This window comes from Carassius auratus, chromosome 12, assembly GCF_003368295.1.
Source record: "Carassius auratus strain Wakin chromosome 12, ASM336829v1, whole genome shotgun sequence".
NCBI lineage: Eukaryota > Metazoa > Chordata > Actinopteri > Cypriniformes > Cyprinidae > Carassius > Carassius auratus.
In genome coordinates, this window is record NC_039254.1 from 6,706,025 (window position 1) to 6,776,706 (window position 70,682).

The 70,682-nt window shown below is 37.1% G+C and overlaps 4 protein-coding genes across 12 annotated transcripts in view; all 4 read left to right on the forward strand.

Annotated features, from left to right (window-relative positions):
• The first annotated feature begins 6,570 nt into the window (after positions 1-6,570).
• On the forward strand, positions 6,571-23,057 carry LOC113111636 (unconventional myosin-XVB). The gene is made up of 42 exons (XM_026276581.1): positions 6,571-6,705; positions 8,162-8,224; positions 8,406-8,463; positions 9,109-9,233; positions 9,353-9,448; positions 9,552-9,787; positions 10,009-10,178; positions 10,347-10,419; positions 11,144-11,317; positions 11,408-11,526; positions 11,729-11,799; positions 12,279-12,357; positions 12,818-12,910; positions 12,996-13,126; positions 13,209-13,451; positions 13,535-13,613; positions 13,704-13,814; positions 13,935-14,091; positions 14,358-14,448; positions 14,550-14,760; positions 15,702-15,817; positions 15,921-15,980; positions 16,106-16,181; positions 16,287-16,402; positions 16,498-16,616; positions 17,297-17,438; positions 17,862-17,973; positions 18,392-18,743; positions 18,826-18,871; positions 18,967-19,039; positions 19,652-19,728; positions 19,812-19,888; positions 20,047-20,177; positions 20,302-20,396; positions 20,485-20,562; positions 20,645-20,741; positions 20,895-21,043; positions 21,568-21,692; positions 21,830-21,963; positions 22,050-22,183; positions 22,274-22,411; positions 22,522-23,057. Exons 2-42 carry the CDS (start codon positions 8,222-8,224, stop codon positions 22,615-22,617), a joined length of 4,863 nt encoding a protein of 1,620 aa, XP_026132366.1. The 5' UTR covers positions 6,571-6,705; positions 8,162-8,221; the 3' UTR covers positions 22,618-23,057.
• A 1,207-nt stretch (positions 23,058-24,264) lies between these two features.
• LOC113111637 (transmembrane protein 94-like) lies at positions 24,265-47,070 on the forward strand. 5 transcript variants are annotated; one of them, XM_026276583.1, is made up of 32 exons: positions 24,265-24,388; positions 25,704-25,963; positions 31,196-31,315; positions 31,402-31,529; positions 31,653-31,789; positions 32,062-32,270; positions 33,208-33,359; positions 33,454-33,556; positions 33,922-34,008; positions 34,310-34,426; positions 34,763-34,819; positions 36,541-36,645; positions 37,215-37,388; positions 37,549-37,755; positions 37,845-38,157; positions 39,189-39,362; positions 39,454-39,556; positions 39,658-39,866; positions 40,956-41,137; positions 41,230-41,365; positions 41,446-41,555; positions 41,729-41,828; positions 41,990-42,098; positions 42,334-42,523; positions 43,355-43,432; positions 43,520-43,605; positions 43,715-43,796; positions 43,902-44,065; positions 44,142-44,242; positions 44,332-44,425; positions 44,764-44,934; positions 45,977-47,070. In XM_026276583.1, exons 2-32 carry the CDS (start codon positions 25,940-25,942, stop codon positions 46,047-46,049), a joined length of 4,095 nt encoding a protein of 1,364 aa, XP_026132368.1. In that variant the 5' UTR covers positions 24,265-24,388; positions 25,704-25,939; the 3' UTR covers positions 46,050-47,070. The 5 variants fall into 5 exon arrangements, with proteins under 5 accessions (XP_026132368.1, XP_026132370.1, XP_026132369.1 ...); XM_026276585.1 differs by having other exon boundaries at positions 44,151-44,242; XM_026276584.1 differs by having other exon boundaries at positions 37,848-38,157.
• A 2,565-nt stretch (positions 47,071-49,635) lies between these two features.
• Positions 49,636-59,343, forward strand: LOC113111638 (tudor and KH domain-containing protein-like). 4 transcript variants are annotated; one of them, XM_026276589.1, is made up of 15 exons: positions 49,636-49,757; positions 51,673-51,830; positions 52,000-52,091; positions 52,736-52,928; positions 53,080-53,219; positions 53,297-53,603; positions 54,362-54,528; positions 54,613-54,788; positions 54,946-55,010; positions 55,100-55,251; positions 55,603-55,716; positions 55,798-55,852; positions 56,951-57,949; positions 58,545-58,633; positions 58,755-59,343. In XM_026276589.1, exons 2-14 carry the CDS (start codon positions 51,704-51,706, stop codon positions 58,598-58,600), a joined length of 2,643 nt encoding a protein of 880 aa, XP_026132374.1. In that variant the 5' UTR covers positions 49,636-49,757; positions 51,673-51,703; the 3' UTR covers positions 58,601-58,633; positions 58,755-59,343. The 4 variants fall into 4 exon arrangements, with proteins under 4 accessions (XP_026132374.1, XP_026132373.1, XP_026132375.1 ...); XM_026276588.1 differs by lacking the exon at positions 49,636-49,757 and adding an exon at positions 49,785-49,906; XM_026276590.1 differs by lacking the exons at positions 49,636-49,757; positions 56,951-57,949 and adding an exon at positions 49,793-49,906.
• Positions 59,344-60,338: 995 nt separating this feature from the next.
• LOC113111639 (MBT domain-containing protein 1-like) overlaps positions 60,339-70,682 on the forward strand; it is a 12,257-nt gene continuing 1,913 nt past the window's right edge. Inside the window, exons 1-17 of one of the 2 annotated variants that reach the window (XM_026276593.1) lie at positions 60,339-60,506; positions 61,561-61,762; positions 62,113-62,246; positions 62,337-62,451; positions 62,566-62,648; positions 62,726-62,843; positions 62,946-63,080; positions 63,229-63,317; positions 64,011-64,245; positions 64,352-64,407; positions 64,483-64,587; positions 64,674-64,821; positions 64,924-65,006; positions 65,128-65,362; positions 66,744-66,815; positions 67,292-67,459; positions 69,366-70,682. The exon at positions 69,366-70,682 is cut by the window's right edge and continues 1,913 nt beyond it. In XM_026276593.1, coding sequence (XP_026132378.1) covers positions 60,486-60,506; positions 61,561-61,762; positions 62,113-62,246; positions 62,337-62,451; positions 62,566-62,648; positions 62,726-62,843; positions 62,946-63,080; positions 63,229-63,317; positions 64,011-64,245; positions 64,352-64,407; positions 64,483-64,587; positions 64,674-64,821; positions 64,924-65,006; positions 65,128-65,362; positions 66,744-66,815; positions 67,292-67,459; positions 69,366-69,484 — 2,118 coding nt within the window. In that variant the 5' untranslated portion in view covers positions 60,339-60,485 and the 3' untranslated portion in view covers positions 69,485-70,682. The remainder of the gene's footprint in view (positions 60,507-61,560; positions 61,763-62,112; positions 62,247-62,336; positions 62,452-62,565; positions 62,649-62,725; positions 62,844-62,945; positions 63,081-63,228; positions 63,318-64,010; positions 64,246-64,351; positions 64,408-64,482; positions 64,588-64,673; positions 64,822-64,923; positions 65,007-65,127; positions 65,363-66,743; positions 66,816-67,291; positions 67,460-69,365) is intronic. The other variant, XM_026276594.1, reaches the window with a different exon arrangement.

Here is a 70,682-nt window from a genome sequence, read left to right on the forward strand (position 1 = left end):
CAGGTCACACCTCTGTTTATTAATTTGCCCTGGCTTCCAATATCTGATGCTCTATTCTTTTTCTATTCTATCTGCTTTCTTTTTATTTATTATATTATTTAAAAGCCCTTACTACATGTACTGTGTTTAAGCTAACTGAGACTTATTATAGCACTTTTTTTGTTTTTGATTGCTTCCATTGTCATCATTTGTAAGTCGCTTTGGATAAAAGTGTCTGCTAAATGACAAAATTTAATGTAAATGTAGGGAGAGACAGCCCCTTTCGTCAAAGAAACCAAGACCGCTAAACCTGACAGTTCACCTACAGAGGCAGAAAAAGATGTAAAAATCAAAGATACAACAAAAGAAGGGGCCTTCTAGAGGAGAGGAGCCTAAAGACGTTTCTGTGCCCTCAAAAGAAGTGCATATGTGTCTTCTGAACAGACAGTCTCATATGCTGTTTCAATGAAAGGCAAAGGAAAGGATGATAAAAGCAAAAACGGTGGAGCTTACTAAATGGACAGTGTATCAGGATGATGAACATGCCCACATAACTCCACTCCATAATGACAGAGTCCCATGGGAATTTGAAGATCCAACCCAAAATATGCTGGAGGGACTTAACAGCACACAGGTAGGCTATGACATATGCAAAAATAATTTACACAATTGCTGTTGAACTCTTTTGCAGTTATGCAAGTTACCTTATTGACATCTACAATGGTTTTTGTTTAATCCGTGACAGCTGCTCTCCTCTGCTTCCTTTACTTCGTGTCTCAGGTAATGATGCCAGGAAGCAGCCAAGCTGTGGAGGTGGATGAGGTGGAAGATTTAGCACAGCTGGAGTGAGTCATCGCAGCAGTCGCCTGATGTATACTTCCCTGTGTAGACTATCAAAAGCCACACTATAGTAAAAAGTGAATTATATGAGCAAAACATTAGTTGGCACATCAGCTAGCATGCTGAGTTTGTCTGAATTGTTTTAAAACATGAAAACTTTAACATAAGCATGCCTTTTATTTCAGAGAGGTGTGTGTGATTTCTGTTCTGCTGAACTTGAAGAAGCGGTTTCAGCAAGATTTTTCCAGACAATCCAATGTGTTCAACTGCCTGCTGTTCTTCAGAAAAATCCTCTAGCTCCTGCTTATTCTTTGTTTTTCTGACATTTTCAGTATATCTGAACCCTTTCCAACTGCGACTGTATGATCTTGAGATCCATCTTTTCACATGGAGGACAGTTGGAGAACTCCTATATACATAACTATTATATAAGGTGAAAACATTCCTGCTTTTGGTCCACTGCTTGGAGACGGTGAGCGTGATTTCACCAAGTACAACATGTTCCTGGATCAACATCCTTGTTGATCCTGGAACAACATTCCAATCAACCAATCAAAATTCAAATATAACTTTTCAGAAAATATCTGTTTTAGGCTTAAAATCAGGGTTAGGTGCTTCTCTTGTTAATCAGCTATCATTTCCCACTGATTTTAGGAAAAAAGAATGGGTAGGGTTAGGTTTAGGGGCAGGGATTGGGTTAGATTAATATTTTTAATAATAATGTTGTTCCAGGATCATCAAAAGATGTTGATCCAGGAACACGTACTTTGCAAAATCACGGCTAGCGCTTGGAGACCATTGGTTTACATGCAGATCAACTTGCAACCATTTGGGCCATTCTGTCATCGATCCTGCAGCTGGGCAACATTTGCTTCAGCTCCTGTGAGGTGTGGATGCCTGGATTACCCCTTTTAAGGACAGCTTTAGCTTTTAGGAACTTAAAAAATGTGTAGCCTATGCTTTAAGCTGTGTGTGTTTGTACCCCCACAAAAATAGAGTGAATTGTTTGAGGTTGCCCGTATTTTTAGTGAAGCCGAAGCTCAGAGAGTAGGAAACCTGAGGCCTTACAGACGGTCATCACACACTGGTTGACTGTGACCAATTTACCCAAATACACATTTACATGCCCTCAGATTTAAATGAATATTTTGGGTTCAATACAATTTAAAATCAAACAAAAATTGATAATAAGAAATGTTTCTTGAGCATCAATCATGTTGAAAACACTGAAAACATCGCAATGTAGGCTATCTTTAGCATTAGAGGAATAAATTGCATTTCGAAATATATTAAAATAAAAACAGTTATTTTAAATTGTAAATTTTTCAACGCTGCTTTTGTAAAATTGTAAATTTTACATTTATGCAACAATATGTTGTCAACCCAGAATATTATTTTAAAGTTACAGAAGTCATTTGTTTTCACAGGAAAGTTTATGACAGGATCTACTGCCCTCTCTCTGTGGAAAGCGCCATTGAATCCTGGTTAGAAATCCAAGACAATAAAACGTCATTGAAATTATTAGATTCTATAATGTATTACATACATTTACCTGTAATATAGCTGATGAATACTAACAAATTGCTCCTGATTTAGAGATGCCATTGCCACGATGCTGTGTACTCGGTGCTGTTTGACTGGATTCTTGTAATCTGTAAGTGGTTGATTCCCACAGAGATGCAGCACCAGTGGAATTGTGTCCATTATTACATTATATCCTGTTGTGATTATTCCAATTGTGTCCATTATATCCTGTCCATTATTCCAACCTTAAAGTGACTGTTTTACTGTAAAAATTCTTGTTGATTGTCTTTTTACATTTACAGATGAATAATTTACTGTATATATATATATATATATATATATATATATATATATATATATATATATATATATATATGAACAAAGTGTCAGTGAATTCCCACTTGTTTAGCTTCTTTAAATATAGCAAGTCTGTCGGAGAGACCTGAACAAATGTGCATTACAGGACCTGAGTGTGAACAGTTTCGAGCAGCTGTGCATAAACTTTCTGATGAGCAGCTGCAACAATTTGTGAACAAGGCCCAAGAGCAGGTCAAGAGTGTCCTCAGCCATCATATTGACAATACATTCCCACATTGTGAAAATATTAATACCTTGAGGAGACACTTTACCATTTGGATTTGACAGGAACAGGTTTTAATTTAATCTTTCAATTTCAATGGGACCAGCAATCGTAATTCTTGAGATACCATACCATAAATGTGGCTTCTCAGATTAGTTTTTTTTTTGCTCTGGATATAATTAATACTTTAGAGGACTGAAAAAATAAATAAAACTAATGGCTGGCTGGCAGATCTTGTGGGATCCTGGATCTCATCTGAACACAGCCGTGTGGGATCCTTCACATCCTGGCCTTCCTCAAGTAACTTCCCATTTCAGCTTTAAACCAGACACAGATTGAAAGTCAACATTCTTTTGAATAATATTATACTAGAGCTCAATTATGGATTTGGAAGTCTTCTTCTACTTTAATGTGATGTTTAAATATAATAAAACTTGAATATCCACCAAAATGACCTAGTGTTGATTCAAATGCAAATTATACTACAATGGATTTATGGGCTGCCTTTAGCTTTTTTGCATTTCTCTTTTCTTTGGCACTTTCCTTCTTTTTTGTCCCAGGCTACAGACCACACGTTCTTGAAGAAATGTCACTATCACCATGGCAACAGTCCCCAGTACTCCAAGCCCAAAATTCCTCTGCCAGTGTTCACAATATATCACTATGCAGGCGCTGTCACGTACCAGGCAAGCCTGGTTTGAGCGTTCACAAAATATTCTATTCATGAAAGATGATTGTTTGAAGAGCCTTCCATAGAATCTTTTGATTTCCATGGCTAAAATACTTTTTTGGCAAACATTAGGCTAAAATTACTTTATTCCTTGCAAGGTGCCTAACTTTCTAAACAAAAATCAGGATCAGTTTCGCCCAGAAGTATTAGAGCTTTTTGCCTGCTGTCGTTTACAGGTAAATTCATCTCATGTTCATGGAAGCTCACTTCAGACTGTCCTCAGTGATTTGTGACACAATAATGTGTCCACTATTATATATTCATGAGACTGTAAAACCCACCCAGGCAAAACAAAAGAGTTCGCAACAACCCATATCATTTATGCAAGATTTAGGTTTTTATTTTGTATAAATGACTGCTTTGTGTGTTATACACTGGGCATTTAGTATTGCCATTTGGCGTATATAGTAGGCAAATGTAAAAATATGTATAGGGAACTTAATTCCGTTTTTCTTTTTCTTTTTTACTACATTCATATGATGCTTTAAGCCAAACTATGTTAAGGTAATTTCAGCTGACACTATATGTAATTTACATCTAGTCTCTCTGTTTGTGAACAATAATTTTTAGAGTAATCAAGCAAAAATGTATTGGTGGACCTCACTTTGGTGTTCTTCCAAGTATATTTGATGTAGAATACATACCACACAGCTTAGGAATGGAGGGATACTGAAAGATACTTGGAGGGATAGTTTGCTCTGTTAATGGAGAGGTAACACACTACATCAGAAACATTCAAATACATTATTAGAGTTATGAAAATCATACATTGTTTCATAAGTGTGTGTTTGTGTGTGTGTGAGTGTCTTTGCATGTGTGTTTATAATTATATTTATTCCATTTTTATATTTTTGGTATTAATTCTTATTCATATTTTATAATTGTTATTATTTATGCACATACACACTAAAAATCATTCCATTGGTCAAAATGTGTGTGGAGAAATTTATACATATATATATACACACACACACACACACACACACGTTATAAAAATCATAAAAACTAAATTGGTCAAATTGTGTGTGAACACTGAGTATAGGTACATCGTAAAATCTCCACCATCTTTATAAATTAATTTTAACCACATTTTTCTAGCTTTTTTTTTTCTAATTTCAGACATGGTGTATTATTGGCCCAGAGACCTGCACACCAGTCTTGTAAAGAGCAAGTAGTGACTCTACTGGAGACTATAGGAGCAGAGTACTGTAATAAAATACAGTAACATAACTCTTTACCACAGCCTGGGTTATTTTGACACATTCATTTACTACATTAACAGTAAAGATCCCACCCTCTAATGATTTCCTTTAATGTGAACACACACAGGTGTTTATGAAGGAGAGTCTGTATCAGCGAGTAGAGGAAAAATGGAGTAGCACCCAAACATGGGCAGCAGTCACCATCCAGAGGAACAGTCACAGCTTCATCTGCCGAAAAAGCTTCTGTTTCTTTCAGTCCCACATCAGGGGCCGCCAGACTCGGTATGTGCAGCGATTTCATATTTGATAAACCTTGAGAGCATTATAAAAACAGAAGCGAAACAAATTCTGAATCTGAAGCAGTGGCGCGCTCTTTCTGTTACAGAAAGTACTACAAGAAATTTCAGTTCAGGGCAGCTATGATGATCACCAGAGAGACACCATCAAGAGACATGATTGGACGGTGAGAGCTTTATCCCTTTATCTCTAGCTCTTTCAATCCTTTTCCCAGTGTGCTTGTGGCTTCTTCTTGGCTTAATTTGCATAAATACAGTACAGACCAAAAGTTTGCACACACCTTCTCATTCAAAGAGTTTTCTTTATTTTCATGACTATGAAAATTGTAGATTCACACTGAAGGCATCAAAACTATAAGTTAACACATGTGGAATTATATATGGAATTATATACATAACAAAAAAGTGTGAAACAACTGAAAATATGTCATATTCTAGGTTCTTCAAAGTAGCCACCTTTTGCTTTGATTCCTGCTTTGCACACTCTTGGCATTTTCTTGATGAGCTTCAAGAGGTAGTCACCTGAAATGGTCTTCCAACAGTCTTGAAGGAGTTCCCCGAGAGATGCTTAGCACTTGTTGGCCTTTTGCCTTCTATCTGCGGTCCAGCTCACCCCTAAACCATCTCGATTGGGTTCAGGTCCGGTGACTGTGGAGGTCAGGTCATCTGGCGCAGCACCCCATCACTCTCCTTCTTGCTCAAATAGCCCTTGATGCCTTCGGTGTGACTCTACAGTTTTCATAGTCATGAAAATAAAGAAAACTCTTTGAATGAGAAGGTGTGTCCAAACTTTTGATCTGTACTGTATATATAAATTAACACACTCCACTATATCAACTGTTTACCTATATGGTCTATTGCTAGGTAACTACGGCCACATTATTAATATGTGGAAGCTAATAGGAAGCAATCAATTCCAGCCTCACTCCTCTTATTCTAAATAATGGATTGTTATAGTAATCATTATATTAATTCATGCCAACCAGTTTTATATTTTATCTAATGCAATGACAGTCAAACACATTTTCAAGTTAGTCATGTTTCACGAGTCTTATAATGTATTTTACTCTTTGGAAGGACTTTGGACCGTTTGTGTGCTGAGTGTATTTATGAGATTGTGAAATTCAATCTATTGCTCTTAAAATGGCACCCATAGTTTCCTAGTACGATGAGTAATATTGTAATACTTTTTATTCAAATTAAATAAAAAGCATGGTGGTTTTCATTCTTTCTTGCTTTTTTTAAATTTTTTATCAATAAAAAAAAAACAATACACAATTGCAAAACAACAAATAAAAAATGAATTTGAATACAGTTATGTTTATTCTCTGATTCATGTGGCGTGTTTGGGCTCTCTAGTGCGTCACGGGCTGTTTAAGAGTGTGTACACACATAAGAATGCCTGCCTGCCTGCCCTTTCATCTTTGATCCTAGATTCTCTCTTTATTCCTCACTTACTCCCTCATTCCTGCAAAGACCCACCTAAACTCCACTTCTCTTGTGTTTGGAGCACTTTACACGAGGACGGCTACGTTTGTTTTAATATCATCTTAGGTAGGTAGTGTTTAATATTTATCCATATTACACATGCTAATAGCAAACAGACAGATTAATGATACAGAGAGAATTTAGGGCGGAAAATAAGAAAGAGATCTTATTACATATCAGTTATGTAAGACTTAAAGATTTGTATAATGTGATGTGTTGGAAAAAGCTTTTAAATTTTTTTTTTTTTTTTTTGTGTGTGGTTTTACACTACCAGTCAAAAATGTTATATTTTCTTATACTTATGCATCCTTTATTACTACTCTTTTCAATATCGTGGAATAATATTAACGTTTTTTTTTAAGTATTAAATAACAAAAATGGAAAAATGGGAATCATGTTCAAATGCTTTTGAGATTCCTCAAAATCTAGATGGCAACTCTCCACAGCCTTCATGAGGTGCATCATGGGATGATTTGAAATGGTTCCCTGGTATGCCCTAGTAAAAAAGTAATATCTAAAATACATTTATTTCATACTTAGTATAGTTCAAATATGTAAACAAATCTTAAAAGTATGCCATCATCTTTCAGTGCTATTATTGAATGTTTGATCGGTTTCCATCTATACAATGACTATGAAATTTGAGCTGTTCTTGCATTAAAGCTTGTTCATGGCACTCTGTCCTGAGATTTGTCTGTCAGATCTATTAAAAAGAATATGCATAAAACGTCAGTTTATATTTATGAACAAAAATATGTTCATCAGTAACTTAATCAATCCAAACCTTTGACTGGTAGTGAGTTCTTTTTAAATGATCCTCTATGTTATGTTATGTAACCTGCTGCTTTCAGTTCTGTTTCCTTGTTACCCCTCATTGTTTTATACAGTTTGGACTATGTCCTCTTCAGCTGTGATGCACTCGACTGTCAAATCACTTTTGTTATGCATTTGTGGTAAGACTGGTTTGTGACGTGATCCTCATTCAGTGGGTTTAGAAGCTTCGTGTATATTTTGTATGATAGCATTTTTGCTTGTCCAATAAAAGTTAACTTGTTTAATATAAAAACAGTTCACTGGAACAGACAAGAAAGCAACACTCCAGGACACTCTCAGATTTGTTTCTACAGTATGTAAAAATCAATGGGTTTATTTTCTGCACTGTTTTCTGGCAACAGTGATACACAAAACAGAAAAGGCTAATCAAACACAATGATAATACTAAATGATAAGATAAAAAATGGGTTTGGTGTCTCATATTTCATGTAATTCTTTTGTGTGGGGAGGAGCGAGTTAAGGGAGGGTCTTCCTAGGATATAAAAGAAGGCCAGCTGCTAAGAATAGTCCTGTTTACCTTTGCATACTATGTTGTGGACAGGTAATAGAATAAATGAGTGGAATAGCTTTACAAAATAAACGTCAAGAAGGAATGAAACACTGTAATATGCAAATGTCCAGAGAGTGGCTTAATATTAATCTTGTTTAATGTTAGATTGTGTTTTTGATTGTGTTTTGATTTGATCAGGAACATATTAATAGATCAAGAGTGAAGGGAGCAGCAAAACCGACATCTTCCTCTTCAGAGATGGTGAGACGTCATCTTTTTTATCAATTTTTTTTTTCTTTTCTTTTGTTTTGTGACTTGTGTGCTCAAGGTCTCTGAGCATCTGACTTTTATGGACTTGGACATAATTTAACTGGTCACTTCAGAGTGAAAAAAGTTAATTTTGAACAACACTAAAGAATGAAATACTATATTTTACCTGAAGGATGTGGGAATGTTGGAGATCCCGGCAGACCTGTCGGCCAGATTACGCAGTGCAGCAGGTGAGACCCTTGATGCTTCAGAACCAGTTAAAAGTACTGAGATTGAAGACTGAAGTACTGTGTCATTTTACTCAATTAAAAATCTAAGTAATAGATCAAACACACTTGAGTAAAAGTACTATAAAAGGCGTTTCCTTCATTATTTGTAAAAGTGCCTTAAAGTGAAATGTGATTTTTTTTTTTCATCAAAGTAACTTTGATTAACAATTTCTTAAAGCAACCTGTTCACAATTTTTTCAATGGTTTGACCATGTGAAACTGTTCAGCAGAATTCAAGATCCTTAAAGGTGTTTCCTTACTTTTTTTTATTTACCAGCAGCTGAAATTTGACAAAACTCTACGTTTAAAAATAAAAAGTCTTTAATACTCACCGGACCTGCTTTTATTTAATCAAAAATACAGTGAAAAGAGGAATATTGTGAAATGTTATTACAGTTTAAAATAACTCTGGATTCTTTGATGGATATAAGTATCTTTTGTAACTGTCGATTTTGATTACTTTAATGCATCTTTGCTGAATAAAAGTATTCAGTTTAAGAATGATTGACATTGTGCACGCTCAAATTAAGTCTTTTAAGTAATTATATTGCTTTGGGGGAAAACCGTGCCCATATTTGTATTCACATTTACATTGTTGACTCTCAGGACGTCCTCAAGGATCAGGAGTAACAGAAGTAGCTCTGCCACAGATCAAAGCAGAACACAACCTCGCATTGCCCCAAGACATTGACAGACACCCTTTCTCCCAATATGCCAACACAGTCCTAAAGGTAGAACTTAAAAAACGTTCAACCTAGTTTTGTGCTCTTCCGCTTCATGAGCAATTTCCATACCTGTGAATCAATAGCTTCCATTTTTTAATGCAGTTATCTGTTTTCCTTTCCATTAGGACGGATGGGGCCAGCCGCAAAGTTATCCGCTTCAGAAGCCTCTGACGCCTCTGGATCCTGATGATGCCCGTACAGCTCTAGAAATCTATAAACTGGTAACTACAGAACCTCAGAAATTCGAAATAAAGCTTTACTGAAATGTTGGGTATGAAATCTTGGATTTTGAATGAATCCTTCCCCATCTATGTTCTCCTTTAGATCCTGCGTTTCACAGGTGACTCTGATCTGACAGGATGGCAAGAGCAGATGTTAGGGAACTATATTGTGGAGAAGAGCCAATTACGGCCCAGCATCAGAGATGAGATTCTAGCACAACTGGTGTACCACACTTGGGACGGGGATAATGAAGAGAGTGACCTGCGGGGCTGGTTGCTCCTGGCCTGCTGTCTGAGTGCCTTCACACCCTCTCCCGCCTTGGAGAAACCCCTGCTCAAGTAGGTCTTTATCACAAACTCAAAAGAGGGGGCTTTAGAACAGGAAGAGAGGAGATTGATATAACATTGCCATTGGTTGTTTATTCAGATTTACATTTCCTAAGTAAACTATACAGATTATCAAATTGCATATTGATCAATAGATAAATAAGGCCAGACAGGAGTCTGTACGGCTATTGGTTATCTTCAGAAATAAAATGTATATTTATTATGATCGTCAGGTATGTGTCTGACCGAGGTCCAGGGGAGTATCGCTCTCTGTGCCAGCACAAGCTCCTCACATCCCTCCAGCTCCCTTCCCCGGCCTGCAGACGGCACCCTCCGAGTCAACTCGAGTGGACAGCCAATCAGAGGAAAGGAAAGATGGTGGTGGAGGTTAACACTTTCAATGGTGAGGGCTGTAGCTTTCTTAGAAAACTGGGCTGATTCTCAGCAAAGAATATTGGATTGCCAGTTTCACTGTTCATTCCAAGATAATTTATTCTTATTAATATGTTGGAGTTTGAATGTTTTATTAAAGTACGGTGTTTATTTGATGTTGACTGTTTTTAATTTTCAGAGGAAAGGTTAACTGTGGAGGCGGAGTCTTGGACCACAGGAGAACAATTGGCCTCTTGGCTTCTTAGCTACAGGTAGCTAATAGATAAATATGTCTGTTTTTGTGGATGAATCTTGCCAAAAAAAAAACAAAAAAAAAAACAAATCTTGTTCATGAAAACTGGACAAGTTTTTTTTTTTTTTTTATTCCATAATGCAACAAAATTATATTATATGTGTATGTGTTTATTTATTTAAAATAGCATTAATAAAAGCTTCATTCTGGCTTTCTAGGTTATTTTGTGACATATTTGACCGACAGAATAATTGTAGTATGCTATTTAAATTGAATTATTATATTTGAAATCATTGTGTTTATATATTGTATATATATTCTCCATGTAAAAGTGCATTTGAACAGAAAATCAAGATGCTGAAAGGCATTCCCTGACTTTTTTAAATGAATCAGTCACTGAGTTTGTTGACATTTGAATATACACTGCTGTTTAAAAGTTTGGGGTCAGTAAGATGTTTAATAATTAAGTTCATTCAATTATTATATGTTTAATAAATACTATAAATTACACGTAATTATATACTAAATAATTAGTTGGCAAATTGTAATTTAAATCAGTTTAACTATTTTACATTTATATTAAGTGTAATATTAAATAGTAATTGATTTTATTTTAAAATTGCAATTCAATATGCAGCATATACAACAGAATTATTTCATATGTAATTTATTTAGTTGTTTAGTTCTAGTTATTTTTGTGAGATTCACCAATACTTCTTAATGTCATATTGTTTCTCTCTCAGGGGTCTGAAAGAAGCTACACGGGGCTGGTCTCTGTCTCTGCTGGCTGGGGAGGGCTGGACTGACCTGGCTGGCTGTGATTTTGTAATGGATCTCTTGGCTGGAGTGGAGGCTGATGTGCCTCTGGGTCACCCATCCGCTCAAACCGATTACTTCTTTAGCAACACAGGCGACAGGTACGGCTCTATAGAGCTCAGTGCTGACAGTTCATTCAAAAAGAAAACGGCGAAATTACTGCTTTTTAATCCATTATGTCTTTTTTTCAGTATGGCAACCACCGACCTGGATGACTTCATACCACCTGCTCCCTCCATGCAAGCCCCTGGTTTCCCCTCCTTTGAAGCGTCCTCATGGGACACCTATGAACCCTCTTCCACATCCCAGGGTGAGTGTCCAATCATAGGAAACAGACAGGAAATTCTGAGTCATGATCTGTTGCATAGATTTGCAGAGGGACGATAAAAGAAATCACAGTAAATGAAAGCTAAAGTATGAGGGCTGGGAAGCGGCTCTCCCTGTAGAGTAAATAAAATGACTGTTTCACTCTGACTTTATAAAGGACACTCCTGAAACAATCTTTCTTTCAGGATCTCGAGGTCGACAGATGGATGCTTATGTTGATGACCTCTTTGATTCTGTGTTTGATCAGGGTCCTCCGGTCAGTATCATCCAGTTCAAATATATAAACATTATTGTACAGTTTATAGTCAAACTGGCAGCTACTTTAAATTCACCATTAATAATAGTCATTATTTTACAGCAACATATCTGTTTAGAGTAAATAAAAATCTGTGGATTTTTAGCAAACTATAAGTGTGCTTATGTTGCCTTTCTTTTAATAAATTGACATTTATATATATATATATATATAATATATATATTATTTACATTTATAGAGTTGGAACAGGAGTCATGACTCAAACTCATGTCACATGCAAGAGCAACACAGCTCAACATGTCAGAGCCCATGTGCTTATCACTAGGCTACACGGATATGCTGTTAACATTTATTAAGCCAGCAAAGATTACATAGCTTTGGCACTTATTAACTCTGAGATCTACTTGCATTGCCTTTTATCTCTGAGGGCTGGCCTGAGGTCGTACTATCTGCATTTTTATTCGGTTTTTTATTGATAGGACTTTGAACGGATGGCCATGCTGAATCGCAGAATGAGGGGAGGCGGAGGTATGATGCCCGGCATGTACACCGGAGCAGGTACAGTTTGTGTCTGTTTAATTAGTGTGTAGTGATCGATCGATCGTGCTCCAGATATTTAGAGAGCAGTGAAGCCAATGTAATGCTGATAAAAATGATCCATTTTCATGGTAACAAATAAGATTGCTGAATTTAAACACTTTATTTACAGAATATTTATTGTATTTATATTTAGAAGACTTGTTTATCAAAAGCCATTTACAAATGAGGAACATCACAAGCTATTTTTAATAGAACCAACAATGATCAGAGTATACAATGACTATCAATAAATGTATGAATAAATATATATAATATAATTTAGTTTGCATTTTTAGTTAATGTAATTTATTTGTAATTTAACATCCAGTCGTTTTAACATAAATTATTGTTTTATTTATTTAAATATTTAAAATAATACCTGACATTTATTTTGGACCTGACATTGGATTTTATTTTGCGATCTCCCCATATAATTTAGGAATGCCAATGAATCCCGCCATGGCTGGCTATGGTGCCACACCAATGATGCCGAACATGATGCCTACTATGCCCATGATGCAACCCATGCAACGTAAGCATCCTGCTGATGTTGTGCTTCTCTGCTAACATAAACTGTTAAATTCTGACCCTCTTCCTACTGCTTGTTTTGGACGTAGCTATGATGATGCCAACTGCCATGCCACAAGCCATGCCACAAGCCATGCATGCTGCACCTCCGGCCATCAACTCACAGCAGCTGCTGGGTTCTCAGCAGCAGGACTTTATCAATCAACAGGCTCTGCTTCTGGTATAACATTGTTATGGTCTTAAATTTGTAACATGAGTCCATTCAACATAAAGTAGAGAGATAAATCTATTTTCCCCTATAGGCTCAGCAGATGACAATGCAGGCGATGACACTGTCCCAGAAGCAGCAGCAGGAAGAGATGCGGAAACGCGAGAGAGAGTCAAAGAGACAGTCACCACGTCAGCGGCGGCGCTCTCCTCCACGTGCACGTTCACCTTCACGCTCACCCTCACCCAAACCCCGAAGCCGGCCCCAGGAAAAAAAAAACGTTCCTCAGGCCCCCAAAAAAGCCCCAGAGACACTCCCAAAGCCCCGCAACCCAGAGGTACAGGAAATGATCAGTGCCTGTGTTTTCTTCAACCGTATGTTTTTCACTTGCAATTACTTAATTTGTTCTGTAAGGCACAGCCCGAGGCAGAGGTGGATCTCAGGGCCCCAGAAGATCAAGGGTCCTTTCAGGATAAGAGGAATTTTTTTCAAAAGATCGGTGAGTACACGCTGTCTAATCAGAATCCTTAAACTGGCTAAAATAAGACTGCATGAAAGATCAGATTTTCACTATCTTTATGCATCTCAGGAACATCAGAAGTACGCCCGAAGTCAGCGCCAAAGGTTGCTAAACCACTGATATACGCCTCTCCGCCGGAGGTGACCCAACCCAAATCACCTCCACCAGTAAAGACTGAAGGTCAGATGTTTTTCACAAGACCGTTTTTCATTGTGGTCTTTATTTAAATTCATACAAATGTTTCCATAGTCTTCTAAGATTATAATGTGTCTTAAAATGTATAAACCATTCTTCACACAGTGAAACCACTCCCAGAACCTCCTAACATCCGAACACCTGAACCAGAATCTCCAGAGCCCACATCTCCCAAACCAGAACCTACTAGTAACATTAGAGAGATCATCAAGCGGTACCAGAGCCGGCCCTCTCCAGAGCCTAAAGCCTTCCAGCCTGTCAGGTGGGCCAAGAATTGACATGAATTGTTGTAAAGCAATAGCTTGCTCCACCTAGAGACCACTTTTCATGATCCATTGAATCCCCAATGGATCAAATCAAGTGTGTCACTACGGAAGTCAAATGGGTTGTTAATTGTGATTCATATTGACTTAATGCAAACTCTGCTGTTACTGATCACTTGCATAATATTATGTTGCTTCGACCTTTTCACTTGGAGTGATTCACAAACCGTAAATGGAGGAATAATGTGGACTTTGATCTTCCCAGGGTTCCGGCCAAGCATTTTGTAAAGAAAAATGACCCCAAAGAAGAGGCACTGGCCATTCTCAAATCTCAGGGACCTGTCTCTAACCAGAAGGTAGATGATACCGACCTGAGTGACATGCCATAATCTAGTGTTTTAGACTTTTTGAGCTCAAGGATGCAAATGTTCACCATGAATCTTTTTTTGTGCTTCAGAAACAGTGGGAACAGAAGCCTCCTTCACCCCCTCAGCTGCCTGAGTCCCAACGCCCTCGTGAAATCTCTAATGATATGAGGCAGAAGCAGCGTTCACTAGCTGATCTCTTCGGCTCACAGCGTACACATGCTTTGCCTCGAGCTCGTGAGCCCATCCCTCCTCCACCTCCCAACATCCCCGACCCACCAGCAATGCCTCCTCCTGTTCCTAGTAAGTGACATCTTATATATAGGGGTCATTTCTAATATATACTGTATACACATAGTACGTCAAGTATAATTGAAATTGTGTTAGTTCATTTTCTTTAATTATAATTAGCACAATTAACTGAACATGAGATGAAATGAAATAATTTGCTACTTTTTAGGTTTGAACGGATGTTGTAATTTTTATAATGCTGCCAGGTACTATGCATTAAAATGAAAAACTGACAATACTTTTTCTGTATTTAAAATATTCCAGCTGTTGAAAACTGGCAGTTTATTAAGAAATGTTACAAATTAATAAGAAATTATTAAGGTGTTTCATTTTTTTCTTCCTTTAATCAAAATATTCTAGATGTTGAAAAACTAGTTATTTATTAAGATTATTATTTATTAACTGATAACATTTTTATCTGGTTTTATATTTTTATGCATAACAATTAAGTAATAAAAAACCATTTAAATATTTATTCAGTTTTTTTCATGTCTAATAGAAAAACTGCAAAATTATTATTATTTATTTTTTAAGCAAATGTGTTGTCTTGGGGATATTTGGATAGATGGATCATAAAAACTTTAATTTGTAACACTTGTGACCCTGGAGCACAAAACCACTCTTTTTTTTATGCCAATGTTCCATGAAGATATTTTGTACACTTCCTATACGGTAAATATATCAAAACTACATTTTTTATGAGTTAGATGCATTGCTAAATTTCCAGATTTTCCAAATGTTGTCCTAACCTAAAAAAAAGGATAAAAGATTATTTAATTATTTTTAAGATTATGTATAAATCTCAATAAAAAATGACTTTGAAGTCCAGTGTTACATATACATTTAAAAGTTAGATATACGTATGAAAATTTGAAGAAAGCTGTGAAGATTTTAATCTCTACATTTCAAACATTAAGGTAAAATGATTTCTTATCCTTTATGTGTTCCTAAAGATCAGTTCAACAAGATGGTTGAGGAGGAGAGTGTTCGCTCCCAGTTGCACAGATTCTCTGCCAGCGTTCACTTTTCTTACCCCAGTATGCCTGGCAAACTCTTCCTGCGCAAGGAGGTAACGAAGTCGAGAGAGTTTTATGTGAATCCCCCAAAGGGTATCATGGCTGCTTCTGGCTAACTTAAGTATCCTCAATCTATTTGTGTTTTCTTGTACACAGCTGTTTTATCCCAGGGAAAAATTCAACCACCCATACATTCTTAATTTACTCTGTGAGCAGGTCAGTAGCAATCATAGCATTAGATTTGATCAACAAGGCAAAGTTTCAAAATCAATGTATTTGACGTTAGTTTGTATACATCAAATTCTGGGCCACACATTATCTACTGTTTTTGTAAACTGCAGATCATGCGAGACACTTACTCGGATTCTTGTCTGAGGATTACACGCGAGGAAAGGCGTAAAATGAAAGATCTTTTGGGTATGAAAGATGCTGGTTTTTTTTTTTACAATGTATCAATCTAATAATAATTCAGTTAAGCTATTATGTACAATTCAGCTAGTCTCTGTGTGTTTCTCTTACTAGCAAGCTTCCATATCGGAACCAGTATCAATTCACTAGATGACACCCTGAAGAAAAGAATTGTCATGGCAGCAAGAGACAACTGGTCTAATTACTTTGCACGTCTTTTTAATGTGAAGGTGAAATACTTGGCTTTGCTTACGTAATGCGCATAAACATGCATACAGAAATGTGTTAAGCACTCTGAAATGTTTTTGCGTGTGTGCTTTAACAGGTGGGGAATGGAGGAGATGCTCAGATCCTGGGAGTGTCACACAGAGGAATCAGACTGCTGAAAGTGGCCAAAGCTTCAGGCATAAACCCTAAACACCTCAGACTCCTGCACAGCTACAGGTACAGGCTAAACATGTTGTGTTAAAGCAACACTATGTCACTTTTTCTGTGTTCAAAATTAGCAAAATAGACTTAAACTTGGAGAAGTAGCTCCGGTTAGAATGTTCTTCCGCTGGATGCATGCAGTTCTGTTTATTAACTGCTGGAGTGCCCAAATTTACATAGTGTTGTAAATGTATTAAAAATTATCGTTAAAATTTTAAATAATTGTTTTCTGTTTTAAAACTTTTAAACATGAAATAATTCCTGTAATGACAAAGTTGATTTTTTAGTAGCCATTAGTTATGATCCTTCAGAAAACAGCACCAAATCAGCTAATTAATTAGGAAAAATTTTGTTTTATTAGCAATGATGAAAATAGCTGTTGATATTAAAATGTAGGGTTAATATTTTTTTGGAGAACACAATATACTTTTTTTTCAAGATTCTTTGATAAATAGAAATGTTAAATACAATAAATATAGATAATAGAATAAAAAATAGATAAATAGAAAGTTTTACATTTATTTTTGTAACATTACAAATGTCTTTGCTGCCAAGAGCTATTCCTTGCGGAATAAAAGTATTATTTTCTTTAAAAAAAAACAAAAAAAAAAACGATTGACCCTAAACAACTGAACAGTTGTATCTAATATTGTATAGTGTTGTAGTTTATATAACCATATGTTTCTACTGTTCAGTTTTTCACAGGTGTTGTCAGTACAGCAGCAAGGGGCTGAAAAAGTCGTGATCTCTTTGAGTAGTGAAGAGTTAGAGCTTCAGTCTCGACAGGCACCACAGATCGCTGCTGTGATTCATCTCTTCCTCATGGAGCTGATTACGGTGCTGTGATACTACTCTTAACATATGTAGCTTTCATTTTCATTTAAAGTCACCATACCTGACCCTGTTTACTTTCATGGTCTTATAAGGAATGGTTAATGCAGTACATTTTGTTCATAGGAAAAAACACAAATTGCTCAGTCTCTGAAACAACTCTGGCTCTGTTTTTCAATTTCTCAACCCTTCTCCTTCAACCACCTCCATCCTGATATGCAAAACCTTTTTTTCATTGAAACAATTAAACCCCACCACGTTTATTTTTATTCCACTATAACAAGTAAAACGGGTTGTGGTTTCATGTTGACTTTAACCATGACATTAACTATTATTGTGCATTGTTTTCATTTCAAAATTCTCAAAAAAAATAAAAAAAATAATAATAAATGTTAATCTTACCTTATCTTTACTTATCCTATCTTACAGAACTCAGACTATGTGATTGCTGTGAAAAGCTATGTGACAGATGACAAGAGCTTGCTGAACTTTCACAGAGGTGATGTCATCAAAATCCTCAACATGGACGGCCTCAAGGACGGTGAGAAGAAAACTTGAGAAAACCATTTCAGATTGTGGATCTCCTTAAACTTTACCTTGAATATGTGAAATGTCTATGCTACTAGCGACAAAATCATAACATGTTCAAAAAAACATTGGTTAATCCAAACGTTAATCTGACAATTAAAACCAGCTTTCTAATTTGTTAATACACTAAAGATATGATTAGATTAATTTAGGCAGTTTACAGATGTTAGGCCGATCAGCAGTGACATGGCACAAGTGTTATTTCCCAGGACACATATTTTTTAGGAAGAACATTTAGTGCATTGTTTAAAAAAAAAAAAGCAAAAGTGTGACATGTTTGTATATTGATTATCACATTTGTAAATGAATAAGTAATACAGAATAAAATCTAAAAGAGATTTGCTATTTGTTTTTGTTTTTTTACTTTGCAGGATGGATGTTTGGTTCCAACGGGGGCCGTTCTGGACTCTTCCCAGTGGATGTCACTCAGCCTTGTGCCCCACCAGACTACCACAGCAGCAACATGGAGCGGCAGCTTGAACGGAAAAAGAGTATGAGACTCACTGGCTCCTCCACCAGTGTACCAGCCAATATTCCTGTCACCAACACGCCTGTCAATGGCCCTGTGACCATCATACCTGCTAATAGCGTTGTGTCCAACCCCCCTGTTGCCCGCTCAGTGGCTAGCAGCGTATACAGCGCTGACGTGAGATCTGAATCAGATCATCAGCTGTATATCATGACTGAATTTGCCAGGAAGTTCTTCACAGTTGCTTCCAGCAGGTGAAATCTTCTGGAAAGCGGAGGGGTTTGCTCCATACTCCACAAACGCCACTTGACATTGATTTATTTTTCTTATTTTCAGACAAAACAAAGACAAAAGTCCTAATGAGATGGTGGAACACACTCCAGTACGTATGCATTATCTTAGCCTCTCACTCAATGCATGCTGGGATTTTAATACGTTTTTTTAATCATTTTTGTTTACTGTGTTTTCGTTTATTAGAATCCTATTCAGGAATCATTGATCCTTTTCTCAGACACTGATCTCAATCGTCTTGGGACTCAAAACTTCATGGGTATGTTACCAAATGTACTGAAAAACTGTAAGTTCACCGATTAGAACTGAAAAAAAATTTGGTTCACTGGGATACTGTGCAGTCAGTGGGTCATGTAAAATAAAATCAGAACCCAAGAAGCAAAGAGGTCAAGTTTGGTAAGGTGATAAAAGTGGTAAAAGGGTTTACTTATAAGTTAAGCAATTTTAAAATTTTTAAAATAAGTTATTCAACATAAGATACTTAAGAACTTAAGATTCAACTCATGTTTTTAAGTCAGTTTAATGTAATACAAGTTAAAATGACTTGCAATTGATTGTACTTAAAAAGAAAATTAAGGCAGCAACTTTTTTTTATAGTGTATAACTGTACATTATCCCACTTAATACATAATACATTACATAAATTAAAAATTTAATTAATCTATATGTCATTTAAAATAATGACTTTAAATTAAAAGATTAAAAATGCCTTAAAAAAACTAATATGACTATATACAATTGTTTACCTGGGAAACTGGTCATTATATTTAGTTGTCGTTTTTAACCCAAAATATTTGATCACAGATTGACCAATCAGAATGAATCTGATTCCATTCCATTTAAAGTATTTTACCCAGCAGTCTCTTTGTAGTTTTGATGCAGTTTATGATGGATCAGCCTATGAAGAAAAATCAGACAGAGAGTGACTGTGTTAACTCCATTTTGCAGGTAAGCGTTCCCTCCAAATGGACAGCATATTTTATTTTGAGAGAATTTTGATATCTGTTTCATGACAGTTTGTTTTGGTTTAGTTGGGAAAAGAGAAGGAGTTCCTCAGAGATGAGATCTACTGTCAGGTCATCAAGCAGACCACAAAAAACCCAGTGAAGTGAGTAAATACTATATGTACAGTACACTACCATTCAAAAGATTGTGGCCAGTAAATGTTTTTTTATTATTATTATTCTTGGTAGGACACATTAAAGAATTCTGAAACTTTACCAGCCCTAGATTTTTGAATGTGCATTTAATTTGCTGATTTCGTAGGGAGAGCTGTACCCGTGGCTGGCGTTTGTTCAATCTGGTGACCGGATTCTTCCCATGTTCCAACACTCTCCTGCCATATTGCACCCTCCACCTGGAGACCATCGTTCAGGATGCCAACCATCCTTTTCAAGGTACAGTATTCACTTGTGGATTTTGCTATACTATATGATTAGAAAGTTATGTTCACCTAATTGTATCAAGAATAGCTTTTTTTGTGTTTGCATTCGGTTATGTGAATATAATAATTGTTTACAGAACTGGCAAGTGTGTGTTTGAAGAATCTCAGACGATCACTCCGTTTCGGAGGACGCAGACATATCCCTTCACATTCAGAGATGGAGGCCATTTTGGTAAGTGAAGACACATGAGAAAAGAAAAGAAAAGATGCTAAACAGAGCAGGTATGAAGGTATGTGAACTTGTATTCTCTGCTCCGCAGGCTGGGAGGAACTCCCGGCGGTTGCCCATAAAAATGCCTGGTGGAATCGAATTTACCTGCAAGATTCGCAGCTTTAGTGTAAGTGAGGACCGCTCGTTCTATTTTCCTTCTATGCAGATAACCTGTTGTTTACATGTAGTGCTTTTTTGCTTTTCTGTAGGTCGCATTTGAGGTGCTACAAGAATTTTGTGCTGAGATGGGCGTCATAAATTCAGTAGAAGTGAAGGAGTTCTCCATCCATGCCACTAAGAAGGGGGGTAAGATATCTCTAATCACTCTTATGCACACTTGAACACACATTCACATATCATTACATTTACAGTTATGCATTTAGCAGACGCTTTTATTCAAAGCTAAGATTTCTTTTTCCAGTATGTCATACTTTCTTTACTACGAATCCCCCTCTTTAGGTGATGTGAATCGACCAATTCACGCCGATGAGTATCTTTTTGACTTCCTGCTGGATGATGGCTCCATCTCCCTCTCCTTTCATCGAATAATCTGGAAACAGCCCATGCAGTTCAGCAATGATCTTTATCTGGAGTTCCACTACCAGCTGGTACGAAAAACTTCACTTTAGAATTCATTATTATGTCAAATATTAAAGTTATAACAACACAACCCCTGGTTTACATGAATGAATATCCAAGATATACATCTTGAAATGTACTGTATACACTATTGTTAAAATCAAATTGATACACTACAATTCTAAAGTTTGGTGTATAGCGCTACAGAAGATTTAAAAACAATTATTTTAACGAAACGCAACAGTTGATTCATCAGATAATCCAGATTCCAATTCTATATGAAAATATTGTAAATGAGAAATGTTTTCTGAACACCAAATCAGCGTATTACTCTTAAGTGAAATATGCTGAATTCAGCTTTGCCATCACAAAAATAAATCGCAATAATATTTCGCAATATTACTATTTTTACTGTATTTTGGATTAAATAAATGTAGCTTTGAGGAGCATAAGCGTTTTACTTTTATTAAAATCAAATGTATTATACTCTTAAAAATCTTACCAACCTACAATTCATTTTCATGTACTGTATGATGGATCTAATGTTTTTCAGCTTCTGGCTAACTATCTGGGAGGGAAGCTGTTGCTGCCCACGAACAGTGCTACAGTCTACCAGCAGGTGGCAGAGTTGACCGCTCTTCAACACCTTGCACTTGGGCTGACTGATCTACCCTCCAAGTAATTTGATATATCCCAAACATTTTTTTTTTTCATCCCTAAACCTTTCAGTGAAACTTTTCCGTCATTTCAGCTGACAGTCAAATCATTGTTTACATGTCATCACATCTTTACATGTAATCAATTTTCATCTTCAGTGCTGAGGTAAAGCAATACCTGCCCCGCATGGATCAGCTCAACTCCAATGATGAAAGACTTCTTGCTACTATACGGGCACAGTTTTCTACTTTAGGCCCCCTCAGCCATCTTGATGCAAAAGCTCGCTTTATCAGTGAGTGAGCAAACCTGCTGGTAAACCATTTCATTTATTGACTCCACGTCCTTATATCCATATAAACAAACCCTTTAACTTTCCAGAAAGTGTCAGTATGCTGCCTTCCTTTGGATTCGATGTCTTCACCGCTCAGAAAGTAAGTCATCGCAGCTGCCCCTCTCCCTCCCTGATCGCAGTCAACCATGAATTTATCAAAATCCTTGATCCCAAATCACAGGTATGACCCTCCAGTTCAGTTCCCATGATGCTTTGATCTTGACTGTGTGTTTATACCATAACCATATCTAAACAATCACAAACTTTGCAGAACGTGTGTTTGACGATGTCTATGGAGGATGTGCAGTCCTTGCGCTCAATCCGTCCCAAAAAAGACAAGCTGCCATCCGTTGAGATCAGTTTTAGTGGCCAGACTCAACCAAGGACTATCAGCTTCAGTCTAAAGCAGGTTCGTATGTAGATGATGTATACAATATACATGTTGTCATTTTCAAGAGCTGGACTTATTGATATTTGGTTATGGTTAATGGTCTTTTATTGATCTCTGGTGTCTCTCAGGCGAAAGAGCTGTGCCACACCATTGCAGTGATTATGGAAGAAGTGGTGAAACCCTCCTACGGTAGTTTGTCCAGTCGCTCCGCAACGCCACATTAAACAACCAACATATGCAAACTTCCCCTAATATCCCATGACTTACTCTAAAGTTCAAATATGTCTCCTGCCAGTCGTTTTATTTAAAAAAGATGTACAAATGTTTGTGTAAAATCAAGGTTAATGCTTACAAAGTGTTTAATTCAATATGCAGTAGACAAGGTTTTTTAGGGGTGTAAAGATACTGCAAGAAAGATGTATACAGTACAATTTTCTATAAAAATATCATGACATTTTGAACTGTTTGGAATGAATAATAATGATTTTTTTTTGTTTAATTTAGCATCATGATGATATTATACCAACAAATGGGAATGATTTGTGATTATATTTATTGTAAGGTTAACCTATATTGTGTATATGTGTTACAATTATGTTTAATTATCTGCCTCTGAATAAAAGAAAACTAATAAGTGAGTACAGATGTTAAACTATTAAAGTGTAAAATGTCTTCTGAAGTGTGGTTTTCATTATTTTTCAGTAAATATCACTGATATGGCTCCTGTCAGAAAACGGAGAAAATATTTTTCTTTCCATTTTCATGCAGAAACATATTTAAATAGGGATATTTATAAATATGCATTTATTATAAATACTATATGACATCAAATGTGATTTATTTTAGCAAGTATAAACAAGAATAAACTAACTGACATTATGAATACAGAAATCATATAGAAAGAATAAATAAATAAAACAAGAATTACAGAGGTACTAAATCAAATTGCATAACATTCAGCAGATCATAATACAGTTTCACAAATTTGACACTTTTCTTTTGGTGTTATATTTTTTAGTGTTATAATGAGGTAGTTAATGTCACAAAGTAAATTATGTAATTTGGGTAATGTTGAAGAAATTTTACATTTTCTGAATGTAGTATTTTCCCAATAAAATAAATACATTACCTATGTAATCTATGTTATGTTTACAATGAGAAAAATAACAGAATATATCACACAAAGTTAAATCAATGTCTAAATCTCATTTGTGAGTTATATATTATGCTAATAATTTTAAATGTATTTCTTTTACATTGTCGGGGACACAACATTTACAAGGTAATAGCCATGATTTTTTCCCCAATTGATCTTATCTATTAAAGACTTCTTAAAACATCATTTTCCCACGGATAATTATTTTCCTTTATTGAAACACATTTTTTATAATTTTATTACATTTTGGGTTGTAAATATATGACATCAAGGCCCGGTTATATAGACAGGGCTTAGCCTAAACCAGCATAAAGCCATAGTTCAATTAAAACATCTATGTTCGTTTATAAACATGCCTTAGAAAAAAAAAAACATTACTGGTGTTCATCTTAAGACAAAACAAAGGGACTGGCACGTTTTAAGATCAGTCAGTCCAAGTTAATTTCAGTTCAAGAGCTCAGATTTACATTTTATTCTAGGACTAGGTTTAAACTTGTCTGTGAAACCGGGATAAATGTTTAACCCTGATGTTCAGGGCAACTACACAGACAGAGGCTCCGCCCTATGAGCCAGACAAAAGCAGGCCGATTACCCGCCCTGTAGTACTAACCAATCACAAAGGACAAAACAAAGCAAATCCCGCCCTTCATATAACACTGACCAATCATATTCCACTACATCGTCTCTGCACAAACATACCACGCCCTTCCAGTCACTAACATGGCCGTCACCAGAGAGAGAGTCCAAGGATTTTGAGACGTATATTATTTGATTCTGCTTAAACTCTTTTGATGATTGACGATGCCACTTGCTGGTCGTTGATGTTGCAGCTCTATAACGTAAGTTTGCGTCGATTTAGTGTAATTTGAAAATGTAGCCAGTAGCATTTAACCCCTAGGCCACCTCAGTTAACACGAACCAGCTGTTTCGATGGTTTATAAGCGGTTTAATGATATTTATAAATAAATGACTAACTTTGACAGCTAATTTCAACAGTGAAACACAGCAAGGTTGTTTCCATCAGATTGTTAATTCTCGAGTCTTGATCAAACGATCAACATGACTTTCACATTACCATAGGTCCTATAATAATCGGAAAAAATTTGGAATATAATATTTAATGATGTGTACGTTAATCGATCAGTGCAAGCTGTTACTGTAAACAATCTTATTTGATAAATTTAACAAATACCACTGCTTATTTACCGTTTCTCTGTAGAAATATATATATATTTCTAAAAGAAATGTCTCTACAAAACTGTCGTCTTGTTTTAAAGCTTAGACTATAGTTGTTCAGATGCATCCTGTGTGTAATTTTTCTCCATGTAGTCAAATATTAAAGCCTTTAGTAGCAAACTATTAATGCTGTTACCTTATAAATCAGGTCAGTACTGAATATTTTGGATTATGCAAGTCATATTTGTGTGTGTATGTATGCTCCATTGATTGTTAATTACAGTGTTGTGAGCCAGTTTGGATATTCAGAATCATTGGTGAGTTAACTCACAAGTCTGCTGCTTAGGTTTGCTTTCTCTCTAAAGAATAAGCCAAACGCTCAGTGATTTGTTTGTCAAATATAGCGTCTTACTTAGAAAGCCACGGATTAAATGATTAAATGCCCTACATTGTTTGAGTTAGAAGCCAAAAGCAATTATTTTTTGCAGATTGCTGGTAATCTTACATAATTTCTCTTGTTTAATTTTAGACTGTCATTACCTAATTGATCATGTTTACAGTGACATAAGGGGAAAAGGGAAGCTCACCACTTTCATGCGAGCAAGAATATTCATTTGTATTAAATGAAACATCTTGAATGATTGCCAGAACCTGATTATGTCAGGTTGGCGTCAGGTGGCATTGGCATAAATATGAAATAAGGTGTTTTATTTTTATTTTTTAATTGGGAGATTAAGTGGGAAACAGTTTGCCTAAACAAAATTCTATGGTATTGACATGTTGTGTGTTAACTACCCTTTGCTATTGCTATTGCTATACCTGCTATTTCTCTTTATTGCACTCTTGTGTGCCTTTGTCAATGAAATGATTAAGTGAGCGAAGGCCAGTCTGAACATCTTCTGTAGATCCGGTGACCGTTATTTGTAGACTTTAATTATTTGTATTAACTCCTTTTCTAACGCTTTCTGTCCTGATCAGATCCCTTTGAATGTAAGAAGAGAGAAGCCACACCCACTCATTGATTCCAGTTCCCTGGGCACGACTACAGCCCTGACATCCGTCCCTCAGACTGGCAGTCCCCGCTGGTCCAGCATCTTGGAGCTGGGGGCCACAGTTGCCTACCTCTGCCAGCCGGACTGGGATCGGGACAAGTGTGGACCGTAACTACCAGCTCTGGGCATCTCGACAGAGCATGGTGAGAGACGGCGGCTGCCATGGAGCTACAGGATAAGAAACAGGTAAGGTCTTGAGGTGTCTTCCTCTTATTGATGAGAGTGGGTTAGCTCAGACTGTTGATCACCACTGAAAATTATTTTTACACTCTGTTTGTAAAACAACAGCAACAAGAAATCGAGTTGAAAGATTAGGTATGACTTTGCACAGATAAGGCATCTCTCATTTTAATATCATATAATTTTTTTTAAATATTCATACTAATTTTGTAGTAGAGTTTAATTAAATAATATGGCCACATTTTCTAAGCAAATTCCAGCCACCAAAGACAATGCATTAATAACTATTATGAACTCAAACTCACTGACTGGAAAACTTTCACAGTTTTGTTTTATTATTATTGTTCTCTGGCATATTTAGACCTCTGTACAGGAAGTGCTAAAAAGCTGGTGGGAATGAAAGTTTTTGCATAATCAAGGTCAAGGGCACAACACTCTAAAATAGACAAATGTAAAGTTTATTCACAGGGGAGATTCGTTCTTATTTTGCTCTGAGGAGTCCTGTAATAATTAGCTTGAACCATGCCCAGACTCTTTTTAATGGAGATGGAAGTTGTAGAGTTTGTGTAAGCCATATCATCTTTTTGGACAAGAAAGGCTGATATGTTGTGCCTTTCTTTGTTGTAGTTCATAATGTGACTGAAAAGCGGTGAGGTTGGCTTGACTTTACTCATATCTTGTGAAAGCAGGAGACTTGTTTAATGTATTATCATGTTAAAAATACATATTATCATGTTATATGCAAATTTGTATGGAAAAGCATATTTATTTATTTTTGGTAATCATTTGAAAACTAATGCACACAACCTTGTGTGTGGACTTGAATGTCTAAATTAGCCTTTGTCTGAATTTGTTTTGTAACATTGCTCGTGATGGACAGCATCATTAAAGTCATTGTGTAATTGGCAGTAATGATGTTCCTGGGATCCTCTCTTAGTTCTTGACTTACCTGTATTGATTTTGCTGAGGTTAGAGGAGTGTGCTGGGATAGTCGTTGTTATGGTAGAGGAACGGGGCTCTGGATCAGATCCTGAATCTGGGGTGCATTGCAAGACTGTGAGGTTCAGTGAGGATGTGAAGTTTTGTTAAAGGGTACATAACATACACAGCTTCACCTAATCTCATGTTAATCTTGAGTACCTATAGGGTAGTACTGCATCCTTCATATATCCAAAAATTCTTTAGTTTTATCATATTTTTAAATGAAAATACAGCTTTCCGATTCTTTCCAGAAAAAGCCGAGCTCCTGGAGGCGTGCCGTGAGCGGAGCTATAATACTGATGTTTCGTGTAGTTTCTATTAACATATATTCACTTATGTGCTGATTTCCAACAAAATACAGAAATCTGATGCAAGTGTACTTATATGAATGGGGTCTTTTATCACAGGGACGGCTCCATGTTTTAATAGCAAACGATGTGAAAATCCAGCGTCGACTTGGGCCTTGTTTATAAAACATTGGTCACTCAAAGGACCAGAACACAAACACACTTGCTACACTCCGTTGCTGCCCCGGAAAAACAAACTGCATCCACTGTTCATGTAACACTGGGTTCTTGGGGAAGCTGAACATTCACTTATTTGGATGCATTCTCAAACAAATCCTATGCAGCGCTGCCTACGATTTGGAAGCGTGTTGATGTGCACGGTCACTTTGAATACATGAAACACCATTGTACTCCCCCTTTAAGTATTTTGATGGACCTCAGCAATGAATGATTAATATGAAAGTACAATATTTTTGTCACTAGTATTTTGGGGGAAAAGTAGTATTTTGTGTTCTATGCTGCATTTCTAAAAGCTGTATTTAACACCACCAAATGTGAAACAATGGAAAAACAGAGAATTATCTCTAAAGTACTCAAGCAGTAGTATACATCATATGTTTTTATACTACAAGGGCCGTTGAATGCTTGAATCTGATCCGTTCTGAGTTGTGCAATAGTTTTCCAGGAACGCACGGCGACATAGTTCCAGCAAGCTCTCTTGATCGATTTACAGTTCCATATCACTTCGCATAGTACTAATCTTTCTAATAACTTCATTAATAACTGCATTAGAATGCTATCAGCCGCTCAAGCCTCCATGTTTTGGAACTAGCAAAAGAGGCATTGGATGAGATGCGGAAGGAATAATCCTACTCACAATAGTGATTTAAGTACAAAAACCAGATACATCCCTTTAAATATATCACCTGATCGATGTCTTGAGGTGTGTGGTAACCGTATTATAAGCAGAATAATTGACTCCTTATTCTTATAATTCAACGGCCCGTCGTCAATTATTCCATACTACACTAACATTTTTATTATATTTTTAACATTTAATTGACTTTAGTTTATGTATACCACTTAATATAATTATAACTTAGCATGATTTAGATTTAATGTAGATTTAATAATTAAAAATAAAATAAGAAAATTCTATGTATTGTAAGAGTGTTTATATAAATATACACACGTGTTCCTTTTATGTCATAACAATGAAAAAAAAATGTAAACACTTTTTTTATCACTAATTAAAACAGCCAGTGTTTGTTATGGTTTAATGATTGTTTGATCTTTACTTTGGTAAGGTTGTGAGGTTCATTGAGGATGCTCTCTGTCCTGCCGCACCGCATCGCTGCTAGGATCCTAAATTGCTGTGTTAGCTGGAATGGATGAATGCCTGGACAGGGCGGCGAGGGCACACAGTGTTTTTGCTTGTCTGTCAAGCCCCTCTCCCTCACTTCATACTCCAGTTCTTTTTCTCAAAAGCTCCCCAGCCCTGATACCCGCTCTTTCCCATCTGGCTTTTCATTGCCATTTTACACCCTTTTTGCCTGTTTCTCTTCAGGCGGTGTGTCGCAGCTGCCTCTGCAGAGCTCTCAGATTAATTAACACTAGAATTCACAAAATCTCCTTACTTTTCTATTAATTCTCCTTAAGCTTAACTAGTTTCAGGATACCTGCACACTGTTACTGTCAAAAAAAAAAAAAAAAGAACTCTTGTGTGGTCATCGTCTCTAGTCAGTTGCCTTGGTTTTAGTTTGCAAAGCTTTTTTAGCTGGCAGTCTACACCAGGGTGGCTGGGACGTGCCCAAAAGACAGCCTGTGAATGCGCAGAGGCAGAGACTGTCTGTCCAGACCGTGCGACTGGTGCTGAAACAGCAGCATACATTATCCCGTAGCACCCCGCCACTATCCTGTCCAACCCACACGCGCACCAGTCACACATTAGTCTGTCTGCAGCAGAGGGACCATTCGCAGCCATGATCCTGAAAAATGGGACCTGGTTCTGGAAGAATAAAGTGAGTGGATCTGTGCACACTTCTTATAACAAACTCGTTTGCTTGTGATCTGTCAGAGTCCGATTGTCTGGCATCCAACATTTTGGTCTTGTGTGCGAATCGAAATGCTTAAATCTGTTGTGTGTGTATGATTAATCTTGAGCACCGTGAACAGGTGAGAGTCCCATGCCAGATGCATGTGCACTCTTCTCGGCTCTGGGTGTAATTGTTCCATGCATTTTTAAAGGTCTTGAGAGGTTTTACCCGTAATAGGCCAGCATGCGTGACTGCATGTGTCCGAGCTGGTAAATCCCTGCTTGTTGATGTGTGAGAGATGCTCGTGCAGGGATTTAGTGCCTCTCTGTGGGAAAGCTGTGTGTTTATTTATAGTGCTGAGGCTCACGTTTGCTACTACAGGAACCCAGCCGTCCCAGAAGTGTACTGGTAGGATAACCAGAATTCGTCAGCGGACAATAAGAAAGGCTTTTCTGACCATTCAAGCCATGTTGAGGAATGACATTTCTGTCTAAATAACTATATTGGTTTGAGTTACTGTGTCTACATTCCCTCAATGTTTTGCTTCAGTAGTTCAGAACTGGTGAATAAAGCTAATAAAAAAAGCATCGGATTGTTATTAATTGTATATAAAATGTTTCAGGTTAAATGAAAAACATTAGGGCATGAAATCAGTTTCTACAAAAATTATAGCAGCTTGTTTCTCAGACTGGGACAATCTGTGGAGGGTGCTTTTTTGTTTAGTTGTTAGTATAGCCACACGTATGTTGACTAGTGTTGTATAGCTCTAGTAATACAAGACTTGTCTATAAAACATGTTTCTGGTCCTTCCATTTTTTTTTAATTAGTGCAAACTTTGCAGGTCTTATTTTGTAAGTCGGACCAAGAAAACTTTTACAGTTTTATTGTAAATACATTTAAAGGATCTTACAAAGAGTTGTATGTTGTTTAGTCTATATTATTAGGGGTTCAAGCACATAGTGAAAATATTTCTAAGTTGAATTTATAAAATATTTTCTAAAAAGTTGATTACTATATCGTTGAATGTTGACTAACCTGTGAAGCTGATATGGCAATAAATGTAAATATAATCATCCTACAGTGCCAATAAATATACATTTTATATTAAACCTGTTAACTGTCACTCACGTTTTTGAAGATAGACTTGAATTTGCATGATACAAACCTAAATTTTTATAATTCATGGCTGAAAAAATTTTGTAACATGATTTTGATGTACCATTTACATGGTAATGCAATGTCTGATTTTAAAATGGGTTTTGAAGGATGAATTTTTAGATTTTATGTTTTCAAGTGATATATAACTTCTGATGATTTCTAAAATGTGATAGAGAAAAAGGCAACGAGGAAGTCTTTTTTTTTAAACAAAGGTCAAAACTCCTTTTGTAATGTAGATTTCTGAGGGTGCACTCTTGTCATAAATTCATCTATTACTTTTCCTACATCATTTTTAACAAAAGACATTGGTAAAATATATATTTGGGAGTCTTAGACCTTTCCAACGATATATAGTTTGTCAAGATTAGATTAGATTTGATTGTAATATAGTATAGTCAACGTAGGCGTCCCGTATTCGGGACGGGGTGACATTTAACAGGTTAAATATATGTTATAATTATAAAAACTGCTATAACAATACAAGCTTCATATTTCCACGTTTAAACTCTCTTACATTATAACTTCATTACTTAACATATTGGTATTAGTTTTCTAATCTGGAGGAAAGGAGCTATTGTCTATAATAGACACCATTCTTAAGTTGTGGTCACGTTAGCCAAATTTTATGTACAAAAGTCCTTTGTCTATAGAAAAATAATGTATTGATGTATGAAGCACAACTCTCACACAATTAACTTTCAAGCAAAGCAGGTTTCTATTGGTCAACACAGAAAATTCATGTGTCCAACTAATTGTGAAATGTGGTTGTGCTGTAGGAGGAGGAGGCGACTCCACTGGGACTGTCCACGGCTCAGGCTCTGTGCACCCTGCGGGACCAGCTGTCCAACTTACTGGGACAACACCAGAAATCCAGCCGGCGTAGATCCACCGTACAGGTCTGTTCTGAATTGCATATTATCAACACAGTTATATTACTTTTGTCAGGGAATTCCTGATTTTGGTTTTCCTTTTTGTTTTAAAGGAGCTGTGGGCTAAGAGCTTCCTTCATCATGACAGCCGGCATTCGTGCTTCCATTGGCCAGGAGCTGTTCTCACTCTGGTTGTGGTGGTTGGACTGTTGTGTTGTTATGGCAGTCAGCCGGCAGGCAGGTGGGCAGGGCTTAGAGCCAAAAACTGTTGATTGACCGTTTGATTTGACATCATGTATTGGAGTTTAGCTACCAGGTTTTTTTTGTTTTTTTTTACGTAAATCTCTTTCCTTTTTTGTTTCAGTCAGGGCATAGTGTTAGTGAACGCGGGTGCACTCTTCCTCCTCCTGCTGCTAAACCTCCTCCTCATCAGGCGGCAGCAGAGCTTACGGATGAGTGAGATGGTGCGGAAGCTCAAGTCCATCATCTCACAGTTGAACGGTGAGAGAACAGCGACTGTATAAACTTCCAAAGAAATCAGTCATGCCTCAGGAAATGATAATTATGGTTATGCTGTGGCTCATCCGTTCATTCATCGGTATTATATTTCCATGCAATGCTAAATACACTTTGATATAACTGGAATTATGATAGAGTTCAAGGAAAAATGAAAATTGTGTCATTATTCACTCTCATGTCATTCCATGGCATTGCTAGGCTTGTTGTTCCAAGTCTTAACAAGTAACTTTCTCATTGTTCCCATGGGTTGTCAGATTATTTGGAGAGAAGTGCCGGACATCCAATCAGATGGGCCCCCTCTTTGTATCCTGACCGCTACACCCCCACTTCCCCTTCCTGGTCACTGCATTGGACGTTCAGAGACGAACAGCTGGTTAATCTACCTGTCAGTCTTCTGGTGGAAGGTGATGTCATCGCTCTTAGACCGGGTCAGGAAGCCTTTGCATCTCTCAGAGGCATCAAGGTAAAGTCAGATTTGAGTTACTTTTTATTCATTTAGTGTTTAGGGTATAGTTCTTTTTCAATATACATTACAGTTACCATGGTAAAAAGTTTAGTAGAAAATTACAGCATTTATTAATATTTAAAAATTGTATTTGTGTAAATGTTATTTTAAGTTCAGTTTTCATTATGTTCTTTTGCCATTTTATTCGTTTTTTTATAATTAGCTTTATTTTTTATTTTAGTATTTTAACTCATTTCAGTTAGTTGCCAACATTTTTAATTCTAGAAAGTTATTACGTCTAATATTTGTATGTGTATATATATATATATATATATATATATATATATATATATATATATATATATATATATATATATATATATATATATATATATATATATATATATATATATATATAATATTATTATTATTATTATTATTATTATTATATAAAAATTTTTTTTTTCATATTTATTTTAATGGATAAAGACCATGTTTAATAGTTTTAATTTTAGTTTACAATAACAACACTGCACTGTCACCGTAGTTTCTTCCAGAATAATACAGTAACCGCATTTAGGTGTGAGCCAAACACAGCCAATCAGGAAGTATTTGATATTTAATGTACACTTATATTTGATGAGTGGGATTTTGGACCAATTAGCTTTTAGCGGCCATGGCTACATAGCATAATGCCTTAGAAAAAGAACCTTGAATGACCTTTCGCAAATTGTGGCTAGTTAGGAAATTGTGGTACACTTTTTAAATAGAGATCCACTATTGTGTTTTTACTGAAGTAGAAACACCTCTATGAACTATATATTGGTATTTTGTACTGTAATCTGAAACTGTACAAAAGAAAAGCTTGGAGAATGCTTTATTAAAGAGTGTTTCTCTCGGGTTCTGTGGCACACTCTGTCTGTTCTTCTCAAATCACTGTAACTTCTGTTACCAGGATGACGAACACATCGTGCTGGAGCCTGGAGACCTTTTCCCACCGTTCTCTCCTCCTCCCTCCCCGCGTGGGAATGAGCGGAGGGGCCCCCACAGTCCCCAGCAGTACCGCCTCTTCAGGGTGGTGCGCACACCTATACTCGACAGCGTCAGGTTAATACATCCAAGCTTTTTCTTTGTGATAGGTGAATATATTTGTGTTCTCACAGCAGCTAATAGTAACTAATCACCTTTTTCTGGCCAATAGGAACAGTCTTGACCTGGCTCTCTCCCGTCCTGTCACAGCCCTTGATAATGAACGGTTCACAGTGCAGTCCATCATTGGCAAATTCGCCTGTCCTGCTGTATTGGTATGACAAAACTAACCACAAGTTGCAAGTTTTTAAAATGGGGTTGTTTCACGTATAATTTGCATGCAAGCGAAATCCTTTTCCACACCTGTATTAAGAGTTTGCTGTATTCACATTGCATAGTATGTATGTAGATTTTCTTTGCAGGTGAATTTTTTTTTTTTTTTTTTTTTTTTTTCTGTAAACCAGTTGCAAAAAAGCTATTATGAAGCAGCTTAAAACAATGTTGTGAAAGCTGGTATGATGTACACATGTCCCAGTTGCATGATGTGTGATAACGCATAACAGTTAATTCATGTGAAAGATTAGTGTGAAAATGTGTCCATTTACTGATTATGAACTTTGGTCATCTTTGTCATCTATAGGTGGCCTTTTTCTGTGTTAACACAATCCGGTTCTTCTGTGACACTCCTGGTCTCACCCCTGGACCCTTCAACTTCCTTCAGTTGCAGGTCGATAATAGTTCATAGCTCACTAAATGAGCAAAAACATTGACAAATCAGGATGTTTCTTGTTAGTTTTTATTTTTGGGAAAACCCAAGTTTTCCACTGAAATTGGTTTCTGTGTGATTTCTAGACCCATGAAAGTGATGTTATTAAAGTGAAATATACATTTTATTGGGTAAAAATTGTAAATAATTTCAATCCTTCTCATTATCCTTATCCACTACATGTTTATTTGCCACAACAATGGTGGTATTGATGTTTCTCTTTCCCTCTTTTTGTCCTCCTCTTGGGCTCTCGGATGAATAGATGATGGGTGTATTGCCTATTTTACCTCTTTTGTTTCCTGTGATGTGGATTCTGGTGAATGCGTACGGAGAGGCCCGCGTGTTAGCCGAGTCCAGCCGTAACTCTCCCACTGGCCTGGTAAGACAGAACACCACACATTTCATTCACTTGTTTATGCTATTCATTAGGAATTCACACTCATGCGGACACAAACATGCATAACCTCCCAGATCCCACACTGACAGCTATTGCTGCTAAATTGTAACTCGCTCTGTCTGTGATTACTGTGTGTATTAACTTTGATTTGCAGCTGTAACACTGCATGAGGAAGTAAAGCTCATTGGCCCAGCTCACACTAGTAGTAGAGAGGCTTAGGGAGGGATTGCGGACCCGAGGTGAAGCGTTTAGGCCAGAGTTGAAGCCGAGGGCTGACCGTCTGCCTAGGTGTTTAATCAGACTTTTCTCTCATCCCAGCTTGCTAAGTTCTCAGAGGACACTCTAAGCAGCTACACGGAAGTGGTGTCCTCCCAGGTATATCCTCTGTATTCCTCCTCCTGTTCCACCCGTTCAACACTCGCTTCTTGTGATCCTTCTCCCTTGCTCTGGACCCTGCCACAACCGTCATCTTTTTCTTCACCTTTTTGTTCTGATTATCAGTAATTTCAAGGTGTTTATCAGAGGATCAGTATGAAAAGAGCCTGTTATTTTTTTCTTGCGTCACCATTTATTTATTTTTTTATTCCGTTCTCATTTTTACTTTTAAAAAACATGGTCACTTCATCTCACCTCGTTCGGGCAACTTTGCAAAATCAGCCAATACACCTGCGGTCTTTTTTATTTATTTACACCTTTTTTGCTTCTTGTGCTGCCGGTTAGTTTGGCACCCCCCCCCCCCCCCCCACACGCTGACCTGTGACCCCTCGGCCTTTGCCTTCCCACCTTCTGTCTGCCTGAGGTTTGCATGAAAGAGTATACGCTCTCTCTATAGTGGTGGTGCTTGTCTGGACTACATTTATCTGAGTTAATATACATTTTGAGAACTTCTGCATGATGAAGACAAGCTTTTTCCCTTTAAAATTTCCAAAGTGTGGTAAGTATTTGCATGGAGAGATCAGACATATGAGCAGACTGAAAATGTTTTTTTCAGTTTAATTTTGTAATTTTGACTTTATAATACAAAAAGTTTTAAGAACCCCTTCAATTTCTCAGTTTTTTATTTAACAGCTGTGCACAGTTGAAGTCTGAGTTTCTTAGTGTGTGTGTGTGTGTGTGTGTGTGTGTGTGTGTGTGTTGAATGATGTGTCTTTTAAAGACCCTGTGAAATCAAAATTGGACTTTTGTGGAGTTTCCGTCTGTTATATTCAAGGTCTTCTATATCCTAGTATAGTCCTTACAGTTGACATTTTATATATATTTATATTTAATATATATTTTTTTTGCATACATATTTACAGATATAATTTATAAATGTACTATGGTTAAAAAGTTTGGGATCACTGAAAATATATTATATGTCAGGCTGCATTCATTTAAATCATTAAAAAAACTATAATAGTGTGAAATAGTATTATGATAACTTTATTTTATTATATTTATTATATGTAGTCATTACTCCTGTCTTCAGTGTCACTTGACTGTGTCATCTTTAGAAATAATTTTAATATGCTGAAAGTCAGTTTATATGTGGTTTAAATCATTATATATTGATGAACATTTTTTCTTTACATGCACTGATGAATCATCAAAAATACAAATATAAAGAAAGTAAATCAGTTCAGTTTTGATTTCATGTTGACTTTAAAGGTGGATTCTCGGACCTCTGATGTGTGTCAGAAAGATAGATTCACCTGCCACTGACAGTTTTCAGTTCTTCCTCTCCTGTAGCTGCTGCCTGAAGCTTCACAGTCAAATCTTCTGTTATTTAGTCCATTCAAATTTTGTCTCCCTTTTCCTTTTGCCTGCTGCATGGTGCATTTATCTTTATGAAACAGCTCTAAATCTCTGAAAGCACCAGAATAAACCAATGACTGGACACGCTTACTCTTTGAATGTGTGTGTGTGTGTGTGTGTCAGAATGTCTATTTTGTCTGAGGATGACACCCAGATCCAGGTTTCAGGTTTCATAAATCCTGAACAATTTTGCAGAGCCATTCGAAACCCAAAGCTGCTGATACAAGGATTTGAGTTTCACTCAGGGCAGATGAGACTCACTCCATATTTGTGTGTGTGTGTGTGTGTGTGCTTGTGTACAGGAGATGCTTCGCTGTGTGTGGAGACACCTGGTCAGTGTGTTGAAGGGAGAGTCCCAGACCCTCTGTTATACCTCCAGTCTGCTGCACTCGTTGGGTTCAGTCACTGTAAGTGCTCCCCCTGGTGTCACATTAGAAAATTTACACTTTCTGCTTGCAATTTGATAAAAGAAAAATTGATTCATATTCACTTTACAAATTATATACATTTGAAAGAACCATTTTGGCTTATTTTCAACATAGTTATCAATTTATAGCTGGGCTGTAATTGCTATAGACATTCAGGAGGGCAGTTTTCCTGTTCAGATATTAAGATTAGGTGTCAATCAATATGTCTCTTTAATAGCAGGACCATTTTAAAAACTTTGTCCTGTCCACATTCTTAATTCTTGTTTGCATCCTTGAGATACTGCATCTGTATCATGATTGTAATTACCATAAACAGTAATTACAGCACATCTCTGTGTATGTATAAACCATGTCAAGTTGTGTTTACAGTAAATAAATAGGCTTTATAATGCGAGACTAGAGGGCATGAATGCAGTACTGCAAAAAGGCTAAATGGCCAAAGCGTGATCATGTATGAAGTATGCATTTAAAATCAGTTTGCAATGCAAAAATATAAACCTAAGCATAATATAATTTTTTTTTTCATCATATTTTCTGACCTCTCATAGGTGCTGTGCTGTGTGGATAAGCAGGGCATTCTGTCCTGGCCCAACCCCAGTCCCGAGACCGTGCTGTTCTTCAGCGGACGAGTCGAACCTCCTCATGACAGCCAGGATGACCTCAGAGACGACCTTTCAGTCACCTCCCTCTGCAGGACAGAGGGCGAGGAGGAAAGAGACGAGGTACTGCTGATCGTGAGATTGGAGCACCATCATTTATTTTAATTATGATGATTTGAATTAGGTATGTAATTGTATTTGATGGGGCTGGAATTGAATAAGTTATTATTTTAGCCTCTGTGCTTTGTCGCGTTTCAGTCTGTGTGTGTTTTTCTGTGTTTAGCCTCAGGAATGCGAAGCACTGCTGTGTTTACCAGCGTTCGAACCCTCGCTTCACATGGCTGAGCAGGAACCCAGCGAGACGTCACATGATACCTCAGACACCCAGCGTCAGCGTCGAGGACCCCAAACCACCCGTTCCAAACACCCTTCAGGATCCAACGTCAGTTTCAGCCATGACATTGAGGGTGGTGATAATGACATCGCTCAGGTAGGATTATGTCGAAATATTACTTCTAGAGCTGGTTCAGGTTATAGCTGGGCAGTTTGGTTCATGTGTTTGTGTGTCTCTAATTCCAGCAGTGTGGTGTAGGTGATGATCTGTGTGAAGCGGAAGATTTTGTGTGCGACTATCATCTGGAGATGTTGAGTCTGTCCCAGGATCAGCAGAACCCTGTCAGCATTCAGTTTGATGACTCCAGTTGGCAGAATCACCTGCCCTCTTTGAAGCCTCTGGGTTTGAACATCCTATTGAACCTGTGCAATGCCACCGTCACCCAGCAGCTCTGCAGATTTTCAGACCACTTGTCAAACATGGCGCTGCAGGAATGCCATGGGGAGGTTCTACCAGTTCATGTTCCCTGGGGCCTCTGTGAACTATCTCGCCTTATAGGTAAATGAGGGAAGCATGTTAATAAACCCATATTTTCAGGATTTTTAATATTGCACAATCATATTTTATTTACTTTGTACCCCTGAAGCTTATGTGGGCCACCCGTATTAAGAATACAGGGCTATACAAACATGAACAACACATTTTTTTTTTTTATCATTAGTCAACACATTCGGTATTTAGATATTAAAATGTCTAGGCTGGTTAATCGAAAATTGTTTTCTTTATCATATTAAAATTATAATTCTGCCCTAAACAGAAAATTCCTGGTTTAAAAATGTTGTATTAGTAATTTAAAATAAAACCAAAAACTCACTCATTTCTCTTTAAAAACACGAATAATTTAATGTATTCTTTAGCAAAGCTCACCACAAATATATGTATGTATGTATGTAGATTTTTTTTTTTTTCCATACTGTGTATTATTTTGTGAGGTCTGTTTTCACTTGAAGAAATTAAAATGACTCCTTTTATTTTAGTTTTTTTAAGTTTTAATAAAAAAATTATAAATTAAAAGAAAATACAGAACAGTGGGCACATCCAAAAACGTGTGTGTGTGTGTGTATATATATACATATACACTTATTTATTTATTTATAATGCAACGTTTCAACAGATTAGGTAGATGCCTTTCAATTATCTAATTGGTCGAAATGTTGCATTGTTTATAATTTAAAAAATATAGTAGCAGTATCACCAGTGTGCAGACATTTACTTTGTTCTTTGTTTATTTGTCATCTTTGTCAACAAAAATAATGCAGAATTTTCATATCAAGCATGTAACAGCTATCGGTATCAGGCAGAACATTAAAATTAGTGCATGCTCAACTTATAATGATAAATGGAAAAAAATCTATAATGTTGATCACCATGGATGAGCAAACTATATTTGATATTGTGCATCCCTAATTATTGTTTAACTTTTAGTCTGGCTGTACTTCTAGTGACTAGTGACGTTAAACTCACTTTAGTAACTTAATGTCCTTTCTTAAGATTACTAAGTTGTTCTTTCCTGTTCTGTTGTATGTCAGGTTTCACTCCAGGAGCGAGGGAACTCTTTAAGCATGAGAATCATCTGGCACTGTATCAGCTTCCTTCCGGAGAGAAGGCCAAAGAATCTGCTCCCCGGCGCCTCCAACACTTCACCAAACGCCAGCCCCCCATCAGTCACCTCATCAGTCTGTTCGTCAGGGACAGCACTACCAGTAGGACTCATTTTTTTTCACTTTCCCACTTCCTGTTTGTCCTTGGTGGTTTGTTAAGTCACTGACCTTTGCCCTTTTGAACTCTGTTCAGATAATGTACAGATGCTCTCCCACGGCTCGGCCGACCTCATCCTGGAAGCCTGCACGGATTTCTGGGATGGGGCGGACATCTATCCGCTGTCTGGCTCGGATAGGTCAGAGACACAACTTGAAAAACACTAGTCATTTAGTTTTCTTGACCTGCAGAGTGGAAAATGTTGTTTATGTACTAAACTACTGGTGTTATGCCTCATAGGAAAAAGGTTTTAGATTTCTACCAACGTGCCTGTCTGTCAGGATATTGTTCTGCATTCGCCTATAAGCCTATGCAGGTGACATTGTCTGGACAGCTCAATGGAAAATGTGTGGAGCTGGCTTCAGGCCCCACGCTCTTTTCTGGGGTGGAGCTTCCCAGTACCACCCCCATCAAACACGGCAGCCGCAGGAACAGCTGGAGCTCTGATGGTAAGAGACATTGTCTGTTCAGCTCACAGTCTGGACAGTAGAGCTAAAATGTATATCTCCATATGTTTGTCTAGTGATCAGCTGATCCGATAGATACATAGGTAGATAGACAGACAAATAGATGGATAGATGCATCAGTGAATAGACAGACAAATAGAAGGATAGATACATCAGTGCATAGGCAGATATGTAGCTCGATAGATAGATAGCTAGATGGATGGATAGATAAATAGACAGATATGTAAATGGATAGAAGGATGGATGATAGATGGATAGACATATACATACCTGGATAGATACATAGATAGATGGATATATAGATGGATGGATGGATGGATGGATGGATAGATGGATATATAGATGTATGGATGGATGGATGGATGGATGAATATAGACAGATGGTTACCGTAGATAGATAAACATGTAGATGAATGGATGGATTAGATACAGATAGATAGCTAGATTGATTGAATGATGATTAGATAAATAGATGGATAGACAGATATGTAGATGACTGGAGGGTTAGCTGGATAGATAGCTGGATGGATGAATAGAAACGGATGGATGGATAGACAGATAGACAGCACATTAGATAAATAGAATAAGATTGATGGATGGATGGATGGATAGACAGACAGATAGATAGATAACTCTTTAGATAAATAGAATAAAATGGATGGATGGATGGATGGATAGACAGACAGATAGATAGCGCATAAGATAAATAGAATAAGATGGATGGATGGATGGATAGACAGACAAGATAGCGCATTAGATAAATAGAATAAGATGGATGGATGGATGGATAGACAGACAAGATAGCGCATTAGATAAATAGAATAAAATGGATGGATGGATGGATGGATAGACAGACCGAAAGATATATAGCGCATTAGATAAAAAGAATAAGATGGATGGATGGATAGACAGAAAGTTAGATAGCGCATTAGATAAATAGAATAAGATGGATGGATGGATAGATAGATAGATACATTTTCTGATTTGTAGAAGTGGATGGTTTAAACTGATTCACTGAAATGACTCAATCTCATCAACTCTTAACATGTTTGTGTACTGTTTATGTTTCAGAGGGTATTGGAGAAGGTTTGGAGAAGGAGGACTGCGTGCAGGCTCTGAGTGGCCAGATCTTCATGGGAATGGTGTCGTCCCAGTTCCAGGCCCGACTGGACACTGTGCGGCTCATTGAGAACCTGGTGGGAGCCTGTATCCGCTTTGTGTACTTCTCCATGGAGGACGAGCTGCGTAGCAAAGTATGACACTGATGGAAAAACGCACTCAGTAAAAACATGATGTGTTTGTTGTGTCATATTCTGTCACCTATTAATGTTGGCTTTGCTTCTAGGTGTTTGCAGAGAAGATGGGTTTGGAGACGGGCTGGAACTGTCACATCTCTCTGACCCCAAACGGAGATGGTCACTGCGATGGTGCTCCATCCAGCCCGAGCCAAGCAGGATCTCTACACGATGACCTTCTTCACGGTAAGTGTTTTTCTGCCTGCCTGCACACAAGATTTACATAACATTTTCCCTAATTGAAATGATCCAAACTCTCTTCTTAGATTCTCGTGATGATGCAGAGGGCCCACTACTGCCTGAGGACCAATCAGATCTCGCCAGCTTCCAGCCTACTGACAGTGATGTGCCCAGTTTCTTAGAAGACTGCAACAGAGTAAGCAATAGCAGTACAATTAGATTTTAATAACAGATTTAGGTGGCACAGAAGGTTATTTACATGGACTTTGTAATGCTTCTCAGATGTGGAATAAATGTTTGGCAGTTTAAAATATGTTTTTGGGTTTCTTTAATACTTATTAATGCTCTCTCCTCTCTGTTGTTCTATAGGCCAAACTGCCTCGTGGCATTCATCAGGTTCGCCCACATTTGAAGAACATGGACAATGTGCCTCTTCTGGTACCCCTGTTTACAGACTGCACCCCAGAAAGTGAGTCCGCCTCAATACCAGCTTTAAAGTCAGCATGAAGCAAAAGTTGTGATCCGCTTTTCTTCTATTATGATGGATATGCGATTTAAACTGCTTCTCTAATGAACAAAAAAAGTTTTGTAGCTTTTGTGTTGAGCCTTCTAAATATTTGTGTTTGACAGCAATGTGTGAAATGATGGAGATCATGCAGGAGAACAGAGAGGTGACGTGCTGTTTGGGGAGCTCTGCAAACTTCCGTAACAGCTGCCTTTTTCTGCAAAGTGACATCAGGTGGATAACACAGACATCACTGTAGACATAACACCTATAATCTTATGCAAAGCTGCAATCTAATGAGTGGCAATTTTCAAAAGGCTAAAAAGATAGCTTTGAGTTATTTTGTCGCTGCGTAATTCTAAATGTGTTGCATAATTAAATATAGTGTACATCAGTCTAAAAAAGGACGTTTTCTTTTAGAGTACTCTATGCTTCATTTGAATTTGGAAACCCTCTCTGTGTGTTTTAGTATCTCCCTGGATCCTCTGTACCCGTCCCGGTGCTCATGGGAGACATTTGGGTATGCTGCGGGTTGCGGGCCGAATGGAGACTGTGATGAGCTGTCTCCCCTGGGTCTCAGTGCTCGTCTCAACAGTCTCGCCTGCTCCATGTCCTTCCATCAGGGCGAGAGTGTCAGCATGGTCAAACTCATAGAGCAGGTATGGGGAGCTCTGGCATGCACACATGCTGTGGGGTTGATGGGAGCAAGAAGATACAAGCTCATTTATTTACTATCCTTCAGAAGTTTAGGCTCTGTACAGTTTTTGATACAAGTCTTTTAATGATCACAAAATCTTCATTTATTTGATCAAAAATGCAGTACAAACAATAACATTGTGAAATTTCATTAAAATTTCAAATAACTTTTTTGTTTTTATTATATTATAATAATATATATATATATATATATATATATATACTCAGTTGCGACTTATAGTCTGAAAAATACGGTAAGTCTGGTTCCGTGATTAGCGCTCACCATCACCTGCTTTTAAATGGAGCAGCATTTAATAGACAGAGCCGTAGATCACTGACAAGCTACGCAATATCGCGTTCATTATCACCTTCGATGAATACGCAATATGAACAAGATGTTGCGTAGCTTGTCAGTGATCTACGGCTCTGTCTATTATATGCCGCTCCATTTGAAAGCAGGTGATGGCGATTTAGCGCTAATCACGGAACCAGATTTACTGACTAGATGCACATGATCATATCATTAGATATATCGCCCAGTCCTAGTAGGCAAGATTCAAACCTGCATCATCCACATGAGCACCATAGCTCAATGTGTCTTAAACATGTCTGCCAACCAGCACACCACACAAAGCTCATGCAAAAAATGGTTAGTGTACTAAAAAAGTCATGCAGGTTTGAGTCTTGCTTGAAACCAGTCCCAATCCCAATTCTATTTTTACTGTCTAGTAAAACCATCTTTAAAGAAAAAAAAAAAGTTTGAATCCGAGTGCTGTCTCTTGATGTATCTTCAGGCGAGACACACCACTTACGGCATTCGCAAGTGCTTCCTCTTCCTACTGCAGTGTCAACTGACGCTGGTCATCATTCAGGTGAGAAAAAGACAGATCTGTATGTTTTTTACAGGAAATAAAATGAACAGAATTCATATTTGTACTCTTGATGTTTTGGTTTTGTAGTTCCTGGCCTGTCTTATTCAGCTGCCTCCTCCCATGAATATAACAGACATACTGTGGCTTTCCTGCTTCTGTTACCCACTGCTAAGGTAATAGGGAAGAAAACACAAAAAAGATGCCCACATTGCATTTTAGTATAACTAGTTCGCTGTGTCATATCGGCAAACTATATAAATAAAAAAATGTTGCCATTCACAGCGTGTCCTTCCTGGGAAAACCTCCTGACAGTTCAGTAATGACAGTCGCTACTGGAAAGAATCTGGACTCCATACCACGCAAGGTCAGACATGAGACCACACAATGCACTCGATTTAAACTGCTAGCTATTTAAACACACTTGACATAGCTCACAGGCCCTCATGTTATTTTTGACTCCAACCCACAGACTCAGCACTACTTCCTGGGCTGGTTCCTGTTGAAGTTCGGTCTGACGATGTTAGCCTACTTAGTCGGCTTTGGGTTTTCTCTGCAGGAAGTGTGTTCTAGAGCAGCTAACCTCACAAAAATATATAACCGCAACATCACCTGCTCTCACATATTCGTATCCAGGTACACAAACTCTTGAATTTCATTTTCTCTGTGTTTGGATGCCATGAATTAGTTATGAGTTCTAATCAATAATTAGTGTATACAGCTCCCAGGATGGCCCGCAGTGGTTTGGGGAATTGTCCAATGGGCTGCTTTTGATTCAGAAGATCATGGCAGGTTTTCTGGCTTTGCACACAGGTGACTTTAATAAAATACATTGTCATTTGAATATTTATTTTATCTCGATGATCTGAGTGAAAAAACACATCTCTCTTCCTCTTTTTCAGTGGTCATCTCTCTGAGCTATGTGCACCGTTCACAACCCCTGTGGAGGAGGAACCCCTTCAGTAACACATGGTGGTGTCTCACAGTGCTTGTGGTGTAAGTGTTTAATGTAGAGAATGGTTATTTAATTATCAAAGTCACATGCTACAAGTCATTTATTTAGAAGTTAAAAAAATCATTATCCATAGGCCAAACCAGATTTTATTTGAATGCAGGTCTGCTTCACTTTACTGCTTTCTCTCTGCAAACCTGAGCAAATATAAACAAGACTGCATTCACGTGCATCAGTAACATCTAACGTTACCTCTCCTAGGTTTTTTTTTTTTTCCTCATTGAAGCTGTAGTTTGTATCACTGCACCGTTATCAGATACACATGAACATAAAAACAGGACCTGTTGTGTAAAACACACTTTGCTAATGGTTTTTCTTGCAGATTGTTGGGACAGGTGGTTCAGGCTGTGATAGATTATCAGTTGTGGCAGGACAGGAGTACAGCGATGTTCTTCACGCTACATCACATTCCCCTCTTTATCTGGCTGTTGGTCTCTCTGTCCATCGTACTTGTGGTGCTAATCAATGAAGCAGTAAAACTGCATGAAATCAGGTAAGAGGATAAATCGCTTTAATGTAGATGGAACAAAAGAAAACTGTCATCACTTACTCAATTTCATGCCATTACCATCCCTAAATGACTTCCTTTCTCTGTTCCTTATTTCACAAAATTAACGCATTTATAAGAAAATGAAGCTGCATGTTAGCTTTATGTAAGGAAAAGGCCACAATGCAAACTGTTGTTCAAAAGTTTGAGTTCAGTTAGATTAAAATAATAATAGTACTTTTATTCAGTAAGGAAGGATGTATTACATTAATCAAAAGTGACAGTAAAGACAATTATGTTTTAAATGTTCATCATTCTTCAAAAATCCGGATTTTTATTTTATTTTATTTTTCTTTTTATCACGGTTTTCACAAAACTATTAATAATTTAGAACTGATTTCAACATTAATGATAAGAAATTTATCTCTTAAATTTAGCAGCAAAACCACATATTAGACCTAAAAAGTAAACTAATGATCATGAGTTAATTAGGCTGCTGAAAATTCAGCATTGTCATCACAGGAGTAAATAATAATTATTTTTTTACATGATAATATTACCGTATTTTTTGGTCGCACCTAAGTATAAGTCGCATCAGTCCAAAAATACGTCATGACGAGGAAAAAAAACATATATAAATCGCACTGGACTATAAATCGCATTTATTTAGAACCAAGAACCAAGAGAAAAAATTACCATCTACAGCTTCGAGAGGGCGCTCTATGTTTTCAGTGGTAGACTACAGGAGAACTGAGCAGCATAGAGCGCCCTCTCACGGCAGTAGACGGTAATGTTTTCTCTTGGTTCCTTTCTCTCTGTTTATGTTAAATTAATTTTGATAAATAAGTCGCACCTGACTATAAGTCGCAGGACCAGCCAAACTATGAAAAAAAGTGCAACTTATAGTCCGGAAAATATGTTAACTATTTCACTATTTTGACAGAATCTACTATTTCTTTTTCTGTTTGAAAAAGATGAGCCCAATCTAGCCTACATAAACCATTAATCATATAACTGACAGTTTCTGAAAATATGGCTCTGATTTCAGGGTACGAGTGCGTTACCAGAAGAGGCAGAAGCTTCAGTTTGAAACTAAGCTGGGGATGAACTCTCCCTTCTGACCTGTGTCTGTCCGGGACACTTAAGCGTCATGTTCATTTCAGTGGTGGAGAAGATGAAGACTAATTTGGATTTCCTTCCAGCAGAGTGCTTCCTGCAACACCTCCAATGGGCAGAACTCTATTTCTCCCATGAATGCCACTGAGGGCTGTGTTTTGAATCAGTAAGATCCTAAACTATCTTTTGATTAAGGCTTTACTCAAAGTAAAGATTTAATCTGTGTTATTTGAGGGATGTTCACCTGCATGCTGCTTTGGTTTGGACAGGGTCATTTAATGGAGGGATTGTTTTTCAGTGAGGCCATTCCTTTATCCCCTTCAAAACCTGAAACTGTAATGCACGATATAGAGAATATATACCAAAATGTACAATGGAGGGCTAAATTAGCATGATCTTTTACTTACTTTTTATTTTTTTTATTTTTTATTAGATGTTGTGAAAAGGGGATTATATTGATTTCCTTTGTTTCAAACACGAAACAGTTGACCGCTCATGAGATGAGCTTTAGCTGTAGGTTTTCTGTGTTCATATTTTAGCCGTATGGTTCTTTGTCACACGTGCAGTTCATTTAGTACATCATACAAGCTTGTTGAAGCCTGTTTTAACAGGTTATAATGTGAATGTCATCACCACAACTTACCTCATATTCCGAGGGGAAATATTTCATTCTGTTTTCTTTTGTGCTCAAGTGAACTCATTTACAAGAATTTATCAGCTAGAGCAACTTAGCTGAGAAGCTTAGCTTCCAAAATCAAATGCAGTCAGTGGGAGACTGTGTAAACTCATTTACTAGCTCACCTAGAACCAGTCAGGCTTTACGTCTCATTTTCTCTTACAAATCAATATCAGATGAAATGCATGAGTAGCTGATATCTTTTTTTAGTCCTTTTTTAAACTCCTTTTTCACTGAAAAGTTCTTAAAGTTAAATCCAAAACGAAGACTTTTTAAGCAGGCCAAGCAATAGCTTTCAAGCTGAAGGGAGAATGTTCCATCTTGTTCTCATTCTGTCAATAGTTTTTTTTTTTATATATATTTATATGTGATTGTCAGCCAGAATGCACTGTTTTTTTTTATTATTTTTTTTGCATACATATGCATGCAAGACAACACTTGCCTGGTTTCTCACCGCACATTTTTATTAAAGATATTCATTAGAGAACATCAGAAGTAATTCTATTTAACTCTTTTTGAATTATTAGTCATTCTTTTTTTCACCCCCATCCAGAGCATTCAGTGTTTACTGGTAAAGAGGCATATTGAACTTTTATTCTGTTCTACCTCTAGCTGATTGCTAACATAATTTAGGCAACGTTGTGTTTTAATAGGTTTTATTATTATTCTAATTTAGTTGGACTGCAGCTATGGAGTATAAGGGGCTCAATTACAGTGTCACCAGATGTGCTTATTTAAAAATACATTCAGATGTAATTTCTGATAGTGACCAGCTAATATCCAAATTACCAGCATTCTTTTTTTCCAATAGTAGTGCAAATCACTAACATATAGCCTGAAACCTCTGACTTACCCTAGACTTAATAAAAGGAGAATTTAAAGGGATAGTCCACCATAAAATGGCAATTGTCATCAACACACCCTTAATGTGACTTTATTTAATCTGCAGAGCATAAAAGGAGATATTTAGTAGAATGTGATAATTGTTTGTACCCATATAGTGAAGTTCATTCAGGTTTAGAATGATATGAGGGTGAATAAATCAGTTTGATTTTTCATTTTTAGGTGAACTGTCCCTTTAAGTTGGTGCTAGACCTGTATAAAGTGCTAGATTTTAAAAATAGAACCTAGACTCAAGAACCCAGTTATTTTTTTCTAAATATACTTGTTCTTCCAATAATCCACTATCTATCCCATTTTCAATGTAATGAACTACTGCAAGATGTCTTAATTTATTGATTTCCTGCCTTTTTGTTCCTGTCTCAATGTTATACTCGTTTAAATCACAAATTTGTAACTCCTAATCTCACGTTGATATTTATTTTGAAATGATTACACAGGCCTGTACACCTTAACAGCAAATTATTGCAACCTAACAGCCTTTTCCATAATGCATCTATAGATTGTCATAGGCACTGAATGTTCATAAGTGTTCATAGTGCATTTTTGAAATGCATGTCACATGCTTTCATCTACTTCTCCTTCTCAATCCACAAGAAGGCGGGTCTTATGATGTGTTTAGAGGTTAATGTACTGCCCCATTACATAACTGTTGTTCGAGGTTTTCATTCAGAATCACTGCTGTGTAACTAAGCCGCCCAAATACAGACTTAACAGAGAAATTAATAAGTAAATGGAATTGTTAATTTTTAATTGGTGCTAAATCAGTTGTATAAAAAAACGTACAATTAAGAAAATTGTAAAATAGCATATCCGTATAGGGGGAAATTTTTACGAATACTGATCTTCTGTTATGTACAAATGGTGGTAACAGGAAACATGTTTTGGGAGAAGTGTTTTTTTTTTTTTTTTTTACAGTAAATTTTTGTTAATTATTTTTGAAATCTTCTCTATTCTCTTATTTCCTAATGTATGCATGATAAAAACCATAAAAACATTGAATGTGTTGACTCATTCATGCATGGATTAAAATGTTGCTGATGTTTTTCCATCAGTCAGACAATCTGTAATCTTTAAACCAGGAGTGTGAATCAAGGCCATTTAAGGGGGCTGTACAGAACCTCTCTGCAAAATACTTGCCTGGGCTACAACCTACACTGATTGACCCAATACATTTGCTGTTTATGAATGTTCATAAGATTTATAAATGTTGTACAGTTTGTATTTTTTAAGATGTCTTTAACATTGATTTCTCCCCTTCCCCAGAGATTATTTGTGACCAATGTTATGCTAATAAATATGTTTATTTCAAAAAAGATGTGCTCTTTCATTAAGACAGTTTCTTATGATATTTTAGTCTGCAGTTGTTGTGTAGTCTACTGCAATATTTGAAGGAATAGTTAACACACAAACCATCATTTGCCAAAAATGTAAATTCAGGCCATCAAAAATGTAAATTAACTTGTTGCTTCATTGGATCACATTTGAAGAAGTAATTTAGCGTTACATCATCTGCTCACCAATGAATCATCTGGAGTGAACGGGTGTCATCAGAATGAGAGTTAAACACATTACTTCATAATCCACACGATTTAAGTAAACGTCTTGTGAAATTAAAAGCTACATGTTTGTAAGAAATAAATCCATAAATAAAGCATTTTAACACTAAACTAATGCTTCTGGCCAAAACACGAGTCCATGATAAGCCACAATATTTATTTCAGAGACATAGGCAAAACTAATGTTCTTTAAAATAGTTCAGATATTTTATATTTCACAGTCTGTTACGTATTCCATTTTATAAACACAAAAATCACATTCCGTGATTGGATTTAACAAATCAAGACTTGATTATGCCATCAACATTGTAAGAAATTATTACGCCCACAGTGTGTTGCTTTAATCGTCCAATAGTGGGGGGTTGTCTGCACCTAAAGAGGTTGTGATTGGTTCTAATGGTTGACAAGCGGGATGTTGACCAATCACAGTTGAAAGGTTAAGTGTGCGTAAGACTGCGTACTACAGAATCAAGCACGCCAGCGCCGGTGGATCAGCAGCAGCACGCTGAAGGGTGTCATAAGATCATTTGAAGGACTCTCTCTACTTGGGTTTCTTCACATTTTATACAGTTTTAGAGGTAAATATATCGGAATATCTGTATTAGTGCTTTATCTGGTTCTGGTGTTTGTGCATTAGGCGTCCGAGGAAGATGCAGTTTGAAAACCCAAACGGCTTGCTGTATATGTTTCAATGGCATGACCCAGCCAAACAAACCTATTGATATATGTAAGTTTTTAAAACAATTTAGGGCTTTAAAACGCGGGATTGATTGTTTGGGAAGGCGAGAAATGCACCGCACCCTGTGACTTGACATCCATCACGCGCTAACAGACGCTGCATTAACAATTGCACACGCATATTCACGTGCATGATCTTAATGCACAACAGGTCCTGTTTTTATGTTCATGTGTATCTGATAACGGTGCAGTGATACAAACTACAGCTTCAATGAGGAAAAAAAAAAAAACCTAGGAGAGGTAACGTTAGATGTTACTGATGCACGTGAATGCAGTCTTGTTTATATTTGCTCAGGTTTGCAGAGAGAAAGCAGTAAAGTGAAGCAGACCTGCATTCAAATAAAATCTGGTTTGGCCTATGGCTAATGATCCTGCTGATCCACCCAAATTTGCTGATCGATAATCTGATTAAATTGGTTAAAAAATGGTTATTATGAGAGAACCACTTGACAAAGAATATTTGTGGATTATAAAAACTTTCTTCATAATAAATTCGTTTTTTTTGCTGTTCAAGAAACTTTTAGTCTAATGATTTGATATGGCTACCAACACTTTTGTTTGCTCTGCCACATGTGCAGCAGATGTTCATCTTTTCAAATGCAAAACAATACCTCATAAATCCATCAGATTAGGTTGCATGCAGTGTTATTTTAGTATTGTTCATATAATATAGCATTAGTTTACATTTTTAAAGGACCTTTTATAGTTTATATTTTCAGTTTGCATTTAAGGTTTCAGTCAACGTTTCTTCTTCAGATTTTAGTCACTTAAGGTTAGTTGTCAACTTTTCAAAATGTAAGTTTTCAAATGAAATGTGAAATGACTTTCAATATGAATTTGCTATATTTCGATAGCAAATAAAATAATTGGTGTATTAATGGTGCATGTGCTTGTTAGGGTTATTTATTAGTTCCCCAGTTGAGGAGCTCCTGACGGGATGGTGTCTTTAGCTGGTGTTTGTATTAAATTTATATTTCACTCTTTTGCCTCTTCCTCCTGCTGAAGAGAGGCAGCACAGGAGGTTTGAGGTCCGAGATGGACGTGGATGTCCCTCAACCCCGTGTGTTTCTGAGCTACAGCCCCACTGGCCTGTTTTCACAGTGAGAATCATTCTGCATGGTGTTGCTCCTGTGTGTGTCTGCAAGATGGACTTCAACCGCTTAATGCATCAATAATGCGCTGAAGCTCTGCTTTATCCTTCAGCTGATGCAGTTTTTGCAGAAATACCTCCTGCAAATGCAAATCATTTGATTTTGAGGTTTCATTGGGTCAGGGAAATTAGAAGACAAAAATGTCATTATTGGAGCTTTGTCCAGTCCTCTGCTTTGCTGTGTGCTTGAACTTTAAAATCTCATTAAATAAAACCATGACACTGGTGTTAATTGTCATGTTTGAAAGCTCTGATGTGTTCCAGAAAGGTTTCCACAGCCTGTATGATGTCCTAAATCCAATTATAGAGTTGTGTTTGTTAAATGTGATCTTTGTTCTCCTTATTTAGCCAACTTCAAAAATTAGGCTAGCTAGAACTAATCTCATAAATGAGTGCTCCAGTAGTAACTTTTGATTAAAGTTCTGCAGCCGTTGTTCTGGGATTGAAAGACAACCAGAGGACCCATCTTTGCCGTTGTCATCAACCATTCATTCGTGTTGCATGGCGCTACTAAGAAAGCCCATGTAAAATCGTACATGGTGCGGACTAGGACTTTTCGGGTGTTGCTCTGTTCATGCACCTTACAGCTCATTCTGCATCTCTAGGTGGAGTTTACCGGTTGGTCCGACCCAAGTGATGGCCGCGGTGAAAGATGGACCGTGGAAGAGCCTGAGCTCTGGGAAGAAAGTAGCTTTGGCTGCCGGCCTTTCTGTGGGGGCCACGGTGGGATACCTTGTTTACCGTCACATTCAAAGCAGCAGTGGTAAGTTGTGAACTCTAGCAAGCTGCTTTTTTTTTTTTATATATAACGATTTGATTAATTGCCATGTGCCATACATGTTCCACTCACGGATGCTCAATGATATTGTTTTGTAAGTATAAAAGTGATTATAGTGTTGATTTATTCTTTATTCCATTGTTTAATTCTGTAGTGCAATGCCAGAGCAAAGAGGAGTCCAGAATATCTGTTCCCCTTGACGTGTACCGATCTATTGCAAGATATCAGAGCACCTTTCTAGACCTAGTGAGTGTTTGTTCTGTATTAATGCATGGTACTAGAACTATACTGTATATGCAACATACCGTTTGAAAGTTTGGGGCCTGTAGGATTTAAAATATATTTTTGCAAGAATCTCTTAGGCTCACCAATGCTGCGTTTATTTAATCAGTTGTAATTTTGGGAAATTATTCATTTAAAATAGCTTTCTTTTTTAATATATTTTAAATTATAATCTTATTGTGATAAAGCAGATTTCTCAGCAGCTTTGAATCATTCTAATATACTCTAATATAGAGTTGGGGTGCTGGTTTGTTTTTAGTTTTTATTTCAGGATTCTTTGAATTAAAAAAGTAAAAGGTATTTTAAAATATAGTTTCACTGTCACTTTTGATCAATTTAATGCATACCTGCTAAATAAAAGTAGTAATTTATTTTGAAAAAATGTTATTTACTCCAAACTTTTCAACATCGAGTATATATGTGTATACTATGAGTGTGTTCCTCATTTGTTGCTTTAGATAAGTGTCTACTAATATGAATATAAAGGATTTAATTTGATTGCAAAACATTATTTAACAATTATGATGCTTAAAACATTCTAGAGAAACAAACCAAAAAACATATTTGATGAAAAAGGTATACAATTTGTAACTCTCCCGTTTGTGTAGGTGAATCAGAAGTCTGGTGCCCAGATAAATGTGCTGCCAAACACTGAAGAGCAGAGCCTGGTGAATTTCCTGATTCAGGGCTCACCGGAGCAGATTCTTGTGGCGCAGTGTGCTCTGGAGAAACTGGCCACCGACTGTGAGGTCATCACCGATGTCATCGACGTACCTCAGACGGCATTTGGACGAATTATAGGTTGGCGTTCAGTTTACTTCAAGTAAAAGTGCCTGTTGTTGTGTTTTTTTTTGTTTTTTTTTTTTGTTTTTTTTTTTAGAGAATTTGTGTTTCGCTTCATTCTGTCAACGTATAATCTTGTGTAAAATGTTTGAAATGTTGCTTGCTTCAGGTCGTGGTGGTGAGACTTTGAAGTTCATAAACCGAGTCTCAGGGGCCAGGGTCAACTGCTCCAAAGATCGTGGACACAGCTTGGAGGAGAAGGGCAAGATCACGATTACTGGCACACGCAAGGAGATTCAAAGTGCTAAAGTGAGATTTTTCACACACAGATTTTATGCACCCATGTAGTGAGTCAGACCCAGTGTTTGATGGGTTTTTCCTCCCAGGAAATGATCATGGAGAAGGTCATAGAGAATGAAACTGTACGAAAGCGAATAAGTCAGGCTTCTGCCCTGCGTCAGAAGAGGAAACTGCCGGAAACAGAGCAGTTCAACAAGGCTCAAGGACTGGAGAATGAATTATTAAAGCATAATGGAAAAGATTTCCCTTCCCCATTGACTGAGCTGAAACAAGAGGGGCCTGTGACGGTCAACGGCTTCACAGACAACAGCGATACTGCTGAAAACTCCCTTAAATCAGAGGAGGAGGAGATTCTCTCTCCAGTGTCGCCTTTGGAGATCTCCAAATTTGAAAGTAAGATTTTTCAGTCCTACCTTCACAAGGCCAGTGAATTAAAGGAATTGCCAAAAATGAGATTTTTCCTCATTATTAAGATACTATTGTAGTTATTATTAGAATTTAATGTTGGGTTTTTACCATTTACCCTTTTTTTTTTTTTTTTTTTTTTTTACCTATTTCTTAATTTTTTTTTCTTCTATTTACTAAGGAAAAAGGTATCATTTATCAAAATTAAAATAAAAAGCTTTGAAAGAGAAGGGGAGAGGGGTCAAAGCTTGATGGCTTAAAATTTGAAAATTGAGTTTTGTAATTTTACAGTTGTATTATTTGAATGCTTTTTCTTTTTGTTTGTTTTTTTTTTTTTTTTTTTAGCAATACAAAATTAGTATTTCTATTATTACTTGGTATGTAATTATTAGTTTATTAATTATATAGCTATATTAATATTATAAATATAACGGTATTATAGTTGTATTTTAAAAAGTTTTTAATATAATAATCAACCTCGTATTAAGATATAATCAATTTGATTTTTTGGGGGCCAAATTGTGCAGCCCTACAAACCTGGAGCAATATTATATTTTTATATTAAATACTTACAACTTTTCTGAATTTGTATTTGAAAAATTGCATATATATATATATAATATATAATTATAATTTTTTTTTTTTTTTTTTTTTTTTTCTCTATACTCACTCCTTGAATTGTTCAGCCCCACTGAGGAATCCTATTTAGACCCCTATAGTAGTAATAATTGGTCTTTTCTTACCAGTTCCTAGTCCAGACCTGAGCTTCCAGCCCGATGAGCATCTAGAGGTGTATGTGTCTGCGTCTGAAAATCCTCAACACTTTTGGATTCAGATTCTGGGGGTCCGATCTCTACAGCTGGATAAACTGACGGCCGAAATGAGCCGTTTCTTCAACAGCGATACCTCACAAGTAAGTTTGCCTGACCCCACTTGATGTAGGATCCATGACCCTGAGAAATGAGTGATTTTCTACTATATCATACATCTACCACAGGAGCACAGAGTGGAAACCATTATTGTTGGAGATATAGTGGCTGCTCCATACAGGGACCATGGCACGTGGAATCGTGCTCGAGTGTTGGGAATTCTGGGCTCTGGCCTGGTGGATTTGTATTACGTGGACTTTGGAGACAATGGGGAGCTTCCACGGGAACATTTACGAAGCATGAGGTAAATAAGAGATGGAGAACGCAGAATCAGCTATTTATCTGCTTACTGGGCTCTTGATTATTGTGTTTTACCTTCTATGAATAACTGCAGATGCATTTTGGGAGTGGTGTGTATACAGTACTCTTTCTGATGGTGTGTGTTATTTTGTGGTGTTTAGAAGTGACTTCCTGAGCCTGCCCTTTCAAGCCATTGAGTGCAGTTTAGCAGGGGTTCGTCCCGCAGGTAAAGGGTGCTCTTCAGGTGAAATTTAGGTGTTATCCACAGAGTGAAATAAAAAAAATGTTTATCTTTTGGTACTTTGTTTTTTTTAGGAGAGGTTTGGACGGAGGCAGCCCTGGATGACTTTGAGCGCATGACATACTGTGCTGAATGGAAACCTTTACTGGCCAAATTGTACAGTTACTCTCATTCTGAGATCTCATCCTGGCCCAACGTTAAACTCTATGACAACAGCCAGGGAAAGGTTAGAGGTCAACATCACAGCTGTGGCATAAATTCTGATGTTGAAAGGCACTTTAAACTGGCTGGAGTATTTTATAATACAATATATTACATTTAAATTTTGTAATTAGGTGACTATTTTATCAGTTAATTCTCAGGGTATCAAACCCATGGCCTTAGGTGTTTTTAGCACAATGTTGTACTGTTTGAGGTACAGGAATTCACAACTCATAGGTAACCTCTTCTGAAACAGTGTTTTGGTATTATTTATATTCTTCTGTTAGGTTGGCACTGACAGGCAACATTCACATTTCTTTTTTGAAATTGTGAAACTTTTGTTTTAATCCTCTGTGGTCTGGGATCTCTGTCTCAGGCTCTGGATCTCGGTAAAGAGTTGATTCGTCTCGGTCATGCTGTGAGCTGTGAGGATGAAGGGACTGGGATGAGGGGAGACTGGGATGAGAACAGATCACTGCAGAAGATGCTGGTAAGATACATATGGATTGTGTTTACAGTGTATTGCAGGTGGAAGCAGCACTGAGAGAATCAATGCTAATGTTTTTTGCAGGACGACATGACTGGAGCAACATCAGAACTCAGTATGTCCTGCATCAGTTTATCAGGTACGTTTTCTGAAATTAAGAATTGAATTGATACACTTAAACTTCCATGGGCAGCTTCATTGTTCATGCAATTTATAATTTAAAAAAAAACTGTCTTTAAAATCTGTATGCATCAGTACATGCTTGCATTCTGCTACATACACTGCTGTTCAATACCTTGGGGTTAGTAATATTTTTATTTTACATTTTTATTTGGCAAGGATACATTTTAAATTGATTTAAAGGTACAATTTGTAAGATTTGCAGTAAAATATCCAAAAACCACTGGGCCAGTGTTTATATATTTTGTCCAGCTGATACTAACAATGTCTCTAATGTTTTCAACTACTTGTAAATCATGAGAAAATTACCATTCTAAACAGTGACACGGGGCAGTGCAGTCGCCTGTCAATGACATTAGTTACCCTTTGTTACCGCCTTAACTGACGTAGAAACCACATGACAACAGTGTCATGGACAAATGTGGAAGTAGCTTCGCCACAAACTTAAACTAGAAAGAGATTCTGATCTCGCTTGTTTTACTCGACAGGTGTGTTGTTTTGATTCCTATATTTACAGAAAACGTATGCTATTATAACGATCAACAAGATTAGTATTTTGGGGCATAGACTCAAAACGCGGGGCATCGCGTCTCTAGCCCTGCGCGAGTATGCGTCTGATCCATAGTCTGATCGCATCTTTGCATTGACTTTGTATGTCATCTACTCGCGCAAATTGTTGAACTTGCGTTAAATCCATGATTTATTTTTCCATCTGATTGATTGCCGTCAGCGGTTGGGTAGAAGATGACAAATCCCATCATTACATGCGCCTTAGCATCATCAAACTACGCGATTTGTTATTGTTTTGATAGTGTGCCCTCTTGTGGCAGGTCCTTCAACCAGTACTTTTTAAAATGACAATAAAAGAAAAAAAATCATTTATTTTGTTACAAAATGTTTCAAATAAATGCACTTCTTCAAACTTTTTTTATTAATTGAATTCAGTTTTGCTATAAAAATTATTTAACTAAATTTTTTTTTAAATGGGTTTTTATTTTTATTTTTTTATAAATACACAATCTTACCAACCCCAAACGTTTGAAAAGCAGTTTTTCAGTTCAGCAGAGTTTAACCAGTCCTCGGGGGGACGTATTCGGAGGTTCAGAATATCCATGGGTATGCAGGCAGATGGAATGGTCTTCATCTTTCACAAGCTCTTTAGAGATGGAGCGAGCCGACGTGGACCAGAGCCTGTGTTTTGGACTCATGTCTTCCTCTTCCTTAATCCACTCCACTCCATCTCAGAACCTGAGTGATCTGGTCAGCCAAATACTTGAGTCGTCTTCCTCCGCGCTAGACCCACCAATCCAATCGAATAACTTAACCCCTGCATCACCATTACACGAGCCATCAGTGCAGGAAATCTCATCTACATTTCAATCTCCATCCTGTGTGGAGGCTGTGACATCTACGCTGGATTCCTTCACTCTTAATGATGACGTTTTCCTTGGGACTCACTGTTACAACATGAAAAATAAGACCTCATCGTCTGTATCAGATCAGACGGGCTCCTCTTGCGCGGTGGACCGTTTCAGTGAAAATACTGCGAGCAGTGACGGCATCAGAGGAGTGTGGTATTACCTCAGTTCCTCTAGAGACTCCTCTGAATTGTCTCTCAGCACCACCATGCCTCAGTCTTCCACTACGTCTTCGTCTTATTTGACAGAATCTTGTGATGGGACCACTGCTTCCTCGGGCTCTGTGATCGAGCTGAGTTCAGATTCATCAGATGCTGGAATGTCACTCAGACCAGCTAATCAGACTCATCCACGTGCAAATCCAGAGGTCATCACGCTGAGTGACAGTAGCAGCTGTGAAAGCAACTTAAGTAACACTTCTGAAGAGTATAAACATGAGCCCTTTAAAGTGGGAAATTTAGATGAACCACACCCACTAAAAAGTGATGTGAAATGCCAGACGTCAAGCTTGAGTGAAGAAATGCTGCATAATGAAGCAGGAAGTGCAACTGAAGAAAGAGGAAAAGATCTTGAGGGACTAAAGAAGATGGATTTCAGAACTGAAAAGTGCAACGGTGGTGAAGACAATTCAACAAGAGGTGTAACTTCTATATACTGTAACTTAACACTGGAGCACATTGGATCACTGTGGGATGTGACTGGTTTTCACTAAAGGGCTTTAATACACCTTGCTGCATTTTTATACTTTACACGTGGTTTTGAGCATTAAGGAGAGCTGCTTGCCTTTTTATTACTGGTGCTCATTTAAGCTGAAGTAAATTTATATAATTACGCCCCCAAATTCTGGAACCTTTTAACTATTAGACTAGCTTCACCCATGCACAACATTCACATCTTAAAAAAAAAATGCTCTTTATAGTTTTTTTTTCCTCTTCATTTCCTCCTATCTTTTGATTTTGCTTCTTATTACTTGTCTTATCTCAAGTGTCATTCAATTTCAGATTTTTTTTTTCATTTTATATTTTATCTAATTTTTATTTTAGCTTTTCGATTAATGAAAAGTATTGATTTTAGCAAACAATTATTTTTATCAACAGCATTTCATTAATTTTTCCCCTAGGTTTTGGTTTTTGTTTATGTAAAGGCAAATTTGTCATTTTCATAAAGTGGGCAGCACATTAAAATGATCTCCTTTATGAGATGTGTACATATATCAGTTTTTTCATTTTTCAGAAGTTGCCTCAATTTCTGGAAGTGTGGATGACACCATTGATGAGGAATTCAACTGACAATAGACCAAAGACATGTATGCCTTGATACTGGTAAGCAAACATCAGTATAATCTCATATATTGTTTCGATGCTCGTGTATATAATATCCCATTTAAGACCAGATGATTGATTTAATGATGTCACTCTGTCTTTATTGTCCTCTCCTCCCCAGAGACCAGTTGTTATCCTCATTTAGCATTCTGCACATGATTCCGGTCTCTGAGAAAGAGCCTTACTTGACTATGCCCCCTGCTCAGACCGCCTGTATTTACTGCATAAGTTCTCTCATATAAGGAATGGTTTCCACAGTTCATATCTTGTCTGAACATTTTGGGACATCTGGAAGACATTTGATGGTTAATTTTTATACTGTTTACACTTGTTCTCATTGTGTTCAACTCATTTATGTATAATAGGTTACATCAGTCATTCTTTGCATTTTATTGATCGTCTGAAGAACAGATGAAAGACAGTTGAAGAGCAGAGCTCAGGGAACTCATGATTGAGTTGGTTAGGAACCTTATTGTTGCAGTGTAGCACCAAAGTTTCTTTGTTTTGTGTTTTCCAGTGATATGATGGTTCAGTTTATGTCGATGGGTTATTTTTTTTTTTTTTTTGTACTGTTTGAACTGTTTCTCATTTTCTGTCAAAAAATATTTATGTTGTGAATTGAGTTTTATTACATTGAATGCTGCAGTATGTATGTGTATAAAATCAAATAAAGAGTATTATTATACCCCATTCTGGGTTTTGAGCAAGCAGAGGAAACGCAGTCCTGTGATGGGTTTTGGATCATTGTTCTGTGGAGAAAGTGGATGTAATAAATGCGCACATTTATTTTTTTAAATGATAGAATAATTCTAAGGTTGTTATAAAATATGCAAGATGTTAGGTGAAAGTAATTTAAATAACCAGGAGCTAACAGCTATGATGAAAAACATGAAAATGGATCAAGATATCTCTTCTATTATATTTTAAGAAAGCATAGTCTAAACAATGCAATTGTGAGAAGCAAATAATTAAATGGAAAAATGTAATGCTTAATCTATAAAATAAAGCAGTCCACTATATGTAAGATTATTGACGATTTTGATCAACAAGATGATCAACAATTATATGCTGCTTTAGAGTAAAATAAAAGTATTAATGTTATGAAGTGTAGTTAGGCTAAGAGAAACAATACATTTTGATGTAAATGTGAGCCAGTGCATCAATAGAAAATTACCGTAAATAAGTTGTAAATATTTTGTTTGTGTCTCTGTTGTAAAATAAAAATATATACGATAAAAAACTTAAGTTATTTTTTTGAAATATAAGAGTCCCTTTTTTCCCCTTTTTCAATAAATGATTGTAGAAATTAAATTCTTAAACTTCAGAAAATGTTGATCATCAACCTCAGCGGCTGAATTCAAATCCATTTGAAATCTATTTGTGTGATTTCACAATTTTATAGTAATTATTACATAAATGTCAGAATTTATTTTAGCCTGCTAAAAACTAATATTTAAAAACATGTTTCTGCCCAAAACTCCTACGACTCAAACGTAGGCTAACAGATTTGTAAAGGTATAAAATGGCATACGGTTTATAATTTTTTTATTTTGTTATTTTATTTATTATTTACATTATAATAGGGCTACAACATCACACCTGAAAAGATTGCAAATTTCCTTTTTCCTTATATGGTGTAAAAGATGCAGACCAGGTGATCCGTGATTGGCTAATATCCATGTCAATCATTGTATCCATGCGCACGCGCACTTGAGCCATGACAATTGTTGATAATCAACTGGAGTTATTTTTTTTCTTTAGAGTAAAATAATTTCAATCCTGGCCCTTCCCCCAGGGGGGCCCTTGGACCATACCACAACGAACATAAGGTACCGACTTGCATGAAGGGCTAATGGAAAACCCAAGGGATATGGTAAGAAAGAGTTTATTTGAGACCGCTTCCTTGATTTAGCGCAGTTAGCGGTTAGCAGTGTTAGCCGTGCTCTTTGTTTTGGTTGTCAGAAACAGATCCTGCTCGTCACACAAACTGCAAAATTTACCTCATTCAAATAACTCGTAATACTCTCTATGGTATGTAACAGCTTATTCAAGCTAGTTGTCCCACTAAATGGTGTAAATACCATTAATCATGTATGTGTTTTGTATAGGTGAAATATACCCGCAGGCCCATGTATGTGTAAATCTTTGTATTTCTGTTTGTGTCTCAAAAATATTCAGTAGACAGTATTTTTGGGGATCATAAACGCGTTAAGCCCGTTTTCATGAAACGTGTGTGTATGTAGAAAGCTCACTAGGTTTTGAGGCACAACAAATATGCATGTTTGTGGTGTGATATGACCTAAAAATCACTTCATGGTGGGTTATGGAGATATAAAATGTGTAGATTTTTAGTAAAATTGTATTTTAGTAGGTGGTAATGGGAATGGCATGCGTTCAGATGAAGAAAAGGGTCTGAAATTCCTTCTGAAATCAGGTCACAGTGGTTTGGACAAATCCGTATCTGTTGCACCAGTCTAGTGCTTAAATTGTGAAAAATATAAATATGTAGAACTGGAAAATACACCAGATGCCATATGGAAATATTAATTGAGATTCTTTTGCTTTGACTGTCTCCTGTCTTGAAATGTGCTGTGGGGATATTGAGTGCTGATGATATTGACCCTTTTAACACGATATTTGCTTTTTGTGACCCATGAGAACCTTAAATTTTATGCATGTGACGTAGTCTGCTTCCTAATTCCCAACTCATTAAAGCGTTGATGAATTAATATAAAGATTATGGTTATCACTGATGGTAATATTAATCATGCTGTATTATGTCAAAGGTAATCATTTATTGAAGTATTAGTGGTATATAAGCTAGCTTTAATCCTCGTCTTTCTTTGCTCTTCCATTATTTTGATGTTCATTCTACTCACACTTTTTTTTCTCTCCACATTTTTCACTCCTCTCGCCTCTTGGCGTAGGCTGAGCACACTCCCCGCTCAGAGCGGAAGAGAAGAGATTCTTTTGGGATGTTTGACGGGTATGACAGCTGCAGTGAAGACAGCAGTAGCAGCTCCAGCTCAGAGGACAGTGAGGATGAAGTCCCCAGCATCCCCGCCAGCCTGCCAATCATCAAAAACAACGGCCAGGTGTACACCTATCCTGATGGAAAAGCAGGCATGGGTTAGTAATTTGCATATATAGTAGGGTCCAAAAGTTTTGATTACACACAAAAATTGGTTTTGTTTTCCGTTCAGCCCTGGAAATAAATAGAAAGTATTATATTTTCAAGTCAACTTTCTGTTTTTGGAAATCGTTCATGGTTACAATATAATTTCTGATTTGGAAAAATGCAAATTGAACGTCACTATTTTAGACAACTAATTTAGCCCTCCAGAACAGACCAGTTTTGGCAGAAATTTCAGTGCATCATTAGTTCAATAGTGTGAATTTATATATATATATATATATAATATATATATATATATATATATGACTTATTTATTTGTTTTATTTTTTCCTCCTTGATGCAGCAACCTGTGAGATGTGTGGTATGGTTGGTGTACGAGATGCTTTCTACTCTAAAACAAAGAGATTCTGCAGTGTGTCCTGCTCTAGAAGCTATTCCTCCAATTCTAAAAAGGCCAGTATACTGGCAAGACTTCAGGTAACTACTCATATACTTAAGAAGCACTCCTAATCAAAACACTACCTGTATTGTTGTTCGTAAAATGTATTCTTCTTTTGTCCCATCAAGGGTAAACCACCTACGAAAAAGGCAAAAGTCTTACAGAAACAGCCATTAATGGCAAAGTTGGCAGCTTACGCACAGTATCAAGCAAATCAACAGAACCAAGCTAAATCAAAATCAGGTAAATATCCAGGTTTAAAGTGTCATTATGTTATTGTATTCCTAATTGATTAATAATCGGTTGTAGCAGTCGCATTACTTAAACACAGCATTATTTGTTCTTTTGCTCATGTAGTGGTTCCTGTTGAAGGATTTGACTGGGGCCAGTACATTTGTAGCAATAATCTTGTTGGGGCACCAGTCAGCTGTTTCAAACATGTGAGTACAGGCAGAGATTGAACGAACATTGTTTTGTGTTTAATGTTTTGACTGTTTTTAACTTGATCCTTCTTCAGGTGCCCATGGGTCTGTGCTGGGGTGACATAGCAGAGGGAGTGAGGGTGGAGGTCCTCAATTCTGACACAAACCTCTCCACAAAAGTTTACTGGGTAGCAGGGATAGTCAAACTGGCAGGTAATGTAGTTTAATGACTGCCTAGGCTTTTTCTGTTAATAATATTTCAAGTATAATAACTGGAAAAGGTATGATACATTATTTATTTTCATAATTTCTTAGGATTTAAAGCTCTTCTGCGCTATGAGGGTTATGATAATGACTCAAGCAAAGACTTCTGGTGTAATCTGTGTATCCCAGAGGTCCACCCTGTTGGATGGTGTGCTTCTAGTGGAAAGCCTCTGGTGCCTCCCAAATGTATGTAAAACATTAAGCCATTCTAAACGATGTAATAAGCTGGTTTCTTTGCAGTTAAGGTAGTGTGAAGTTGCCATTGCTGAATAGAAGTAATTATAATTTTTTTTAAATGTATTTGTTTATGTATATATATCATTTGTTTTCATAGCCATCCACCATAAGTATTCTAACTGGAAAGCGTTTCTTGTGAAACGACTCACTGGAGCCAAAACACTTCCACCAGATTTCGCCACAAAGGTAAGATACTCTATCCAAGCAGTGATCATGAATCTGTTCTTCAGTAGTGAGAGACTGGAAAAACCAGTGCAGCAAGATCTTCCTGATACGAAGATCACAAAGCAGTCAGGTGTCAGACTGATTTATTGTAACACAGGAAGCAGACATCGATAACTACGTTTACTTGCAGCTCATTGTTTGTCACTGAGATAAAGTGCAATAAATAAAAAAAATTGTGTAAACATTCTTGTTTACTTTTTTACATCTGTTTTTTTTTCTTCTGTTGTTTAACTCTTTGAGAGTAGCATCCAGTATTACTTTTAATTGTCTATAAAGGCATAATAAATAATATTATTAATATTCAATTAAAAACAAAAATTCAAAAAAAAAATGTAATACTTTGATTCAGCAGGGATGCATTAAATTGATAGTAAACGCAATGTTACAAAATTTATTTTTCAAATAAATTCTTTTTAAAATTTTTATTGACTTTTAAAAAATGTACCAGTTTCTATAAAACATTAATTAAATATAGTTTTAAAATTAAACAATATATGTAATTTTGAGCAATTAAATGCAGCCTTGGTGAGCATAAGAAGCTTCTATCAATTTTTTTTTTTTTTTTTACAAGTGTTACAAACCCCAGCCTTTGAATGGCAGTGTAAAAGTTTCCATCTGTGAGTAAAAACGATTTGTTTAAATGTTCAATTGAAGGTTCAGGAGAACATGCAGTACCCGTTTAAGAAACTGATGCGTGTTGAAGTTGTGGATAAGACCCACCTGTGTCGAACTCGTGTGGCCCTGGTGGAGCAGGTGATTGGTGGACGTTTGCGCCTGGTGTATGAGGAGAGCCAGGACGGCACTGATGATTTCTGGTGTCACATGTACAGCCCACTCATCCACTCCATTGGCTGGTCACGTAGCATTGGACACCGTTTCAAAAGATCTGGTCAGTGTGGGAGTCTGAATGGTTTTTGATGGACCTTTTCAAATTTGATTCAGCAAAAAATAAAACATTTTATGAAGCTAAACGTGTCTAACGTTGCCCTCTGCAGAGTTGACAAAGAAAATAGAGGGTCAGATGGATGCTCCCTCACTGTTGTTTCTTAAGGTATGTTTGTAATTGCTTTTTTAAATTCAGCTTGTGTTTACAGTCACGTTCATGTGTCACCTTTTGAACCCATAGATCAAGGATGTGGATCAGAGTGGAGAATGGTTTAAAGATGGAATGAAGTTAGAGGCGATAGACCCTCTAAATCTCTCTGCTATATGTGTTGCTACTGTAAGAAAGGTAAAATGCCATTTTGACAGTTTTCTCTATTGGACTCAAACATCGAGTTGGACAAAAAATCACTCTGAATTGATTATCTCTCTCAGGTGTTAGCAGACGGGTACCTAATGATCGGGATTGATGGTTCTGAGGCTGCTGATGGGTCGGATTGGTTCTGCTACCATTCAACCTCTCCATCCATCTTCCCAGTGGGCTTCTGTGAAATCAACAACATTGAGCTCACACCCCCAAGAGGTGCTTTTCCTCTCACTTCTGCAGTGTGATCTGATCTGATCTGACTGCATCACTCAATGAAATTTGGCCATTTTTGCTAATGAATCTGAAACTGCTTCACAGGGTACACCAAACTCCCTTTCAAATGGTTTGACTACCTCAGAGAAATGGGTTCAATTGCAGCCCCTGTGAAGCTCTTTAACAAAGTAAGTTTTCATGCATAGACTGTGAGGATTTCTTTTTATTTGTCAAATTATATGCATTGTGTTTTATCTTAAATTACACATTGGGATGCATGCATTAACTCATGATCTTTCATGCTCTCAGGAAGTACCGAATCACGGCTTCCGTACAGGGATGAAGCTGGAGGCAGTGGACCTGATGGAGCCGCGTCTGGTGTGTGTCGCCACAGTAACCAGGATCGTCCACAGACTCCTGCGCATTCATTTTGACGGCTGGGAGGATGAGTACGATCAGTGGGTGGACTGCGAGTCTCCAGATCTCTACCCTGTAGGCTGGTGCCAACTGACTGGCTATCAGCTGCAGCCGCCTGCCACGCAGAGTGAGTGAACAGTCCAGAAGATTCTGATTCTAGAAGGTTCAAACTGTTTCTTAGCAACACTGTTTATTCTCCCATTAAATAATTTTAAAGTCTTCATGGCCTTCTAAACTTCTAAGTTCTTTTGTTTTTTTTTAAATGGAGTGTCTATTTACACTAAGTGCAAATAGCCCACCTTGTTGGCAGAGTCTATTTACACCAGCTCCTCCCACAAACATGTTATAGGGCAAATTAACATATAAAAGATGGCTGTTGTCAGCCTCAGTAGTGTAGATGGTAAAGAGCCAATTATGTGACCGACCCGGGTTCAAATCCTTCTTTGACAGAAATTTTTCTTTCTTCCTTTTCAAATCTCCTATCACATCGGAAAGGCATTTATTTTCAATATAAATGAAGGAAACATATGGAAAAATAAAGTGTCAGGTAGTGTTAGGGAGGGATTTATTGTCCCAGTAATGTGGCATTCATTTAATAATTTGAATTAAAATTATAATTTACACTCAATACGTTATTACTGCATTCTGTTTTATAATATACTATAATACTGAAGTTTAGATAATTGCCACTATTTGCAATAAGTAGTATAAATAGGAAAAAATCCTAAAAAAAAAATTCTATTTTAACTTGGTGCAAATAGATTCTATCACTATCTGCACTTAATGTAAATATTATATTGTTAAAAATACTGCTATTTTCACTTAGTGTAAATTGGATCCATCACTATTTGCACTTGGTGTAAATAGCATCTATCCCTAAGAAAATATGCTATTTTCACTTGGTGTAAATAGCATCTAATTGTTATTTGCACGTTGTGTAAATAGACTCCATCGCTATTTACACTTAGGGCAAATAGCCATTGCTATGTAAATGACTTCTGTTATTGGCTGACCTCTGTATACCAGCATTAGTATACAGACACGTTAGAATGAAAGTTACTGAATAAACTTGGGCCCATCGTAATTGTAATTTATTTGAGTAGTGCAGTTAGGTAAAATGAGTAATTACTGCAGATGACCAAACCTTTCTTTTTGTCAGATCCAATCAGTCAAGTGTCCTTTTAACAGTTCACATAAAGGATAGCATGAGACACATGACTTATGTACTATGCAAAGTATGAATAATAGGCTAATCATTTTGATTATATCTATAATATATTATATATTTAATATATTTGGAACAATAAGATAACATATGTTAACTTAAAAAAATAAGCTTTATGTATTTATTATTTAATCAAAAATATCTTAATTTGGGTTCCAAAGGTGAACGAAGGTATTTTTAGAATAAGAGTGAGAGTAATTCATGACAGAATTAAAATTTTTGTGTGAACTATTCCTTTAATGATTGTTTGCATAGAATAATAGCTTGTCCCTTTCCTTCTCAGCCACAAGAGAAGCACCGCCAAATGTCTCGAAACAGAAAAAGAAGACTGCACAGTATAAAGGACAAAAGAAAAGTGAGTGCAATCTTTTCTATCTGTCATCTGCTTTCTCCTCTAACGGAACACTGATTTTTGGGTGCAAAATTGGTCCAGGAGCCGTTTCTTCTGGGTTTTCCTCAGCTTTGGGTCTGGTCTGGTTCTGTTTGATAGTCGGTACCAGTTGTCACGATTTAGAAGGGTCATGGATAATCACAGACAACTGTACCCCTCATCCTTATACCCGGGTGAGAAAGTACGCTCCCTCAGGGTGACGGAATCTGAGCAAATGTTTGGTAGGGATTTGGAGTCATGTTGGGTTCCACATTGTCTTTTCTCAGGGCTTCAGTTTCTGAACACAATCACCCTTCTGTCATGTAGAAATCAAATTAAGGTTCAGATCTGAGTTGAAATTTGGGCTCAGCCGGAGGAAGGCCCGCAGTTTTGTGGAGTGGCGCTCGGTAGCCTGGGTAACCTCAGTAACTTCGGTAACCTCAGTCTGGCTTGGTGTTTAGAGAGGAAGATTCCAGTTGGGAGGAGGCCGATCGTTTTGGGTGGGCCTCTGAGGAGGAGGAGCTTCTCGGGCGATGAAGAGCAGACTCCGCCCCATTACCTGTCCCACTTCTCTGGGTCCGGGCGACCTCCCACCTCAGGTGTAGAGCGTGATCGCTCTCTCAACTCAGGTAACTCAATTCTCCATCACTCAGGGAGAGGGTGCCACAGTCCTCATTCCTGTAGAACTTTTCAGGTCGGGCCGGCGGGAGGAGTTGCACATCATCAGGACTCTGAGTAATTTGTGCTGCTTACACCATTAACAACAGCTGCATGATAAAGAAGGGAATTGTCTTCGTGGTCCGTTTCATCCCACACCTGACCTTTTCAGTTACTTTAGGGTGGTGTGAATTCATCGTTTTTGGATGTTAAAAAGAATAGGTCACCAAAATGACTGTCAATTGTCACGGTTCTTTAAAATTTTCTTTAAAGGGGTCATATGATGCTTTATTTTTTTTTTAAAGATCATTATTTTGTGTATTTGGTGTAACTGAATATGTTGACATGCTTTAATGTAAAAAAAAAAAAACCACATTTACACAAACTGTAGATTATTGTAGATTATTGCCCTCTCTCAAATGTTTAATTTTCTACAAAGTCCCTCCTTCCGAAAAGCGCAGTCTGTTCTGATTGGCCATCTGACCCAGTGCATTATGATTGGCCGAACACCAACACTCATCGGAAATGTAATGCCCCTTTCCATAATCATGAGCTTCATCTTTCAAACTAAATGTAATGACAGTTAATAATGTCCTTAGTTTTACCATTAGTTCAAGCCTGAAAGTGGAACAGTGGTGTGACCGATACTGTGATGAAGCTCGTATGTGTTTGCAGTACACAAGCCCCAGACGATAAAGACACCCGTCTCCTCTGTGTGACCGTCTCTCTCACACACCCGTGTACGCGGACACACACTCGACGCAACATGACAACATCTCCCTGACATGACTGCTTCAAAACTAACTGCAGTTACTGAAACCAGGCCTTCTTTCTTTGGATGAACATTTGGGTGTTGTTACGTAAATATTTCCACATAGTGACATAGACATGTGGGGGCGTGTTTAAATGAGCCATTTTAGGAGGTGTGGCAGAGTCTTAACTTTGATAAAAAATATCTCTTTGGATTTGAGACTTTAATCTTTACAAATCTTCTTCATGCACCAAGAGCTTGTAACACTCCAAAGAGAAAGAACAATTTTAATCGCATCATATGACCCCTTTAAAACCTGTATGATTTGGAACAGAGAAGGTTGGGGGGGTGTTTGGAGGGGTTCAGAGGGTCAGTCTGTTTGGTATGTTTTGAAGATTCAATTGTGTATGACCCTGTTTATGCAAAAGCAATAAAAAAAGAGAATATTTTAGTTACTTTTTTTCAGTTTAGCACAACAAAATGGTACTGGTGCCATCAAGCTCCAAACACACCATTTAAAAAAGGTCTGTTAAATTAAAATGATCTTAAAAGTAGTTATGACTCATGCACAGTATTCTCTCTCTGTGTGTATGTGTGTGTACATAAAAATAAAAATTCTTTAATATGGGACTTTAGAAAAAGAAAACCTTTCAAAAACATACCATTTATATCTATCTATCTATCTATCTATCTATCCATTCTTCAGCTGTAGGTTGCTTTGACCATTTTCTTTTGAAGCCATACATGATGACACGAGGGTGTGTAAATGACAGCATTTTTATTTTTGATTGAACTGTCTTTAAATATTACATGTAAGTGTTTGAGTCTACTAAAATTCTTAAACCTTGCGTATCGCTGCCTGGTTGATTTCATTATGTGAATGCTACAACATGCTTCTTCTTTTGGCACCTAATTTTGAAAACGTAAAAATGGAAAAGGTTGGTTTCTGTTGGTTATTGCAAAAGTTTATTTTAAGTTTTTAATTTAAGTGTAGTGATACTTCTCCTTTCCACCCATAATTCTCTATATCCGAGTGTGAATTTTATTTGTATTTTTTAGTTGTCCTCTTTTACCAGTGTGTTTCATTTTATGGATTGGTGTTCTTGTGTCTTGCTCTTGTTTTCCAGAGGCCTCACTGCAGATTAAAGAAGAGACTCCTGAGATTGACGAGTTCACGTTCTCACAAGGCATCTCGGACCAGGAGAGCAACGGCTCAGGCAGTTACTACATCAGACAGGAGCCTTGAGCAGCATCAGCCATCACAGAGCCTCACCTCACTGCCAACAGCACTGGAAAAATCCCACTCGGAGCGATGCACACGAGGCCTGGAAGAAGACACAGTGGCTTCCCCTCAAACCAGGTCTCTCTCTTTTTTTTGTTTCAGGTTTGAAAAGCTTGAAGAAAGGACTTCTCAGACATTGATCCGAGAGAGAAGGGTGTGTATACGAGAGGATTTTGTTTGAAATAGAGATACTGTTTTGGTTTTTTTCTTTGTCCTGACTTTTCGCCCTCGGTGGACTTTTTCCTCCTCCGTGTTCATTGTACTTGAAGTTTTCTTCACTTTTTTTTCCTGTCTTTATTTCCCCTTTTGGTGAGAAGAAAAAAAAAGTTTTTGGGGGGGGGTAAGATTTGAGTACCTTGTGTGATTCTCGCGCTGTTTCATTTGTTCTGGATGGGTGTGCATTTGGTAAGAGTAGTAAAAATCTATATCGAGACAGTATATTCATATATGTATGACATTCATATTAAACTCACATATATAAATCTTTAAACGTATAAATATAGTAGTGGAACTGGGGATGATGGTATTAAAATCAAACCTTACTGGTATGTAGAGTAGGACTAATGGAAAACACTCACAATTTGCACTACAGGGATAAAAATAGATGTTTTGGCCTGTATAACGATAGTAAAAACCTGCAGCTTTATTGTATTATGTGATTAACAAACAATTATAGAAGTGGGATGTGCTCAAGTCAAAGTCAATATTGTGATATGCAAAAAAAAAAAAAAAAAAGTTATTTGATGTTTATGTTTTTAATTTGTTCTAAAGAGCCATTTTTATACGGGCGGTCAGAGTATTTTGTGAGTCGTCGAATAAACCGTAAGCAATCACTGCTACCTGAACACTACCTTCCTGGCATCCTTGATGTTGACGGCACAGCAGAGGATTCTTCTGGTAGACTTTTCTAGTAGTATCGCGAGTCTCTGAACAATACAGCGCCAGCTTGATTGTTTGCCAGCCTCTCTGTTCACGCATCTGCAAGGAATCGCATCACAACCCATGCATTTTTCTTAACTCGCAACATTCATTCCAGAAGAAAACCATTTTTACTACCTCTAAAGTAAAAGGTGATTTTTGAAATACGCAAAGATCTTGGCCTCACTAAGGTTGCAATAGGTAGTTTTCATGCTCTGTTTGAAAGGATATATATTCATTATAT

What these genes read in the sequence shown, in the direction of transcription:
- LOC113111636 (XM_026276581.1), top strand. An exon ending in ATGCCAACACAGTCCTAAAG is followed by an intron (nt 9,234 to 9,352) that starts GTAGAACTTAAA and finishes CCTTTCCATTAG; the next exon opens with GACGGATGGGGCCAGCCGCA. An exon ending in TGCCAACCATCCTTTTCAAG is followed by an intron (nt 20,178 to 20,301) that starts GTACAGTATTCA and finishes AATTGTTTACAG; the next exon opens with AACTGGCAAGTGTGTGTTTG.
- LOC113111637 (XM_026276583.1), top strand. Translation starts at nt 25,940, where the DNA reads ATGGAGCTACAGGATAAGAAACAG. An exon ending in TCAACTTCCTTCAGTTGCAG is followed by an intron (nt 34,009 to 34,309) that starts GTCGATAATAGT and finishes TCGGATGAATAG; the next exon opens with ATGATGGGTGTATTGCCTAT. An exon ending in TCTTAGAAGACTGCAACAGA is followed by an intron (nt 41,556 to 41,728) that starts GTAAGCAATAGC and finishes GTTGTTCTATAG; the next exon opens with GCCAAACTGCCTCGTGGCAT.
- LOC113111638 (XM_026276588.1), top strand. An exon ending in ATGACAACAGCCAGGGAAAG is followed by an intron (nt 55,252 to 55,602) that starts GTTAGAGGTCAA and finishes TCTCTGTCTCAG; the next exon opens with GCTCTGGATCTCGGTAAAGA. An exon ending in GTCCTGCATCAGTTTATCAG is followed by an intron (nt 55,853 to 56,950) that starts GTACGTTTTCTG and finishes GCAGTTTTTCAG; the next exon opens with TTCAGCAGAGTTTAACCAGT.